General features: G+C 47.5%; 2 protein-coding genes across 8 annotated transcripts in view; both read right to left on the bottom strand.

Annotated features, from left to right (window-relative positions):
- Positions 1-31,146, bottom strand: part of LOC122922016 — a 34,999-nt gene extending 3,853 nt beyond the window's left edge. The window contains exons 1-28 of one of the 7 annotated variants that reach the window (XM_044272410.1): positions 31,038-31,146; positions 30,063-30,122; positions 29,680-29,754; positions 28,012-28,102; positions 26,294-26,430; positions 25,982-26,104; positions 25,821-25,890; positions 25,660-25,728; positions 18,233-19,300; positions 17,319-17,361; positions 16,442-16,475; positions 16,322-16,360; positions 15,960-16,019; positions 15,706-15,858; positions 15,052-15,115; positions 13,395-13,478; positions 10,136-10,231; positions 9,926-10,021; positions 7,905-7,991; positions 7,676-7,768; positions 7,343-7,435; positions 6,984-7,076; positions 6,606-6,698; positions 5,984-6,076; positions 5,556-5,648; positions 661-753; positions 241-333; positions 1-25 (exon numbers count right to left, since the gene is read on the bottom strand). The exon at positions 1-25 is cut by the window's left edge and continues 68 nt beyond it. In XM_044272410.1, coding sequence (XP_044128345.1) covers positions 1-25; positions 241-333; positions 661-753; positions 5,556-5,648; positions 5,984-6,076; positions 6,606-6,698; positions 6,984-7,076; positions 7,343-7,435; positions 7,676-7,768; positions 7,905-7,991; positions 9,926-10,021; positions 10,136-10,231; positions 13,395-13,478; positions 15,052-15,115; positions 15,706-15,858; positions 15,960-16,019; positions 16,322-16,360; positions 16,442-16,475; positions 17,319-17,361; positions 18,233-19,300; positions 25,660-25,728; positions 25,821-25,890; positions 25,982-26,104; positions 26,294-26,430; positions 28,012-28,102; positions 29,680-29,754; positions 30,063-30,107 — 3,203 coding nt within the window. In that variant the 5' untranslated portion in view covers positions 30,108-30,122; positions 31,038-31,146. Of the gene's footprint in view, positions 26-240; positions 334-660; positions 754-5,555; positions 5,649-5,983; positions 6,077-6,605; positions 6,699-6,983; positions 7,077-7,342; positions 7,436-7,675; positions 7,769-7,904; positions 7,992-9,925; positions 10,022-10,135; positions 10,232-13,394; positions 13,479-15,051; positions 15,116-15,705; positions 15,859-15,959; positions 16,020-16,321; positions 16,361-16,441; positions 16,476-17,318; positions 17,362-18,232; positions 19,301-25,659; positions 25,729-25,820; positions 25,891-25,981; positions 26,105-26,293; positions 26,431-28,011; positions 28,103-29,679; positions 29,755-30,062; positions 30,125-31,037 lie in introns of those variants that run through there. The other 6 variants (XM_044272413.1, XM_044272412.1, XM_044272411.1 and 3 more) reach the window with 6 other exon arrangements.
- Positions 31,147-48,898: 17,752 nt separating this feature from the next.
- On the bottom strand, positions 48,899-65,295 carry LOC122921483. The gene is made up of 6 exons (XM_044271468.1): positions 65,189-65,295; positions 55,313-55,639; positions 54,958-55,200; positions 52,865-53,011; positions 50,660-50,739; positions 48,899-49,427 (listed from the first exon to the last, which is right to left on the bottom strand). Exons 1-6 carry the CDS (start codon positions 65,241-65,243, stop codon positions 49,353-49,355), a joined length of 927 nt encoding a protein of 308 aa, XP_044127403.1. The 5' UTR covers positions 65,244-65,295; the 3' UTR covers positions 48,899-49,352.
- Between the last annotated feature and the right edge of the window lie 6,513 nt (positions 65,296-71,808).

The following is a 71,808-nucleotide window of genomic DNA, read 5'->3' as shown; positions in this document are numbered from 1 at the left end:
TTCATATTGGAACCTGCTCCAGCACCTGTAAACATTATAAATGTACATACATTGTAAGTGGCTCTCATGTATAGACACTATGGGGGAGGAATGACCGCTATTGTGATCATTGCTCCCCCATTCAGTTGTATTGACAGCAGCACATCCCTGATCACACAAGGGGAAGAACTGATAAATAGTCCACAAATTCTCCCGTCTAACAGGGGGGTATTACTAATTCAAATCAAAACCGTAACATACCCGAATATCCGCCCGGGGCTTGTCCTTGGAGATTTGGATTGGCCATTCTGGAGCCAGAGAATCGCAGATTCGGATTGGAGCCTGCTCCGGCGCCTGTAAAGATTATATATGTATATACATAGTAATTGGCTCTCCATGTATAACTGCACCTGAATTTCCAGCTCTTTACCCTCATCTGACCATACAGACATCATTTCTGCTCAGAAACCACACTTGCCAATACTATGGGGGAGAAATGACCACCATTGTGATCACTGCTCCCCTATTCAGTTGTATTAACTATCAGCAGCACATCCCTGATCACACAGGACGATGTGCTGCCAATATTCGTGCCCCTTTCATTTTGCAGGAACTGATAACCGGCCCACAAAGTGTCCTACTAGGGATGTATTACTAATAAAAATCAAAACTGTGAGATACCTGAATATCCGCCCGGGGCTTGTCCTGGGAGATTCGGATTGGCCATTCTTGGGGCAGGGAGTAGCGGATTCCGATTGGAACCTGGTCCGGAGCCTGTAAACATTATAAATGTACATACATTGTAATTGGCTCTCCATGACATGCCTGCATTTTCAGTTCTTTACCCCATCTGACCACACAGACATCATAGAGGGAGAAGCCCTGCTCAGAAATGTCACTGATGAATGCTTGTTTGCATCGACCTACTACACCGGCCAACACAATGTACATGATGTATTGCCTAAGAGGCCCCCACTGCACGAGCAGAATTAGCAGTAACCCGGAAGGGCGGAGCCCAGTGACTGATGCGGTATGCTTCCACAATGGCCAAACGAATCTATCGGAAAATGGAAACTTTGGATGCAGCCAGCCCTCGTCTCGATCCCTCTGGAATGACGAATAGAAAATCAGTCTGTCGGAAAGAGGACGTCTGAGACAGATAGATGCGAATCTGGATAGATTAAAGGCTTGGGCAGATAAGGTTTAACACTGACAAATGTAAGGTTATGCACATGGGAAGGAATAATGCAAGTCACCCGTACATACTAAAATGGTAAAACACTGGGTAACACTGACATGGAAAAGGACCTACAAATTTTAGTGAACAGCAAACTAAGCTGTAGAAACCAGTGTCAGGCAGCTGCTGCCAAGGCCAATAAGATAATGGGTTGCATCAAAAGGGGCATAGATGCCCATGATGAGAACAAAGTTCTACCACTTTACAAATCACTAGTCAGACCACACATGGAGTACTGTGTACAGTTCTGGGCTCCTGTGAACAAGGCAGACATAGCAGAGCTGGAGAGGGTACAGAGGAGGGCAACTAAAGTAATAACTGGAATGGGGGGGGGGGGGGGGACTACAGTACCCTAAAAGATTATCAAAATTAGGGTTATTCACTTTAGAAAAAAAAGACGACTGTGGGGAGATCCAATAACTATGTATAAATATATCAGGGGTCAGTACAGAGATCACTCCCATCATCTGCTCACGAGGATGAGACGGGGCAGGACAAAAGGAAGGGAGAATGATCTCTTCATTGAGATGGAATGCCGACACAACCTTTGGAAGGAAGGACTGGACAGGGTGAAGGACTACTTTGTCCTGGTGGAGGATAAGGAAGGGAGACCAACAGGAAAGAGCCGCTAGCTCCGACACCCTACTGATGGAAGTGATTGCCACCAAAAAGGCCACTTTGTAGAACAGGAAGCGAAGGGACAACTGCTGAAAAGGCTCAAATGGAGAGGACTGGAGAGCACTGAGCACCAGATTAAGGTCCCATGGATTCAATGTAAGACAGTAAAGGGGCGCAGCGCCACTCCCTGCAGAAAGGTCCGAACCGCAGAAAGCGAAGCCAAGTTTCGTTGAAAAAGAAAGGAAAGGGTTGAAAACTTGCCCTTTGAAGGAACTGAGAGCCATCCCAAGGTCCATGCCCAACTGCAGGAAAGAGGCAACGAGAACCGAATGGGAGACAACTGGTGGCGTTCGCACTAACTGAAGTAGGACTTCCAGGTCCGGTGATCGATCCGGGAGGATGACGGCTTCCTAGCACGAATCGTGGTCTGGAAAAACCGCATCCGAGAAACCCCGAGCCCTTAGTACGGCGGCTTCAACAGCCAAGCCGTTAAATGTAGAGACCCTAAATTCGGGTGGAAGATCTGTCCCTGCGACAAGAGGTCCTCCCAAGGGGAAGACGCCATGGTTCGTCGGCAAGGAGGGAAACTAGGGATGCATGCCATACTCTACATGGCCAGTCCGGGGCTGTGAGAATGACGGGCAGACCTTCGAACCTGATTTTTCGGAGAAGACTCTGAATGAGCGGAAGAGGAGGGAACACATAAGGAAACGTGATCCCGTGGACGCAGTTCACAAGGGCGTCCAACGCCCGAGGATCCTTGGACCTCGCCAAGAAGGTCTCTACCTTGCGGTTGAAGCGGGGGGCCATGAGATCCACATCCGGCTGACCCCATTGCTCACAGATTGCGAGAAAGACCTGTAGCCCACAATTCCAGAATATTGATCGGACGTTGGTGTTCCTCGCGGGACAAGGAGCCTTGGACCGAGAGATTGTCCAGAACTCCACCCCAGCCCCAGAGACTGGCATCCATCGTCAACCCTATCCAGCGGAGGGGAAGGAAGGGGTGGCCCGATGTCGGCATCGGAGAGGACAATCAGCCCAAAGGTCTCGGCGCGTCGAGGCAGGGAGACAGATGAGTCGATCCAGGGAGGCTGGTGAAATGGTCCCAAATGGTCAGAATGCACCGCTGAAGAGCCCTGGTATGGAAACGAGCATAGGGCACTGCTTCAAAGAAAGAGACCATGTGGCCCACAGCCCTCATGCACTGGCAAATGGGAAGAGGCAGAGGCCACAACGAAGAGGATCTGACGACAGAAAGGGGAGAGTTTGCCCAGGGGCAAGAATATGTTGGCCCGATTGGTGTCGAACAGCATGCCCGGAAACATCAGCTGCAGAGATGGATGAAGACATGACTTTGATAGGTTCAGAACCCATCCGAAGTGTTCCAGGGTGTCCCGGACGATGTGCAGGACCCTTGATCAGGATATCGTCCAAGTACGGAATTGCCACTATCCCCCTGGCATGAAGCAGAGCCATGACTGAGGCCAGAATCTTGGTAAAGACTCTGGGAGCTGTGGCACAACCGAATGGGAGGGCCACAAACTGGTAATGAAAAGGTCCCACTGCGAAGCAAAGCTATTTTTGGTGACCGACGCAGATGGGAACATGGAGGTCCTTGATGTCTATCGAGGACAGGTATTCCCCCGGGTCCATGAATGCAATGACAGAACACAGGGACTCCATCCGGAAGCGGCTGAGCCAAAGGAATCAGTTGAGGGCTTTGAGGTCTAGGATGGGACGGACCGTGGGGAGCGAAAAAAACGGGGCGGAGGTGGGAATCGGAACTCCGGTTTGTAACCCTCCGATATGACTTCTCGCACCCAGGCATCTGAGACGTGAGCTAGCCAGACATGCTGGACCAGATGAAGATGACCTCCCAATCGCCTGGGGGGTGCCAGAAACCACCTGTCATGCAGAGGAGGACTTGGAGGTATAGGGCTTGGAGCCCTGCTGGCGAGGACGCCAGGGAGGGCGAGGCTTAAAAGATGGTTTGCGCTTCTGCTCTGGGGCAGATTTGTCGGCTGGCCGCTTCAGGCTGGAGGAACTCCAAAGGGGCCGAAAAAAAGAGGTCTGCGCTTTTTAGACCTTTTGAAGCGAGTCCTGCTCTGCAGCAAATGGGTGCTTTTACCCCCTGTAGCATCAGAGATAATCTCATCCAGACACTTGCCGAAAAGTCTGCTACCTGAAAAGTGGAGGGATGTCAAGGCCCGTTTAGAACCATATTCCGCCGCCCAGCAAGATAGCCACACAATACGGCGAATAGCCACCAAAAGGGCTGAATAACGGGCCAAAAGAAAGAAGTTTTGCAAGTACAGAGGGCTTCCCTTCATCTCACCCCCTCAGGAGAGTTGACATGCAGCTGTTAACTCTATCCCCGCCTGGGGGGACAAGGCTTTGTGGGGGCCATCCTAGCAAGTAACCTAAGAAGGGGGAGGGGGGTTTGGAGTGTTCTGCCCCCCCCCCCCCCCCCCCCCCGGTTCCAGTCGGGTTACCACCTTCGGTGTGCAGCCCCTTAGGGAGGGACGCTACACCGGAACAGAGGGGACTTGTCATGATGACCCGCAGGCTGGCGGGATGCAGAGGCTTTAGGAACCTCTGGTCCTCCTTGTCTTCTGGAGACCGGAAAGAAGCAGCGGGCTTGGGGACCCCCTGGTCTCACGTCTCTCAGCAGACCTGCAAAGCAGGGAGGTCTGCCTCCTACGGACACTAAGCTAAAAACTGTTTTAGCTTAGTCCCTGTAGGAAGGGTATAGCTGGAGGGAGGAGCTCACACTTTTGTGCTTAGTGTCGCCTGCTAGTGGCAGCAGCTATACCCACGGTCAAGCCTGTGTCCCCCAATGATACGGATGAGAAATGGGTGTTTCACCTTCTGATGAGTGTTTTCGTTGCCAGGTGGCGGTTGGGACTTATACACACAATGTAGTCCTGTCCGATCGCCAAACAGTTTGGGTCGGATCTTCTACTGTTCCTCAATACCCACTTACAATTCCACAGGATTCTAACTCCCCAGGTAGGCCTCCTAGGTATTTTGAAGGAGATTGTAAGGAAAGGGGGCCGGGGGGCAATCTGATAGACTTTTCTTTCATTTTGTCCTTTTTTGTGCCCGTAAAATAGTAATAATGTCCTGGAAATCCACAGTCTCACTGGATTCAGCTCAAACAAATATGTTCCATTTTACAAAACCCAATATGCTAAGGGGAAATGACCTCAGAAGTTCCATAAAGTTTGATCACACTGGATTGATCTCGATATAACTGCTCTTTAATGACTCTTTTCTTGCACGCTGGTGAGTAGACCATGCAGCGAGACATTTCGAAGGCACAAGGTATGAATGAGTGTGAATGCTTGTCCTTTTATCTGTAGTTTACAAATTTTTGTTATTTCTCTTAACATAATGATATACATTGTAATTGGCTCTCCAAGTATAGACGTGCCTGCCTTTTCAGCCCTTTACCCCATCTGACCATACAGACATCAAAAAGAGAGAAGCCCTGCTCATTAACCACACTGGCTAATACTATGGGGGAGGAATGACCGCTATTGCGATCACTGCTCCCCCATTCATTTGTATTGACTATCAGCAGCACATCCCTGATCACACAGAAGGATTTGCTGCCAATATTCGTGCCCCTTTAATGCTACAGGAACTGATAACCGGCCCACAAATTGTCCCGTCTAACAGGGGTTTATTACGAATACAAATGAAAACTGTGAGATACCTGAATATCCGCCCTGGGCTTGTCCTGGGAGATTCGGATTAGCCATTCTGGGGTCAGGGAGTAGCGGATTCCGATTGGAACCTGCTCCGGAGCCTGTAAACATTATAAATGTACATACATTGTAAGTGGCTCTGATGTATAGACACACCGGCATTTTCAGTTCTTTACCCCCATCTGATCACACAGACATCATAGAGGGAGAAGCCCTGCTCAGAAACCTCACTGATGAATGCTTGTTTGCATCGACCTACTACACTGGCCAATACTATGGGGGAGGAATGACCACTATTGTGATCTTTGCTCCCCCATTCAGTTGTATTGACAGCAGCACATCCCTGATCACACAGAGGGAAGAACTGATAACTGGCACACAAATTGTCCCGTCTAACAGGGGGGTATTACTAATACAAATCAAAACTGTGAGATACCTGAATATCCGCCCTGGGCTTGTCCTTGGAGATTTGGATTGGCCATTCTGGAGCCAGGGAGTCGCGGATTCGGATTGGAGCCTGCCCCGGCGCCTGTAAAGATTATATATGTACATACATTGTAAGTGCTCTCCATGTATAACCGCACCTGAATTTTCAGCTCTTTACCACATCTGACCATACAGACATCATAACGGGAGAAGCCCTGCTAACAAACCTCACTGGCCAATACTAGGGGGGAGGAATGACCGCCATTGTGATCACTGCTCCCCCATTAGGCAGCACAACCCTGATCACACAGGGGGAAGAGCTGATAACGACCCACAAATTATCCAGTCTAAGGGTCTATTCACACATCCGTGTGTGTTTTGCGGATCCACGGATTCGTGGATCCGCAAAACACTGACATCAACGATGTGCGTTCCGCATTTTGCGGACCGCACATCGCCGCCACTCTCATAGAAAATGCCTTTTCTTGTACGCAATTGCGGACAAGAATAGGACATGTTCTATTTTTTTCGGGATCGGAATTGCAGATCCACAATTCCGGAACGAAATTACGGACGTGGGAATGGACCCTAACAGGGGTGCATTACTAATACAAATCAAAACTGTGAGATACCTGAATATCCGCCCTGGGCTTGTCCTTGGAGATTTGGATTGGCCATTCTGGAGCCAGGGAGTCGCGGATTCGGATTGGAGCCTGCTCCGGCGCCTGTAAACATTATATATGTACATACATTGTAATTGGCTCTCAATGTATAGACACACCGGCATTTTCAGCTCTTTACCCCATCTGACCACACAGACATCATAACGAGAGAAGTTAACAAACCTCACTGGCCAATACTATGGGGGAGGAATGACCGCCTTCGTGATCACTGCTCCCCCATTCAGCAGCACAACCCTGATCACACAGGGGGGAAGAACTGATAACGGCCCACAAATTGTCCAGTCTAACAGTGGGGTATTACTAATACAAATCAAAACTGTGAGATACCTGAATATCCACCCGGGGCTTGTCCTGGGAGATTTGGATTGGCCACTCTGGGACCAGGGACTCGCGGATTCGGATTGGAGCCTGCTCCGGCGCCTGTAAACATTATATATGTACATACATTGTAATTGGCTCTCCATGTATAGACGTGCCTGCATTTTCAGCCATTTTCTACATCTTACCATATAGACATCATAAAGGGAGATGCCCTGCTCAGACACCACACTGGCAAATACTATGGGGGAGGAATGACCGCTATTGTGATCATAGTGCCCCCACACAGGGGGAAGAACCGATAACTGGTCCACAAATTATCCCGTCTAACGAGGGGGTATTACTAATGCAAATAAAGACTGAGATACCTGAATATCCGCCCGGGGCTTGTCCTGGCGTACTTTGATTAGCTGTTTTGGGGCCAGGGAGTCGTGGATTTGTATTAGAACCTGCTCCGGAGCCTGTAAAATTAGTAATACATTTATTAAAAGGGTTTTACATTGTAGAGGGAAGAAAAGTACAAGGCCTATGACAGGTATATTCCAATGTCGGCCTGCTAAATTTACCATCCACTACTGTAATGTACCGATTCCAATTAATGGGTGGAAAAAGCAATCTAATGATTGCCTCTTTAAGTCCCCTAAGGGGCTAAATAACATTATTCACAAATCACACACATCTCTTTATGACTATTTAGTTACCCTGAGGTTTCTGAAGCTGTTGAACTAGTGGCCCCAGACCGGACACAAGCGCTTTCTGGGAGAAGGCCCCTTGCTGGGGCTGGGTCACGAACCCTGTGGAAGAAAAAGGGTATGAAATATTTATGTCTACATTACTGCGTCATCTGCCAGGCGTAACGAGATGCGTTTCTTCTTATGCCCAGACCAGATTGTTACCCAGTATACGTTCCCTTCATTACAGTATAATTACCTGCTGCTTCAAGTAAAGGTGCAATACTGCCGGACACTAGCGCCTTCTGGAAGTTGGTCAGTGGCAGAGGCTCGTTGACTGATTGTGCTGCAGAAAGGGTGTAAAGAGATCTAGATTACTGAAGGATCTGGAGATGGATCGACTAGGACACAGGATTTCCAATCAATTACAGGTCCTGCACCTTCTGCAAGGTATAGTGGGGCGCAATTGGGACTGTACTGGACTGTAACCCAGGATATGTACAACCAAGACTTATAGGGCATCTGTCATCACATAACAGCATAACAATCCAACATACTTTTTAGATGCTTTTTTCTCCATCTCGATGTGTGGCCCCATTCGAGAGACATTAGCATTTTTATTTTATGCATATTAGCTTCTTGGTGCAACATGGGCATTGCCCTTGCACCTAAAGCTCTATTCAGTTTCCCTGATGGCCAGCTCCGCTTTTCAGTGACCTGGTCAGCCAGTGTCGACATAAACATGTCTGGTCCTGAAGTATCGCCCTGCATGTTCTCTGCGATAGGCGCATGCACCGTACAGGAACTAATGGGGCATTATTAATTCTGGGGGGCACTAATGGGGGCATTATTAATTCTGGGGGGGCGCTAATGGGGGCATTATTAATTCTGGGGGGGGGGGCGCTAATGGGGGCATTATTAATTCTGGGGGGGGGCGCTAATGGGGGCATTATTAATTCTGGGGGCCGCTAATGGGGGCATTATTCATTCTGGGGGCCGCTAATGGGGGCATTATTCATTCTGGGGGCCGCTAAAGGGGGCATTATTAATTCTGGGGGCCGCTAATGGGGGCATTATTAGTTCTGGGGGGCCGCTAATGGGGGCATTATTAATTCTGGGGGGCACTAATGGGGGCATTATTAATTCTGGGGGGCACTAATGGGGGCATTATTAATTCTGGGGGGCGCTAATGGGGGCATTATCAATTCTGGGGGCCGCTAATGGGGGCATTATCAATTCTGGGGGCCGCTAATGGGGGCATTATTAATTCTGGGGGCCGCTAATGGGGGCATTATTAATTCTGGGGGCCGCTAATGGGGGCATTATTAATTCTGGGGGGCATTATTAATTCTGGGGGGCACTATTAATACTGGAAGCCACATTATCAGATAGCAACTTAACACCCCATGTTAAGCCTCGCCCTCACAATCACACCCCCTTTGGGTAACTTGGCTGGTATTTTTTGTTGGGAAAGGTGGCAACCCTATCCTTAATGCACCTGTCATCCATACTCTAGAATGACATCCATTTAACGGACATGTCACCAGAAAATCATGGACTATATCATGGCTGACTTATAGCGACTACACAGAGGCCAAAAATACGCTTTCTGACTACTGGAGCCCTATGGGTAGGTTTTGCATGTACGTCCAGAGCTTTACTGGCATACATGCCAAATGCTGGCTAAATCACAATGTGAACCCAGCCTTACTGAGTAGAACTTGCAGAGACAGGGTGACAGAGTTCAGCTATGATGTGGGGTGAAAAAGTAGAATAAAGAGATGAATAAGAGTTGCTTTTGAGTAGATTGGGGTGCTTTCACACAACCATATACATTTTGGAGTCTACAAAACCTGCAAATGATGGATGCGCTCCATGTGGCACCCGCATTATGTTGTGGACCCATTTTGCGGAAAAGTATAGGACAGGGATCAGCAACCTTCAGCTGCTGTGAAACTACAACTCCCATCTACAACAGCTGTTCTTGTAACTCCTACAGAAGAGAAAGGAGGATTCTGGGAGTTGTAGTTTCAGAATAGCTGGTGTGCCGGAGGCTGCTGATCCATGGTACAGGGCATGTTCTGTCTTTTGCGTAACGGATGTATGGGTGGGGAAAGCACACAGATGCAAAACGCGGCAATGAAGTCAATGGGTCCACTAAAATTTGGATGTCATACAGACCACATCGGTAATTTGCGGATCATACGGTTGTGTGAATGCACCCTTAATAGGATGTTACTGCTTCAGTTTGTGTATGCCTTTAAATCACCACATACTGACCTTGAGGTTGTGGAACTTTTGGGGCTTTACCAGACGCCCGTGCCTTCTTGGAGGTGGTCTTTGGCTGAGGCGGGTCGACTTTCTGTGCCGATGACACTGATAAAGAGATCTATGTTACAGGATTTGGAAGCATTTCAGCCCACAATGGGGGGGCTGCATTGTGACCCAGTGTATGTACAATCCAGACAATCACTTCTTTACTGCAGTTACCTGCAGGTTTTGGAACAGCTTTTGGAGCTGCCGGCGCAGGACTCCATAGGGGCGGCTTCTCAAAGCTGGTCGCTTGCTCCGGCTGCTTGACGGTCTCTGAAAGGTATAAAATAGCTACGTTACAGAACCTTCTGTGGGTCGTCAGACATAGCGGGTGACTCATCTTACAATGGGTTCCTGACCAGGCCTAATTCTGCCATGTGTCACTTGACCTGGTCATAACTTTGGAACGCTTTTACTTATCCAAGACATTCTGAGATAGTTTTTTCGTACCACATTATACTTTATGTTAATGGTAAATTTGAGACAATATGTTTTACCTTTATTTATTAAAATGTAAAATAAAAAAATACCCAAAATTTGGAAAAAATTCACTATTTTCTAAATTTGAATATCTCTGCTTTTAACAAATAGTTGACATTCAGCATACATCTACTTTATGTTACCATCCTTTTGTTTATTTTTTTTAGAATTTTAGCAGCAATTTTTGAAATTTTCAAGAAAATTTCAAAAATTAAAGGGGTTATCTGAGACTAACAAATGACCCTCAATATGCTGGGCCGCTCACACTGAATCTGCTTACTTGGCTCCCCGCGCCACCCCATCTTCCTGTGCGTGGATGAAAACATCTGGTGTCGGGGGTGAGCAGCCTCCCTATCATAGCGGGTGACACCATGTAGGCTTGTCCTCGTCTGTCATTGGCTGCTCCCCCCCCCCCCCCATAACAGATACTATCCATAAAAGACCCCATTTTAGAAACTACACCTCTCAAACTATTCTAAACTGATTTTCTAAATGGTCTTTAGGCGCCATGTTGCATTTGAAGAGACCGTGAGGTACCCCCACAGTGAAACCCCCCAGAAAGTGACATTTTGGAAACTACACCACCCTAGGAATTTTTAATGGGTGTAGCGAGCACTTTGACCCAACTGGCGTCTCATAGAATTTTAGCTGTGAAAATGAAAAATTACTTTCACAAAGGATAAAAGAAGAATATCACCTCAAAATGTGCTACTCATTTTCTCCTAAATACAGTAACACCCCAATTGTGGTCGTAAACTGCTGTTTGGGGATACGCCAGGGCTCAGAAGGGAAGGAACGGCATCTGTATTTTCTAATATGGGATTTGCTGAAATGGTTTTTAAGAGCCCTAACTTTTTCATTTTTTTGTTGACCTTGCTGTGTGAGGGCTTATTTTTTGCAGGACAGGCTGTAGTTTTTATTGGCACCATTTTAGGGTATATTTAGCTTTTTGGTTGCTTTTATTTTCATGTTTGGGAGGTGAGGTGGGCAAAAATTTTAATTTTGCCCCTTTTTTTTAACTTTTTATGAGGCTTACTGTGTGGTATTTATGATAAGATAACTTTATTGTTAACATTGATAAGATTATGGCAATACCAAATTTATATATTATTTTTTCATGTTTTATTACTTTTGCATAATAAAATCCCATTTAATAAACATCCATTATATTTTTCATCACCACATACTAACATCCATAACATTATTATTTTACTGCCAATGTAGATTTTTAAGGGCTTGCTTTTTGCAGGACTGTACTTTTTATTGGTACCATTTTCAGGTACATACATTTTTTGATAATTTGATAGTGTTTTTTTGGGAGGTGAGATGCCCAAAAAAATAAAAATAAAGATTTTTGGTGTAATTTTTTTATTCTTTTTACGGCATTCACTTGATGCAGTAGATTATGTGATTTTTATAGAGCCGGTCGTTACAGACTCAACAATATCAAATATGTCTATTTTCATATTTTACACAATAAGAGCATGTTTTTTTTTGGGGGGTGGATCATGATTTCCTGGCTATGGCCTTAAGTGAGGGCTTATTTTTTGTGGGATAAGGTGATGTTTTTATTATCATTTTGGGGTACATAAGACTTTTTGAGCACTTGATATTATGTATTTTAGGAAAAGAGGTGACAAAAAAAAATAGCTGTTGTGGCATGATGGGATAGATCATGTGATATTTTTATAGAGCCGGATGTGGCGATACCAAATATGTCTTTTTCTCTATTTTTAAATGACTTAATTGAGGAAAAGGGCTCTTTTTTACCATGTAAAACTTTTTTCTTGTTATATCTTGTATTATTTTTTTTACACTTTGTGTCCACCATAAGATCTAGGGGACATTTAACTTTTTTTTTTACACTATTGATTTTTCCAGCAACTGGGGCCGAATTGGGGGGGAATATACTCAGCTCCTGCACTGTGACCGCCGGGCCGGAGCAGCACATTACTTCCTTAGCTAAATACACAGAAGTCGTCCAGCGCGGTGTATACAGCGATCTAGAAGGCAGTGACACGGAGGAACAGTCCCTGTTTTCTCCATGGGGTGCCCTGCTGTCACCGACAGCGGGCCCCCTGCTCAGCAGTTGCACTACTCACGTGCAGCTGCGATCTCTAAATGGGCGTTCTAAAACGTCCATTCAGTAAGATTAATCCCGAATGCTCAGACGTTTATAGTCTATGGGTGGTCAGGAAGTGGTTAACACAAAACTGACCTACATGGACGTCGTCTGCAGGGTATAGTTCCTGCAAAATCCTGCAACTGGATGTCACTGTTGTCCTGCGCCATGGCCAATCACCATGGAAGCCCGGCTGCAACTGCCACGAATGGAGATAAGTCATACGCCGGAATTTTAACCACTTAGATGCTGTGGTAAATAGGGAGGGGGCTCTCTTAACCTCCCAGCAATCACGGCGTGCTGATGAATTGCTATGGCAGGTGGGGGACTAATTATTACCCCGTCAGAGACATTACCTAAGAATATTGTCCGTCAGTCTTTTGCTGGTAGGCATAATACACTGCAATACATATACTAGGCAGTGTATTATATCAGATTTAAAAAAAAATTGTTTAAAAATGTATGTAACAAAAAAGTACACATATACGATAATGCCATATATGTAACAAACTATCAAATTATATTATTTAACCAGCATGGTGACCACCATAAAAAATTTATCCCATTAAAAGTTATGGATCTCAGAATATGGAGAGTGTACAGAAGCCGTAACACGTAACAAACCTACACATATCTGATACTGTCAGAAACGTTCCGCTGAAAAATACAACCCGTCCTACCTCAAAAAGCTATACGCTGTCAAAAATACAAGTTATGACTCTTAGATTGGGACAAAGCAAAAAAAAAAAAAAAAGGGATTCTTAAGGGGTTAAAACAGGATTGAAGCCCATTATGCATGCAACCCAGAAAACCGCTTTATTACTATAGCATTACCTTGAGGTTTCTCAGCAGTCGGTTTAGGTGCGGTGACGTTCTTCTCGCCGGTCACTTTCTTAAACAGTTTAATATTCTCCAGTTCTGGAAATTGATGTTAGTGAAAGGGAAGTGAGGAACAGAATCAGACTACAAAATACTCGTAGTACTGAAATCAAGTGATTCGATTTATTTTCAGTGTATAACCACTGGGGGGGAGCAAATGGCCCCATCAGTGGAAAACCCCTGCCTATACACTCTACTAGGACATATGGCTTTGTCCTGCTTGTAATTCCCCCCATTACAATCAGAAATATCTGCTTCTACCCTGGCATACCTAAAAATGTCACGGCTGACCGTTTGTTTCAGTAGGACCCCTGTACTTGTACATTCTGGGTGTTGACTTTGGATCCATAGCCTCCGATCCATCAATATCTACCTAACCAACCTGTATAGTGACAGCTACATGAGGACATGATTAGATCCACATTAAGTTTTGAATGACTCCTGAAGGCTACAGTAGTGCACCCTCAGGCTGTGGACCCGAAACTACAAGTAATTGTAACCCTGTAATCAGAGGTCGCAATAACGCCTGTACAAGCGTCATAGACGCCTTTTCAGGCAATTTTACACTTTGAAAAAAGGCTAATGAGTATGAATACGCATTGAGGCTTTTCATGGTGTTAACCAGCGCACTGCACGCTGTGAATCTCATGGGCAGTACAGCAATACTGCTGTTACCCAAAACATCCAATAGCTGAGCTCCTTACTGGCAGGTGTAGGGTTGGCAGCAAGTAAGGAGCTTGTTATTAGAGAGGGAGGCTAATTTCGGCGGGCTACTTCTCCATGCCGCTTCAGAGTCCCTGACTGTGTAGGCTAACTAGTGGCTGGCAGAGGAAAGATCCATGAAGACGGGAGAGCTGCCCGTGAGGAGGCCAACTGATGTCTGGGGACAGCTGATAAGGAGCGCGGACGGACAGCACAGTACTGATCTTTGCTCTGCACCGGGGTAATGGGATCACTTAGAGTGCAGTGTGGAAGCATTCTTCTGACTGCTGAGCCAGATGCCGACATCATGATGCCAGACAAGAAGTCATCATACCTCTCGGGGTCTTGACACCGGAATGTAAAGTACGATGCTGAACTCTCCTGTGTTCTCCCTGTGTTAGGTGCTCAGCCAGAGCCTGCTGGTGCAGTGATCAGTGAGTCCAGAAGCTGAGCATCTGAGTCAGGACTCACTCATCATTGCACCAGCAGGCTCCAGCTTAGGTGCTCAGCAAGAGCCTATGGATTAACTGATCACTGCATTATATTTTAAATATGATGGAGAAAACATGAGTTTTTAAATTGCACAAGAGTCAGAAATGTAAAATTGTCTAAATCTGCCATTTATGTATAGAAGACAATTCTAGAGCAGACTGGTAACAGGTTCCTGCATAAATAGCACCCTGTTATTTAGGCCTATATGTTATATATATATTGATTAATTCAACTTTTCGTACTCCTCTTCAGCTGAAAATACTCCTCAAAAACAGTAAGGGTATTTTTACGCTTTCGGAAAAAAAATGTAGTGCGACCTCTGCCTGTAATAGATATATGTAAAAACTGTGCATTGAAGGGCCTCTCGTACATCTCTCCCAGCTCTCCTTTAAATGCACATTCGGTCTTAGTACCTTACCTGTACTTTTCATGGTTGTGGCAAATATGTTATCCTCTTTACGTTTCTTAAGCTGTAAAAATACCTAGAACACAAAATATAGATGGTTATACATGAGGGAAAGTGGAAGAAGTTGTACACAGCAGATCAGAGTGTAGAGAGGGGAGAAAGCATCTAAGGAAAGATTGCATAGAATGAAAGGAAAGCAGACAAAATGCTGCTTACAAATGTAGAGACAAAGCATAGCACCCATGATAGACTCTGCAAGGGAGCGAGGAGGGAAATCACATGGTCAGTATCAGTGAGGAATCATTCCAAAAACTAAGCTGTGCTGATAGATGATAGCTAGTGACGGCAGCAGCATCCTGGACACACAGATCTATCATGTATTACTGGGAGGGACACCCCCACATGATAAAAATCTAAAACCAGTAGTACATTAACATGGCCGTTGGGGTATCTCCATTTGGTTTGATCAGTAGCGGTATTGGTGCTTGGGCCCCCACCTATCATAAGTTCAGCTCAGCAATTGAAAGCCCTGCAAAATCCTATCAAGTGGTTGGTGGTGGAAGTGGAGGGGGAACTGCACTAGCTACACCAGAGGAGGTCACAGAAGGGACAGGAAGGTCCCTGACATGAGGACAGCTGGCAGGGCAGTCATACATGACACAGTACCTTCTTTTCTTCTTCCAGCTTCTGTTTCTCCTGTGAAATCCACTTCTGTAATTCCTCCTTACGCGTTTTGTGACGCATCATAGACTCAGACAACACTTTTATGGCTTTCAAGATGAACTGAACATCTTCTTCATCGCCGATGTGGTAGGTTTTCTAAGAGAAATGAGCGAGGGATGGAATGAACGAGGCCGCATCAGACAAAGGGATCTGATACAGAGAACACGTCATGTTATCGGACAGGCCGGTCACCTTACCAAGAAATCAAACAACTCCTCGTTGCACCAGAAATCCTCTGGTTCACCATCGCTGAACTCCTAAAGGGAACAGACATGTTTGTTAGTTCTGCTGTACAGACCCCTATACAAACGTGGAACCCACACCTACGTGACACTGATAGCACAGGCGATATGCCGTCAGTGCCTGAGAAGGACCAACCCCTTTAACATCACTGTATATAGATCGGATTATATATACTGAAGTGAACGAGCCTTAAAGGGGTCTGTCCATTCCTTTACTATGCTCCGCATAGGCCATCAATATCTGATTGGCAGGGACCAGTTGCTCGGTGTCGGACCCTGGCCGATCAGATATTCTATACTCATCAGTTAACTCTTACCATGCTGCACACTTCCGTGTCACTGTCACCATCCTTTTCCTGAAAAACATGAAAATCGACAGGTCATCACTTTCCAAATATAACAGGTCATGTGGTTCAGTCGGGAATCCTGTTGCTTACCTTCTTCTTCTCCCACGGGGGAAGGTTTCCGCTGCTGCAACACAAATAAATCCATGAAGATTTCAGGAATTACACGGGGGTTCAATAGCAAATAGAATTGTTAGCAAGTGTTGTGGCAAGTCGTTAGGGACTACCTCGGGGACCCTCGCTGATTAGGAGACTTTAGTAGCCCCATAGAGATTATAAGGAGATGCAGCATGCATACTCGACTGCTGCTCTATTCAAACGGGGGACATGGCACTCATGATCTTATTAAGATGGTGAAAAGTTGACATTCTGGGACAGACGATTTAAAGGTCAACATAATACAAATTGTAAAGTCCTATAAAGACTGGAAGAAGAGTCAGAAGCCATGATAGTCAGAATTCATGGCACTTCCACTAGGCCCTCTATACCACTGGACAAGATAGCATCAATGCCAGGACATAACTAGATTGTGTAAACTTAAAGAGATTTGCAGAGATTTATTTAACAAATGACCCATCCTCTGGATAAGTCATCAGTATCTGATCGGTGGGGGTCCAACAGCTGGGACCCCCACCAATCAGCTGTGAACGCCGCAGCCTTCTCTCAGTATATGCTAGGCCAGTGATGACACATCAGTCACGTGGCCTAGGAGCAGCTCAGTCCCATTCAAGTGAATGGGGATGAGCACAATAATAAGCACAGCCGCTATACAATGCAGGAGTGCTGATGCTTTCTCAAAACAGCTGATCGGCAGGGGTCCTGGTGTCAGACCCCGACTAATCAGATACGGATGAACTATCCTGAGGATAGGTCATCAGTAAAGAAAATAAATAAATCTTTGAACAGATTCCAAATCTGAGTAACCGATGCGCCCTCTAGTGATCTCCAAGTGTATGCCCTCATCGCTTACCTGGACCCTCCTAATAACGTTTTTTCATGAGCTGCCTTCAGTTCTGTAGTGAAAAAGGACAGTATGTTCAGTAGGAATATATTACCAGGTTCCCCGTAAAACTAAAAATCATCAAGTCATTGAACTAACAAAAAAAAATAAAAATAAAAATCTATTGAGCCATTTCTCATTGCTATGCACAACAGCTGAGAACCAGCGCGGCTGCTATTACCATATTGTTAGGATATGCCACCACTTTACGAGCAGTGGAGGACCTGCCTCTGGGACCACCACTGATCCTGGGAATGAAGGAGCTGCAGTGATACCTATGGCCGCCTACACAGATGCACCCTGGCAACATTCTCTTGTGCTGCACTCCCCCCTCGCACAGTGGATGACTGGAGTGCTGCTCTAAAAGGGGCTGCGACCTCTTCATTGTCAGGATCAGTGAGGGTTCCAGAATTCGGAACCCCCACCAATCATCAAGTTATGTCATATCCTATCAATATATGCCATCATTTTAAGAGATGGGAATACCCCTTTAAAAGTGAGAGTCTGTCAGCAGTTTTGACTCCTTGAGACTTCTAACTGCACTTTATAGGTGACAGGAAAAGCGGTGTTAAACATATGATGAGTGATAATGATGCCTGCTACGGCAGTCTCCTGACGGGATGCTACGGCAGTCTCCTGACGGGATGCTACGGCAGTCTCCTGACGGGATGCTACGGCAGTCTCCTGACGGGATGCTACGGCAGTCTCCTGACGGGATGCTACGGCAGTCATCTGCTGTATATAGTGCCGATGGCAGTTTTGAGGGGTCAAACCTGCTGACTCTCTTTAAAAGCCCACAAGGGGTCACCCAATTTGCCAAAAGCTCAGAAATCTGTGCGACCATGGAGTGACACACTCTGCTTCTGGATCTCAGATGAATTTACCTCGAAATGAGATGCCCCCCGTGGGCAACATGAACCGCACATCAATGTCACCACAGTCCCCAAGATATGTTGATCTGTTTCTATTCGCTCTATCGCGGGGATCTGGCGAGCGGTTTCGCCTCCTACTGTGGTCCCTACTGTCACCAGAAGCAGAAGAACCTTTATAGTCCCCATCATGGAAAAGCGAGGGCCCGCCACGAACACCGATACACCGCCTCAAATCCAAGTCTTCAGCTGCATCTTCAGGTGTTGGACCTTTTCCAACCAGTGGAAGTGAAGTTCCAAGTGGCGGTGCAGCTCCAGCAGTGGGCGGTAATGGGCGTATCTGTTGATACGGAGGGACGGTATTTCCAAGTGGTGGAGCACCTCCAGCAGTAGGTGGAAACGGGCGTTCTTGTTGATACGGAGGAACGGTAGTTCCAAGTGCCGATGCAACTCCAGCAATAGTCTGAAATGGGCGTTCTTGTTGATACGGAGAGACAGCAGCTCCAATTGGCGGTGCAGCTCCAGCTGTAGTCAGAAACTGGCGTTCTTGTTGATAGGGAGGGACGGTAGTTCCAAGTGCCGATGCAGCTCCAGCAATAGTCTGAAATGGGCGTTCTTGTTGATACAGAGAGACACTAGCAACACCGTGCTGAGCTAAAGAACCAACTCTGTCATCAGGCAACATGGCTGCACCAGTGCCATATTGCCATGCCATGCCGCCTCGGGTGTCTTGTTGTAAATTTGGAATGTCTCTGTTGTCAGACAGATATACTGAGCCAAGTTCACGGTACCTGGATTGGACATCACGGGCTCCGTCTAGAACTCTTGCATCGTCTCTACTGTCGTGCAGAGTCGCTGGTATACCGACACGGTGCATGCTCCTGGCATCGAAATCTTCACTACAATCAAGTACCTGGGTTCTCTGCCTGTCTAGACTGTCACGGTAACGGTCCCGTTCCCTGGATAGAGAATCATCTCGTCGTCGATAATCATCTTCTTCTTGAAGCATCCGTGCCCGGGCTCTGCGCTCTCTCCTCAATTTATTAGTTTCCCTGTGTTTTCGTCTGCGTCTTTTACGTGCAGCTGTAGAGGAGAATGAGCAGAGGGAAGTGCGATATGTGAGGGGGTTGTACAGGGTTAAAAAAACATGGCTGCTAGCTTTAAAGGGAACCTGTCACCTCAAAACACACATATAAAACTGCCAGCATTACCTTATAGTAGCCCCCAGTCTGTTCATAGTCATATGTTTGATCCAGTAGTCTGATGCTCAACAGCCATCAGCGCCATCTTGCCGGTCAGCTTCACGCCAAGGTAAGCACGCCCTAACCATCCCCTCTCTTGTTTGACTGACAGCCAGAAGTCTCGCGCATGAGCGGTGCGCTCCTTGGTAAAGCGTGATCCCGTCTCCTGCTGATGGCCAGCTTTCAGCGGCGTAAGGCGCATGCGTGAGACTTCTACGATCCCGGCCGCACTTCAGGCAGTAAATCAAACAAGAGAGGGGACGGTTAGGGGCATGCTTACCTTGACTTAAAGCAAGGAAGCCGCCGCTGCCCCCTTGACATGAAGATGACCGGCAAGATAGCGCTGATGGCGCTTAAAATATAGTTTTTTTTTAAGCTATTGAGCATCTGACTACCGGATCAAAACATACGATTATGAACAGACTGGGGGCTACTATAAGGTAATGCTGGCAGTTTTATATGCGTTTTTGAGGTGACTGGCTCCCTTTTAAAAACAAAAGCACCTTCCTACAGTCGGGATGTGGCATTGCAGCTCAGATCTATTCACCTCAATGGAGTTGAGCTGCAGTACCAGACATGACCTATGAACAGGGGTGGAGCAGTTTCTTGCAAAAAGCAAAAAAAAAATATATTATAATAATTAACCAGAATTGAAAATGTGCAGGCTTATGAACGTCAGTATATACCGGGCTGTTCTTGTGAACATTTGGTGGGGCATAAATGTGTATGGAACGTCTGTATGGATTGTAGATGTAGGTGTGCAGAATGTGTACTGAGTGTAAGCAAATGTCTATGTCCATGTGTGTAAAGGGTATGCACGTGGGCACACCGTGTATCTAGATGCAGAACAGTGGAGTGCGAGAGTATGTAGGCGTGATGAAAACTTATGCAGGTGTGTGGAGAGTATGTGGATGTATCAGGACTTCATGCAGGAATGTGGGGCACATATGCAGGTGTACAAACCATCACATATGCAGGTGTACAAACCATATGTGGATCGTATGTAAGAGCGTGTGTGATATGCATGCAGGAAAAATGAAGTGTGTGTGGAATAAATACAGGAGTGTGGAACATATGTGTGGAGTGTGCGCAGGAGTATGAAATGCGTGTGCAAAGTGTGCGCAGGAGTATGAAATGCGTGTGCAGGAGTATGAAAAGGAGATTTTTGTATAACTTACCAGTAAAATCTCTCTCGCTCTTCATTGGGGGACACAGGAACCGTGGGTATAGCTATGTCCTCTAGGAGGCGTTGACACTAGTAAAAGCTGTTCGCTCCTCCCCTGGCAGCTCTACCCCCTCCAGCCTGGAGAGAGAGCTTCACTGTGTGCACAAGCAGTAGGAGAAGCAAGCCAACCAAAAAAAAAAAAAAAACATGGAACACCAACCAAGACCCAACGGGGTTCTAACCAGAACAGCCACAACTGTGGCCGAACAACAATACTGGGTGGGTGCTGTGTCCCCCCAATAAAGAGTGAGAAAGAGATTTACTGGTAAGTTATACAAAAATCTCCTTTTCTCGCCAATATTGATTGGGGGACACAGGAACCGTGGGACGTCCAAAAGCAGCCCACAGGGAGCGAAAAACCACAGACCCATGGAAGCAAGCATCCCTGCAGGCATCTAAGAACTGTCGCCTGCAAGACCACGCGGCCCAAGGCAGGGACCGCCGATGCATAAGTATGCACCTGGTAAATGTTTGTGAATGTGTGTAAGGAGAACCAGTAGCCGCCTTACACAACTGAGCAGCCAAAGCGCGATTCCTCCGAGCCCAAGAAGCGCGCACCGATCTGTGGAGTGAGCCGTGACACCTAAGGGCGGAACCCTGCTCCGGGCGCGGTATGCTTCAGCAGTTGCAGACCGAATCCAACGAGCAATCGCCACATTGGACGCCGCCAATCCCTAGCGAGGACCCTTCGGAAGACAAAAAGGGGTTCTGTACGCCGGAAGAGACTGGAGGCTGCTAAATACTGATCGGAGCTCTGACAACGTCCAAAAATCTTCTGCAGGGTGTGAAGGAGAGGAACAGTGAAGGAAGGACAATGTCTTAATTGATACGGAAGTCAGAGACCATCTTCGGGAGAAAAAGTAATGAGCCGGAGAACCGCCTTATCCTTGTGAAGAACCAGGAAGGGCTTTCCCAACTCGGACGCCCGTCTGATGGATGTGATAGCCACAAGAAAAAACTACCTTCTAGGACAGGAGCCGGAGTAAGAACTCCTGCAAGGGCTCAAAAGGGAGACGACTGGAACGCTGAGAGAACTATATTCGGATACCAAGGCGGTAAAGGACGGTACAGAGGAACCGTATGTGCCACTCCCTGAAGGAAGGTTTCCATGGCACCAGGGAAACCAGAGTACGCTGGAAGCTGCCCCAGGATAAAAGCGCCAACACCTGACCCATCAAGGACTAAGGGCTAAACCAGGTCCAACCCTGATTGTAGAAAGGATAGGACCGTGGGGAGAGAAAAAACTGAGTGAGGTGATGTCCCGGCTCTCACAGAAGCCCAGGAAGGACCTTTAGGTCCTAGTAGATCCTGGGCGATGCAGGCTTCCCTGCCTAGTGCAGATGACATCCGCCGAAAACCCTCTCCACGTCAGAATGGCAGTTTCAATAGCCACGCTGTCAACCAAAGACCCTAAATGCTGATGTAGGACCGGGCCCTGTGAAAGAAGGTCGTCTCTGAGTGGCAGTGACCAAGGGACGTCTCCTAGAAGGAGAACAAGGTCGGCGTACCACGCGCGACGGGGTCAATTCGGAGCGACTAGGATTTGTCGGAATGTCCGTCATCTTGATCTTCCGTAGAACCCTGGGAAGGAGGGGAAGAAACACGTAGGGAGAAAGAACTCCCGCCAAGGAGAAATCAGGGTGCCCATGTTGCAAGCTTCCGGAACATTGGCTCTGGAGAGAAAGGTGGGAAGCTTTCGTGTAGATACCGTAGCACACCCAGACCAATGGAAGAGTCCCTGTAGAAGGAGGGATGTGGGGGCCGCCACAGCCCACCAGTCGGGACCGGAGCGTGTCTGGAATGGAAGGCCACCAAGTGAATACCCCGTGCAATGCAGATGAGGGAAGGTAGTAACATAGGAACTACCAAGGCATGCGGGGTGTCTATGAACCATGATCCAGAGGAGGAAAAAGACAGTAGAAGAATAGTCTAGGTCTAAGTGCATTCCCCGTCTGAGACCGGCGCTATACAGGATTAAGTTGCAGTGCAAAAAATAAATAAAAAAAATCCACCTGAGGGAAGCCAGGCAAGGGGACTCACACTGTATTGCTAGCCCTATACCCCAGCAGAGGGGACCACCCGCAGAGGCCACCGAATTCAGTGCTAAAAGAGTCAACTGCCTGACAAAGAGCTGTGCAGTAAGAACACAAGCATGTAGTGGTAACGCATTACCGCTCCCACAGTAGTAGCCAGCGCTTACCCAGTCCGCACAAAACTGAGGGGGAGGCCTGAAGCTAGCCGCAGAAGCCATGTACCATACTGCCCCAGGTAAGTAGAGCTAACCTTAAAAACTCTATCTGGAAGGGCGCTGAATAGGCGCAACTGCCAAGGTAGCGCCAGGGTAGTGCCCCTACCTGAGGGGGATGTCCCACTGCAGCAACCACGAACTCGAGCATTAGCGAAAAGCTGCACCTGAGGAGGAGAACAAACTGTAGCAGCTAAACCTGAGTGCCAGCATAACCACTGTCCAAGAGAAGGGGGAGTGGTGGATAGAGAATACGGAGTCAGTGAAGCACTCAACTCGCTGGAACGTACTCACCATATATGTGCAATGGAGTACGCACTACGTATTGATGCGGACAATATCATGACCGACTGGAACAACGGGGGCCCGTGGAGAAGGGGGTCTATAGGACACATAAGTGATGCTAGGAAACCCCCTGAGAAGACAGAGGATGTTCTAATCATGCGCAAAACCAGCACCAAAGGAAAGGAAGGATACAAAGAGGAAAAGCCACTGATGGCACCCATATAACACTAGAGTAAGAGTACTGGCACCTGCGAGTACCAACTGTTGCCACACCCCCTTGTGAAATAAGCAAAGGCACCTAGAGCTGTGGCGCCACAGAATTGCAGCATCTTAAGATGTTTAGTTATTCCCCACTAGTGGATCACTTGTGGAAGGGGTTAATGCAACAGAAAAGCCCGGTGACGTGCAACACTCCGCCTATGGAAGGCTGAGCGTGACCCAGGGAGGAAGGGTGGGGGTGCGGAGATATTCGAGGAGAAAGATGTCCTGCTGTGGCACGCTTGCGCGTAGGGCTACCCCTCAGAATCTCGTCCCTGGCAGTTGTGGACTGCACAGGTGGGGACTTATCAACCAAACTACCTAGGGGGTGGAATGGGAACTTCTAGAGGTCTCTCCACCGGATCGCGAAGGCGGTGCATTATCAACCAAACAACCCCCGGAGGGTGGATGGGAGGTTCCAGCGGACCCCCACTGGATTGCGCAGGTGCAGGATTATCAACCAACGACCCAGGAGGGTGGATTGGGAATGTCTTTTTTAGAAGTCCTTTATGGAATTGCGCAGGTGGAGAATTATCAACCAACGATCCAGGAGGGTGGATTGGGAATTTCAGAGGTGCTTTACTGTATGGTTGACTGTATTATCAACCAAACGGCCTCGGAGGACGGATTGGAAATCCTGCAGAGGTCCTTCACTGGATTGCGCAGGTGGAGAGTTATCAACCAAACGACCCGGAGGGTGGATTGGGAATAATTCAGCTGACATCCACGGGACTGGCGAAGGTGGAGAATTATCAACCAAACGGCCCCGAAGGGCGAATTGGGAACTATGCGAGGTCCTCCTTATCCGAAAAAGGACACGGGCCCAGGCTTGGACCACACAGACAGGGTGGTCCTGCTGTGATGAGGAGGGGGACCCGTATGAACACACATTTAATTATTATTTTTTTTTAACTAGGAAGCCGGCCTCAATCACAAGAGGCAGGAAGGGGTTAAATTCCTCAACATTATGGCACACTGTACTAGAGGTAGAACCCCAGTAATCAGATGCCGGCCTAAAGAAGTGGCTGGCCAGGAAAGGTTAAGGCTGTCTTGAGGACCGGTGGGCGGAGCTCAGCAGGTGTCTAGGGGAGGGGGGGGGGGGGGGAAAGTAGGACGGGAAGAATTTGCGCCAGAGTTGCCCCCCCCCCCGCGCAGGTGGAGAGCCATCGAATTAGGTGCCGGACGGGTCACATAGGGGCCACCTCGTGGCCCAGGCAAATATCAACGTGGGCCGGGCAGACAAAAGCGCAGGCCGGAACACTGTGCGGTGCACGGCCGATCGCGTTGCAGTTATCCCCCTTCGAAGCGGCGCGCTCGCACTGCAGCGCGTCTGCTCCCGAAAGGGGTGGATCATGCCGGTAGGTGTGGGGAGCGGAAGCCTCCTCCGCTCCCCCTCTGCATGCCTGACCGAGCGCCCAGCCTCCCGCTGTAGAACAGTGGTATTAACCCCCTGTGTGCTTTGTAAGGGGGAATGTGCAACCTGATGGCGAGTCCTAAGACCTATTGATTTACACAGACAGGGTGGTCCCACCAAAGGAAACTATTGGCCATCATGGAGTCTTGAACCCCCGAGTATAGGCTGGCCCTGCTTGATAATGACGAGGGAGGGGAGGGTTAAACATACTTACCTAGTCCCGTGCACTCACCTCATCTTCTGTCCTGCCGCCATCTTCACCCTTCCTCTTCTCCAGCAGGGTCACCCCTTCAGCTACTGGCACCGTAGTGGCAGGAAGCTTGACTTGGATGGGTGACCCTTCCGCTGGCGGGATGCAGGGGAGCGAGGCTGCCCTGGTTCACCTTGTATTCTTGTGGGGAAGGAGGCAGTGTGGCGGACAAACGCTGGCGTGCTCCCCGGGAGAACAGGGAGGCGATGCGACCACTGTTTCCCATCTGAAAAATAATAAAATAAAAAAAATCTTCAGGGAGAACCCTGGTCTTGCCTCCTATTGACACTAGAAAAAACTGAAGGTCTCTCTCCAGGCTGGAGAGGGTAGAGCTGCCAGAGGAGGAGCTAACAGCTTTATCTAGTGTCAACGCCTCCTAGAGGACATAGCTATACCCACAGTCTCTGTGTCCCCCAATAAATATGGGCGAGAAATGTGTGTGGAGCGTGCACAGATATGCATGTAGAGTGTATGCCGTGTACATGTCACATACAGCAGTCTGATAGTGCTGTGACCTCACTCACCTCTCCGGACGGGGGACATACTTCTTCTGGAATCCACGCTCCTGGAGTCTGAGGAACTTGATTTGGAGCCTGTGGAGATAACAGATCAGTGATAGTCACTATGGGGAAGAGCATGTACAGGGAATCACCAGGAGGGGGCGCACTCCCTGCTCTGAACGCACCCTCAGAACTGCTCTCTGAATCACTGTCCTCATAGGGTTTATGTTTCTCCACATAAACTTGATCCACAACCTACGGGATAAAACACAGATATATAAGAGAGCCGCGCCTGTATTATCACCCCCATCCTCTCCACATTCACTGCAGCAGGAGGAAAACTTACATTTATCTTCTTCCTTCCGTGCGTCTGCTCAATGGCCAGGGCATTATTAGCTAATTTTCGGTAACTAGCTTGATTTTGCACGTCAAAGTCGGCCTCGATCCCCATAATAGGGTGATGCTTCACCTGCAAGACAACATTCGACATGTTCTTCCTAAAACTGCGCCACACAGGTCGTGTGAAGAGCTGCAGGTCAGTCCCATTAACGTTAATGGAGCAACAGGCTGTCCGAAGTGGCGTCTTGCCCCCCCGGGGGGGGTCATATGATCACATCTCTCAATGAGTAACACAAGAGGGTAAATGACTAGTCCTTACCAGGTACAAGACTCTGTGCCGAATTCCCACAATGTGAAAGAAGATTTCATCCGACTGGCAGGCAGTGTCACACAGCTGGCACTCATACATGCGGACGCCATTGCTATCTTCTGCGTATTCATAGATGTACTCAAGACCTGGCAAAGACATCAGGGAGTATTAGATGGGTACAGGGCATGCCCCCTCCTCCACAAATCTGGGAAGCGCAAAATCATTTAGAGTTCTGAGTTCAATTTGGTCCTAGCAGTGATGTGACCTATTCTCACATTGAGTAATGCTACATCACTAGGACAGTCTGGGGTATGACCAGTAGGACCACCGCTGATCCTGTTGGTGTAGCAGTGCATCCCCGTTTTTTCCAGCACGGTGCTGCTGCTGGCCACCCGGAAGCTCAGAACTGCAGCTGGCCTCATTCACGTCAATCAAGCTGTGTTGCTCCCGGGTGCTGCCCCCTTACTCTTCTTAGGTCCCAGCGGCCAGATATCACACCCTGGCAACATACCATCACTTTATAAGGTTGGAATCCCCCTTTATGGCATCATGATTGGCAGAGAACGTCACTGATCACCACAACAAGTCCCTCAACCAACCTTAGCACTTCTCAGGAGACCTTCCCATATATTTCCACAGACGGGTTGGATGCTGGAGAATGAGGAGCGGACGTGCCCTGCACAGGAACACCGTGTCCACATGCTTATGTTATTTTATATTATCAACAGCATTTAGGTTGTAGTCCAGGTTGTGTCAAACATACATATCTTTTTCTCAATATTAGCCTTTGGTTATCAGGAGATTCCTGACAGAGGTATAAATTAGAGGTGAACTGTGGGCGTTGTGGAGATAAGCGTGGCGAGTCCCGTCATGCTTGCCGACACATTATGCCCACCTGGGTAGAGGGTCTATACCTCTGACGAGGTACAGCCTCCCCATATATCCTGCACACATGACCTTGTGTTAACTGCCATACTCCGTGATGGCGCTGCCCGCATCTCAGCACTAATGGACATGCGCGCACGGCAGAAGATGTTTCTACCAATGGTAAAATGGCCGCCCGTATGGCCTATAGTTAGAACGCATGCTCCACATACAGCACTCTGTGACCTCATGCCGTAGGTCCTTGAAGCAACCTGGCGCTTGCGCAGCAACAACTTCCGAACGCCAGGTTTGGCGATACCCTGCAGGAACACGCGGACTATGTCATTGTCCCTTCTCTCTGTTTGGCAGATTTCCATGCATCGCATCACTCCGCCCACTTATATATTAATTGTTGACGCACACACGTACTCCAGTGATGGCACTTTTTTCTGTAATTTATTATGATCGCCAACATGTATGCACTTCACCTTTATATGGGTATGTCCTCACATGGACCATATGCACTTTATATGAATAATTAATTTTTTATGTATTTGCAACATTCTATTTTATGCTTAAATAGTTTATTGCTTTGTTGATTATTGTATGGAGGGGTTGGAGTATACATACCCCATGATGCACTTGTGTTCACTGCTTGAAAAAGGCTCTTTGTATGAGCTGAAACGTTGCCTATACCACATGGGTGAATAAAACCACCCGTTTTTTACCTGGAGTGCTGCCCGGTTTCCTATCTAATATATAGATATATATATAGTGCTGTAATCCCTTCTTTTTAGCGATGGGTCACGTTCCACCCCATTGATCCCCCTCTTATACACTCCCCATACTTAGGGCTTACTCACCGATCAGGGATTCCTTTTTGCCCGTCTCTGTGATCTGCTCGTTCAGCGTCTTGGTGTTTTCCAGATAAGACATCTGCGTTCGCTTTATCGACTATAGAAACAAAAGTCAGAGTGAGATTTAGAACACCAAAGCTTCTGGATTAGGATTCAGGCAGTTCTATAGACTCCAATGGGTGAGGACACGCTCAGAGATCAGAAAGTGCACAGGAGGATCAGACATGCCACGGAGGTGGTACCCTTGCATCCAGTGTCCTGGACACTTCCACGGTCCCTCTGCTCTAGCAGTCTCCTGACTGGACGCTAGTGCTGTCACTGCAGACAGCCCAGGACACTGAATACAAAGGGACCACCCTCTATAGCAGGGCTTGACTAATTTCCTTGGAATCTAGGAGCTAGCTAAAAAAGTTAGGAGCCAGGGCGGAGCCGCGTTATAAAGCCCCCAGTAGATGCCCCCATAGTGCTCCCCCCCCCTCTTGTCCATAGAGCCCCTCAATAATGCATGCCAGTACATAGGGCCCCCAGTAGATGCCCCCATAGTGCTCCTTCCCCTCTTCTCCATAGTGCCCCCCATAATGTGCCAGTATATAGGGCCCCCATAATGCTTCCTCTCTTCTCCATAGTGCCCCCATAATGTGCCAGTATATAGGGCCCCCATAGTGCCCCCCCATAATGCTTCCCCTCTTCTCCATAGTGCGCCCCCCCATATTATGCCAGTATATAGGGCCCCATAGTGCTTCCCCTCTTCTCCATAGTGCGCCCCCCCATATTATGCCAGTATATAGGGCCCCCACCCCCCTTTTTGCCACAGTATACTGTAAATAATAAAAACAATAAACTCATATACTTACCTTATGCTGCTGTCAGTGATGCGATGCAGGCCTCTTCCGACCTGTGTCCTGCACTGTACGGCTCAGGCGGCGCGATGATGTCATCGCGCCGCCTGCACCAGCATCTGATAGGCTACAGGCCTAGTGCCTGTAGCCCATCAGAGGAACGGACAAGGGAGACTCCTCTCCCCTGCTCCTCCGCACCATTCATTTGTATCACTGTCCTGATGACAGCGATACAGATGAATATGGAGATGAGCGCTTCCACAATGGAGGCGCTCATCTTCACTCCTGCTGCCTCCGGACATAACGGGCCCCTCTCCGGCGCTCCGCACCCGTCGCCCGTGCACCTTTGAAAATACCCAAGCGCCATTAGGATTTGTCGAGCCCTGCTCTATAGCATATGCAAGTTACATTTCTTAGTCCTGCAGACGGCCTGGTCATCACCCCAGGTATGCTTACACTGCTCCCCCGTCATCTATACGGTGCCGTCAGCAGCTCTAAACTTCTGACTCCCTTTAAAGAGGCTGTCCAGCCCCTCTCTCCTGTCCGATCTGACTGCACATCAAGTGGGACAACTGCCAGAACAACAGTCCAAAGTCCAGCAAGTATTATGCACGTGTCCAGATTATTAGGACGTGCACAAAATTTGCTTGGTATCGGACATTTGTGACGCCTGGCACGAGGCAGTTCTCCTCAAGCGAGGTCAGATCGGACAGGAGAGAGGGGGTGGACACCCCATTTTAATGCTATTTACTGTCAATAGAAGCCTTTACTTTGGGCCACGTGATAAATAAACATTATACAATCTGGAAAAAAAACGTCCTTTTAAAAACCTCACCATCATAAATTTGTGGAAAGCCCCGTTGAAGTGTTCGGCTTGTTCCCTTTGACTGTCGAACTTGGTATCGCAGAGCTGCAAAAATCGGAGAAAACGCCAATTAGTAAGATGCAGAGACCGGAACGGGCACGTGGACCACCACCTACCAGGTGTGGGGAGAGGGACACCCATGTTCAGGCTGGCACCTGTGTAAACCACACACTGCAAGCAAGTACGATGCCCCGAGACCTGGGGGGGGGGTGAAGTCTACAAACTGGAGAATATCTGTGGGTGCAATGACCCTTTATCGTATGTTCAGTGTCACGCCAGCAGATGTGAACACAAGACCCGGCCTTCCATATACAGAACGGCACTTGCTGTGGAAGCTGAGGCCTGGTACTTACGTGGCACGTACGCCGGACCTTCCTTTTACTCCGTCCTCTGCTCATGGTTGCTTTTCCAACCTAAAAAAATATATATATGTAAGGTTAGAAGAGGGGCATGGTAAGAACGCTCTATACTGTACAGCCATTACTAGTGGACCTCTAGTGTGATCCCCACTGATCAGGAGAATGGGAGTGGTGGTCACTACCACTCTGAGATAGCGGAGCGGGGTACTCCTGTGGAGATGAACGGAGCACTAGTGTGCATCCATTCAAATGGGAGACATAGGGCCCCGGTCTCATGACCATCAGCCCATCATCACTGATCCCAGGTGACAAGTGTAGACAAAAAAATCTCTGGGGCGTCAGTCTCAACCTCCAGTGGCTGTATGATAGATATGGGGGTCCCAGAGGTTACACCCCCCACCTATTAAATCCAATTCATATGCCATCTAGAGTGCCCCTCGTGAAATATTTCTACAGTCAATGCCAGTCATCGGGTCGCCTCATTATGTGATCTGAATAACATGAAACCGCGTCACACTAGTCCTATTAAAGGGGCCCCTGGACATACTTATGTAAGGCCAGAAACCTGCTTCCTATAGAAAACCAATCAACTTTCCCATAGGTTGTCATTAGAAATTCCGTCCCGGTCCTCCTGAAACCGGGGTCTTACCCAATCTATACGGCCGGGGTGACTACAGGTCCAGCGGTCATGTGACACTGTCACATGTCCACATCCTCCAATGGCTGCACACAATACATACGGTACTGGATGATGTGACCAGGGGCGGCGGTGACATCATCACGAAGACTGCGGCAGTATTTCTTACGGTGTAAATAATACCATATAGGAGAAACATCATGTATGACACCTCTCATCACCTCATATACGTTTATATACATTCACTGTCTGCATCATTTGTATCAGTTATACCACAGGGACAATGACAGACCCTACACAACCCCAGGGGCCCAAACACCTCGGTAACTCACCTTTACAACCCCCAGACACAAAAGTGGATCTTCACCCGTCCCTCAATGCCCAGCCTCCAACCTCCGCTGAGCGCCCAGCAACTCCGGCTAATCAGCGCCGCCTCAGTGTCTCCAGTGCAGGCGCCATTTTATCAGCGATAACCCGTTAGGGCTTACGGCGGCAGGACTCCGACAAAATGGCGGACGACAGAGACTTCCGTGCTCCACAGAGGAGATAGTCTTTCGCATTGCAGTAGAGAACCACTTCCGGGTAGTAGCTCAATGACGTCATCAGTAGGCGTACTTTTAAGGGCCTGCTCGTTCTGTTTATTGGTGGGGCGGCAGGAGGTTTAGGTCGTGTATCAGGGCTGGTGCAACTGCTTTTACAGCACATCCATCTTTGCTTCACCGTTGTCCCTATTTGGAATTGATACCTTTTCACTATCTCTGCTTACTGTCAGCCAGTGTGAACCTTCTTGTCCTCGTGACGCAGGTGCATGTTGAGGCACTTTTTGTTCTAGTTGTGAATATATCCCAGGATCAGGACAGGTTTTCATCCTCTGGATGAGAACATGGTGTTTTTTTAAGCATGGACCCCTATGGAAGTTGTTTAACAGGACCCCCGACCTAATACTACATGCCATGGTGTAATATATGATACATGCCGTAAAAGCTGGTGACCGTCCTAGGGGGAAATCAGCCTCTATCAGGGCTGTGCCATAAGACATGGCGCTGGGGACGACACAGTGAGGGGGCGTGAAAGGATGGAGGGGCCTGCATATAGACTGAAGGAGGATGGAGGGGCCTGCATATAGACTGAAGGAGGATGGAGGGGCCTGCATATAGACTGAAGGAGAGAGGATGGAGGGGCCTGCATATAGACTGAAGGAGAGAGGATGGAGGGGCCTGCATATAGACTGAAGGAGAGAGGATGGAGGGGCCTGCATATAGACTGAAGGAGAGAGGATGGAGGGGCCTGCATATTGACTGAAGGATAGAGGATGGAGGGGCCTGCATATAGACTGAAGGAGAGAGTATGGAGGGGTCTGCATATAGACTGAAGGAGGATGGAGGGGCCTGCATATAGACTGAAGGAGAGAGGATGGAGGGGCCTGCATATAGACTGAAGGAAAGAGGATGGAGGGGCCTGCATATAGACTGAAGGAGAGAGGATGGAGGGGCCTGCATATAGACTGAAGGAGAGAGGACGGAGGGGCCTGCATATAGACTGAAGGACAGAGGACGGAGGGGCCTGCATATAGACTGAAGGAGGATGGAGGGGCCTGCATATAGACTGAAGGAGAGAGGATGGAGGGGCCTGCATATAGACTGAAGGAGGATGGAGGGGCCTGCATATAGACTGAAGGAAAGAGGATGGAGGGGCCTGCATATAGACTGAAGGGAAGAGGATGGGGGGGGCCTGCATATAGACTGAAGGAGAGAGGATGGAGGGGCCTGCATATAGACTGAAGGAGGATGGAGGGGCCTGCATATAGACTGTAGGATAGAGGACGGAGGGGCCTGCATATAGACTGAAGGAGAGAGGATGGAGGGGCCTGCATATAGACTGAAGGACAGAGGATGGAGGGGCCTGCATATAGACTGAAGGACAGAGGATGGAGGGGCCTGCATATAGACTGAAGGACAGAGGATGGAGGGGCCTGCATATAGACTGAAGGACAGAGGATGGAGGGGCCTGCATATAGACTGAAGGAGAGAGGATGGAGGGGCCTGCATATAGACTGAAGGACAGAGGATGGAGGGGCCTGCATATAGACTGAAGGACAGAGGATGGGGGGGGGGGCCTGCATATAGACTGAAGGGAAGAGGATGGAGGGGCCTGCATATAGACTGAAGGATGGGGGGGGCTGCATATAGACTGAAGGAGAGAGTATGGGGGGGGGCTGCATATAGACTGAAGGAGAGAGGATGGAGGGGCCTGCATATAGACTGAAGGAGAGAGTATGGAGGGGCCTGCATATAGACTGAAGGAAAGAGGACGGAGGGGCCTGCATATAGACTGAAGGACAGAGGATGGAGGGGCCTGCATATAGACTAAAGGACAGAGGATGGAGGGGCCTGCATATAGACTGAAGGAGGATGGGGGGGGGGCTGCATATAGACTGAAGGACAGAGGATGGAGGGGCCTTCATATAGACTGTAGGATAGAGGATGGAGGGGCCTGCATATAGACTGAAGGAGAGAGTATGGAGGGGCCTGCATATAGACTGAAGGAGAGAGTCTGGAGGGGCCTGCATATAGACTGAAGGACAGAGGATGGAGGGGCCTGCATATAGACGGAAGGACAGAGGATGGAGGGGCCTTCATATAGACTGAAGGACAGAGGATGGAGGGGCCTGCATATAGACTGAAGGACAGAGGATGGAGGGGCCTTCATATAGACTGTAGGACAGAGGATGGAGAGGCCTGCATATAGACTGTAGGACAGAGGATGGAGGGGCCTGCATATAGACTGAAGGAGGATGGAGGGGTCTGCATATAGACTGAAGGAGAGAGGATGGAGGGGCCTGCATATAGACTGAAGGAGAGAGGATGGAGGGGCCTGCATATAGACTGAAGGAGAGAGGATGGAGGGGCCTGCATATAGACTGAAGGACAGAGGATGGAGGGGCCTGCATATAGACTGAAGGACAGAGGATGGAGGGGCCTGCATATAGACTGAAGGACAGAGGATGGAGGGGCCTGCATATAGACTGAAGGACAGAGGATGGGGGGGGGCTGCATATAGACTGAAGGAAAGAGGATGGAGGGGCCTGCATATAGACTGAAGGAGAGAGGATGGAGGGGCCTGCATATAGACTGAAGGATAGAGGATGGGGGGGGCTGCATATAGACTAGAGGATGGAGGGGCCTGCATATAGACTGAAGGATAGAGGATGGGGGGGGGGGCTGCATATAGACTGAAGGAGAGAGGATGGAGGGGCCTGCATATAGACTGAAGGATAGAGGACGGAGGGGCCTGCATATAGACTGAAGGATAGAGGACGGAGGGGCCTGCATATAGACTGAAGGATAGAGGACGGAGGGGCCTGCATATAGACTGAAGGAAAGAGGATGGAGGGGCCTGCATATAGACTGAAGGACAGAGGAGGGAGGGGCCTGCATATAGACTGAAGGAGAGAGGATGGAGGGGCCTGCATATAGACTGAAGGATAGAGGATGGGGGGGGCTGCATATAGACTGAAGGAGAGAGTATGGAGGGGTCTGCATATAGACTGAAGGAGAGAGGATGGAGGGGCCTACATATAGACTGAAGGACAGAGGATGGAGGGGCCTGCATATAGAATGAAGGAGAGAGGACGGAGGGGCCTGCATATAGACTGAAGGAAAGAGGATGGAGGGGCCTGCATATAGACTGAAGGAAAGAGGATGGAGGGGCCTGCATATAGACTGAAGGACAGAGGATGGAGGGGCCTGCATATAGACTGAAGGAGAGAGGATGGAGGGGCCTGCATATAGACTGAAGGAAAGAGGATGGAGGGGCCTGCATATAGACTGAAGGACAGAGGATGGAGGGGCCTTCATATAGACTGAAGGACAGAGGAGGGGGGGGGGCTGCATATAGACTGAAGGACAGAGGATGGAGGGGCCTGCATATAGACTGAAGGATAGAGGACGGAGGGGCCTGCATATAGACTGAAGGATAGAGGACGGAGGGGCCTGCATATAGACTGAAGGATAGAGGACGGAGGGGCCTGCATATAGACTGAAGGAAAGAGGATGGAGGGGCCTGCATATAGACTGAAGGACAGAGGACGGAGGGGCCTGCATATAGACTGAAGGAGAGAGGATGGAGGGGCCTGCATATAGACTGAAGGATAGAGGATGGGGGGGGCTGCATATAGACTGAAGGAGAGAGTATGGAGGGGTCTGCATATAGACTGAAGGAGAGAGGATGGAGGGGCCTACATATAGACTGAAGGACAGAGGATGGAGGGGCCTGCATATAGAATGAAGGAGAGAGGACGGAGGGGCCTGCATATAGACTGAAGGAAAGAGGATGGAGGGGCCTGCATATAGACTGAAGGAAAGAGGATGGAGGGGCCTGCATATAGACTGAAGGACAGAGGATGGAGGGGCCTGCATATAGACTGAAGGAGAGAGGATGGAGGGGCCTGCATATAGACTGAAGGAAAGAGGATGGAGGGGCCTGCATATAGACTGAAGGACAGAGGATGGAGGGGCCTTCATATAGACTGAAGGACAGAGGAGGGGGGGGGGGCTGCATATAGACTGAAGGACAGAGGATGGAGGGGCCTGCATATAGACTGTAGGACATAGGATGGAGGGGCCTGCATATAGACTGAAGGACAGAGGATGGGGGGGCCTGCATATAGACTGAAGGGAAGAGGATGGAGGGGCCTGCATATAGACTGAAGGATAGAGGATGGGGGGGCTGCATATAGACTGAAGGAGAGAGTATGGAGGGGCCTGCATATAGACTGAAGGAAAGAGGATGGAGGGGCCTGCATATAGACTGAAGGATAGAGGATGGAGGGGCCTGCATATAGACTGAAGGATAGAGGATGGGGGGGGGGGCTGCATATAGACTGAAGGAGAGAGGATGGAGGGGCCTGCATATAGACTGAAGGAAAGAGGATGGAGGGGCCTGCATATAGACTGAAGGATAGAGGATGGGGGGGGGCTGCATATAGACTGAAGGAGAGAGTATGGAGGGGTCTGCATATAGACTGAAGGATAGAGGATGGGGGGGCTGCATATAGACTGAAGGAGAGAGTATGGAGGGGTTTGCATATAGACTGAAGGAAAGAGGATGGAGGGGCCTGCATATAGACTGAAGGAAAGAGGATGGGGGGGGCCTGCATATAGACTGAAGGAGAGAGGATGGAGGGGCCTGCATATAGACTGAAGGAAAGAGGATGGAGGGGCCTGCATATAGACTGAAGGGGAGAGGATGGAGGGGCCTGCATATAGACTGAAGGATAGAGGATGGAGGGGCCTGCATATAGACTGAAGGAGAGAGTATGGAGGGGTCTGCATATAGACTGAAGGACAGAGGGGCCTGCATATAGACTGAAGGAGAGAGGATGGAGGGGCCTGCATATAGACTGAAGGAGAGAGGATGGAGGGGCCTGCATATAGACTGAAGGACAGAGGACGGAGGGGCCTGCATATAGACTTAAGGAGGATGGGGGGGCCTGCATATAGACTGAAGGACAGAGGGGCCTGCATATAGACTGAAGGAGAGAGGATGGAGGGGCCTGCATATAGACTGAAGGAGAGAGGATGCAGGGGCCTGCATATAGACTGAAGGACAGAGGATGGAGGGGCCTGCATATAGACTGAAGGAAAGAGGATGGAGGGGCCTGCATATAGACTGAAGGAAAGAGGATGGAGGGGCCTGCATATAGACTGAAGGAAAGAGGATGGAGGGGCCTGCATATAGACTGAAGGAGGATAGGGGGGCCTGCATATAGACTGTAGGATAGAGGATGGAGGGGCCTGCATATAGACTGTAGGAGGATGGAGGGGCCTGCATATAGACTGTAGGATAGAGGATGGAGGGGCCTGCATATAGACTGAAGGAGAGAGGATGGAGGGGCCTGCATATAGACTGAAGGAAAGAGGATGGAGGGGCCTGCATATAGACTGAAGGAGGATAGGGGGGCCTGCATATAGACTGAAGGACAGAGGATGGAGGGGCCTGCATATAGACTGAAGGAGAGAGGATGGAGGGGCCTGCATATAGACTGAAGGACAGAGGATGGAGGGGCCTGCATATAGACTGAAGAAAAGAGGATGGAGGGGCCTGCATATAGACTGAAGGAGAGAGGATGGAGGGGCCTGCATATAGACTGAAGGACAGAGGATGGAGGGGTCTGCATATAGACTGAAGGATAGAGGCTGGAGGGGTCTGCATATAGACTGAAGGAGAGAGGATGGGGGGGCTGCATATAGACTGAAGGAGAGAGGATGGAGGGGTCTGCATATAGACTGAAGGAGAGAGGATGGAGGGGCCTGCATATAGACTGAAGGAGAGAGGATGGAGGGGCCTGCATATAGACTGAAGGAGAGAGGATGGAGGGGCCTGCATATAGACTGAAGGAGAGAGGATGGAGGGGCCTGCATATAGACTGAAGGAGGATGGAGGGGCCTGCATATAGACTGAAGGACAGAGGATGGAGGGGCCTGCATATAGACTGAAGGACAGAGGATGGGGGGGCCTGCATATAGACTGAAGGAAAGAGGATGGAGGGGCCTGCATATAGACTGAAGGAGAGAGGATGGAGGGGCCTGCATATAGACTGAAGGAGAGAGGATGGAGGGGCCTGCATATAGACTAGAGGATGGAGGGGCCTGCATATAGACTGAAGGACAGAGGATGGAGGGGCCTGCATATAGACTGAAGGAGGATGGAGGGGCCTGCATATAGACTGGAGGAGAGAGGATGGAGAGGCCTGCATATAGACTGAAGGAGAGAGGATGGAGGGGCCTGTATATAGACTGAAGGAGAGAGGATGGAGGGGCCTGCATATAGACTGAAGGATAGAGGATGGAGGGGCCTGCATATAGACTGAAGGACAGAGGATGGAGGGGCCTGCATATAGACTGAAGGAGAGAGGATGGAGGGGCCTGCATATAGACTGAAGGATAGAGGATGGAGGGGCCTGCATATAGACTGAAGGAAAGAGGATGGAGGGGCCTGCATATAGACTGAAGGAGAGAGGATGGAGGGGCCTGCATATAGACTGAAGGAGAGAGGATGGAGGGGCCTGCATATAGACTGAAGGAGAGAGGACGGAGGGGCCTGCATATAGACTGAAGGGGAGAGGACGGAGGGGCCTGCATATAGACTGAAGGAGAGAGGATGGAGGGGCCTGCATATAGACTGAAGGAGAGAGGATGGAGGGGCCTGCATATAGACTGAAGGATAGAGGATGGAGGGGCCTGCATATAGAATGAAGGAGAGAGGACGGAGGGGCCTGCATATAGACTGAAGGAAAGAGGACGGAGGGGCCTGCATATAGACTGAAGGAGAGAGGATGGAGGGGCCTGCATATAGACTGAAGGGGAGAGGACGGAGGGGCCTGCATATAGACTGAAGGAGAGAGGATGGAGGGGCCTGCATATAGACTGAAGGAGAGAGGATGGAGGGGCCTGCATATAGACTGAAGGATAGAGGATGGAGGGGCCTGCATATAGAATGAAGGAGAGAGGACGGAGGGGCCTGCATATAGACTGAAGGAAAGAGGACGGAGGGGCCTGCATATAGACTGAAGGAAAGAGGATGGAGGGGCCTGCATATAGACTGAAGGATAGAGGATGGGGGGGGCTGCATATAGACTGAAGGAGAGAGTATGGAGGGGCCTGCATATAGACTGAAGGAAAGAGGATGGAGGGGCCTGCATATAGACTGAAGGATAGAGGATGGGGGGGGGGCTGCATATAGACTGAAGGAGAGAGTATGGAGGGGTCTGCATATAGACTGAAGGAGAGAGGATGGAGGGGCCTGCATATAGACTGAAGGAAAGAGGACGGAGGGGCCTGCATATAGACTGAAGGAAAGAGGATGGAGGGGCCTGCATATAGACTGAAGGAAAGAGGATGGAGGGGCCTGCATATAGACTGAAGGAGGATGGGGGGGCCTGCATATAGACTGAAGGAGAGAGGATGGAGGGGCCTGCATATAGACTGAAGGAGAGAGGATGGAGGGGCCTGCATATAGACTGAAGGAGGATGGAGGGGCCTGCATATAGACTGAAGGAGAGAGGATGGAGGGGCCTGCATATAGACTGAAGGAAAGAGGACGGAGGGGCCTGCATATAGACTGAAGGATAGAGGCTGGAGGGGCCTGCATATAGACTGAAGGAAAGAGGATGGAGGGGCCTGCATATAGACTGAAGGAAAGAGGATGGAGGGGCCTGCATATAGACTGAAGGACAGAGGATGGAGGGGCCTGCATATAGACTGAAGGACAGAGGATGGAGGGGCCTGCATATAGACTGAAGGAAAGAGGATGGAGGGGCCTGCATATAGACTGAAGGAAAGAGGATGGAGGGGCAGTGTCAGTATTTGCAGTGTTGGCCCTTCTTTCTCAGGACCTCTGCAATCCGACTGGGCATGCTCTCAATCAACTTCTGGGCCAATTCCTGACTGATAGCAGCCCATTCTTTCATAATCACTTCTTGGAGTTTGTCAGAATTAGTGGGTTTTTGTTTGTCCACCCGCCTCTTGAGGATTGACCACAAGTTCTCAATGGGATTAAGATCTGGGAAGTTTCCAGGCCATGGACCCAAAATGTCAACGTTTTGGTCCCCGAGCCACTTAGTTATCACTTTTGCCTTATGGCACGGTGCTCCATCGTGCTGGAAAATGCATTGTTCTTCACCAAACTGTTGTTGGATTGTTGGAAGACGTTGCTGCTGGAGGGTGTTTTGGTGCCATTCTTTATTCATGGCTGTGTTTTTGGGCAAAATTGTGAGTGAGCCCACTCCCTTGGATGAGAAGCAACCCCACACAAGAATGGTCTCAGGATGCTTTACTGTTGGCATGACACAGGACTGATGGTAGCGCTCACCTTTTCTTCTCCGGACAAGCCTTTTTCCTGATGCCCCAAACAATCGGAAAGAGGCTTCATCGGAGACTATGACTTTGCCCCAGTCCTCAGCAGTCCATTCACCATACTTTCTGCAGAAGATCAATCTGTCCCTGATGTTTTTTTTTGGAGAGAAGTGGCTTCTTTGCTGCCCTTCTTGACACCAGGCCATCTTCCAAAAGTCTTCGCCTCACTGTGCGTGCAGATGCGCTCACACCTGCCTGCTGCCATTCCTGAGCAAGCTCTGCACTGGTGGCACTCCGATCCCGCAGCTGAATCCTCTTTAGGAGACGATCCTGGCGCTTGCTGGACTTTCTTGGACACCCTGAAGCCTTCTTAACAAGAATTGAACCTCTTTCCTTGAAGTTCTTGATGATCCTATCAATTGTTGATTGAGGTGCAATCTTAGTAGCCACAATATCCTTGCCTGTGAAGCCATTTTTATGCAACGCAATGATGGCTGCACGCGTTTCTTTGCAGGTCACCATGGTTAACAATGGAAGAACAATGATTTCAAGCATCACCCTCCTTTTAACAGGTCAAGTCTGCCATTTTAACCCAATCAGCCTGACATAATGATCTCCAGCCTTGTGCTCGTCAACGTTCTCACCTGAGTTAACAAGACGATTACTGAAATGATCTCAGCAGGTCCTTTAATGACAGCAATGAAATGCAGTGGAAAGGTTTTTTGGGGGATTAAGTTAATTTTCATGGCAAAGAAGGACTATGCAATTCATCTGATCACTCTTCATAACATTCTGGAGTATATGCAAATTGCTATTAGAAAAACTTAAGCAGCAACTTTTCCAATTTCCAATATTTATGTCATTCTCAAAACTTGTGGCCACGACTGTACAGTGTGTGCTCTGGATGGTCCCTCATAGTGTAGTTACTAGGTTTGACCACCAGGTGTCGCAGAGTTCTAAGTTTATACTAGCGATGCCCAGTTTCACCAGAACATTAGAGCCATTAGTCCCTCTGAATAGTAGAGCGCTGTATAAATATAGATTATTATTAGAGCCCTTGTGTACTGTAATTACTAGGTGTGGCCACTAGATGTCATGGTGCACTTGCCCTAGTTTTCCTGTTAGAGGTGGCGGGGTGTTTCCAGGGCTTTAATTAAATTCTAGCTTTCATAATGGTTTGCCTAAGTATTTGTGAACCCATCCTGTCATTGAATATCTGATGGGGGATTTACTTCATTGTTCCAATTGTTTTGACTGTTCTCATCATGTCTTGGTGACTGGCATTAAAACAGTCCAAGTACCTACTGTACGGTATACTGGCAGCATTTACATCTTGAACCGTTGTATCATATATCATACCTCCCATTCCAAGTGGTGTTATTTTTCTTTAGGTTTTTATGCCATTATTATTTTTCACCTCATCCTCAGGATACAATCCACTTTAGTTGCCCCCTGATGAGCTGTTCAGGCGCGGCTAAACTCGTTGGGACTAGATACCTGATTTGGACTCTATCTGGGACTAGATATTTGATTAAGACATATCTGGACTTGGCGGTATAATTTTATACCGTTATATACAAATTCTGAGGATTTTTCAATGTGATATCGCTTGTTGGTTCTGTAATAAGTTTTTGATATCTGCTAACTATAAAGTACATGAATATACCATACCTGAGTAACAGACATTGCGTGACGGGATCTATCACTGTGCCAGGGAACTATTAGGGGGTTCCTGACACAGGATCGCCCCTATCGGGCGGCTTATTCCATCTTCAGGTAGGGAATTCTTTCCTTTTCTTCGATATATTCAGCTCTATTGAAATAGCCAAGTGGTGTTTATAGATTTTAATATGGAATATTACACCAGCTATGAACTGTTACTACAAGTCCCAGAAATGAATAAATGCATTGTAATACTCTGAGGTACTGCAAGTCCCAGCATAACCTAGAAATGAATGCAGAGTAACAGAGGGACTACAAGTCCCAGCATAAACTAATGAATAGTTACACACTGAGAAAGGGTTTGAATCAAGGGCTGCAGGTCCCACCTATCCTATGATGCCAGTTGCCAGAGGGCAGTCTCCAGTGCTGGGGGCGAAGTTGCTGTGAGCGGCCATCCCTCCTATGTGCTGTACAGAGGCAGGAGGCTAGTCCAGATAGTAAACATATACATGTGCAATTCATTTAAAGGGACAAATAGTAACTACTATTGGTGGTGAGAAACGACTACTATCACCAGCCTCCTACATGCAGGGTTCGGTGGACGGAAAGTCTTTGTACATTACATACCATACAGTATACTTGTAGTAAATGATGTAGGGTGGGTGGCTTCTTTTTAAGTCTCAAAGTGGCATCAAAATGCTAAATGAGTCAAATCACCACAGATCAGGGGGTCCCCGCCAGATGCCAGTGATTGGCTGCATAGGCATTTCTTGTGTACCTATAGGCACCAGGAAGCAGACCACTTAGACGGTTGGCACAACTCAAGAAGTCACTCCAACACTGCAGATTTGGGTGCAAACTGGCCATGGCCAGCTTTATTATCACTTTTTGCAGCAGACCAAAACATAAAGCATAAACATAAATCCTTAGCTGTCTGGCCACTGACTATACAGTATTTCCCCTCTCTATCAGGATCTGGGTCTACCACCCTGCTCCCCAAAACACCATAGTGCTTACCCCACACAGGGTTAGAGGGTCCCATCTCCCACAGGCCTTGGCACAGCCTGCTCCTTCCCCAGACTGGGAGCCCTGATTGAGGAGCTCAGCCCACATTTACCTGAGCTCCTCAGCTGGCTGCTAATTACCTTCATTACCAGCCTAGCTGCTGCCGGCCGTGGGAAAAACCTATTCTCCTAGCCTTTCCTGTTCTCACCCAGGCTCCTCTGGGGGAGATACACCATTTCAATGGCCGTCATATGGCCCTCTGGCAGCTCCACTGCCACAGTATATTTCAACTGGACAACACTAGCTTTCTTTCTTCTCTGGCTGGGCGCAAGAGAAGCTGAAATGCCGCCCCTTGGGCAGAAAGAAGACTATTCTATCAGGTTATAAAACATGAGTTTACAGTATTTATAAGGTGGACAGGGGGTATACTTATATGATTTTAATACACATTAGAAGACCTGTGCAGTCATATAGATAGCTAAATATGCTTATTGGACCTGTGAGGGTCCCTTTAAGGCCATCTGTCCACCAGCTGAAGCTCAACAGAAGATGTGTGTGGCAACAGGACAACGACCCAAAGCATAGAAGTAAATCAACAACAGAATGGCTTAAACAGAAGAAAATACACCTTCTGGAGGGGCCCAGTCAGAGTCCTGACCTCAACCCGATGGAGATGCTGTGGCATGACCTCAAGAAAGCGATTCACACCAGACATCCCAAGAATATTGCTGAACTGAAACCGTTCTGTAAAGAGGATCGGTCAAGAATTACTCCTGACCGTTGTGCACGTCTGATCTGCAACTACAGGAAACGTTTGGTTGAAGTTATTGCTGCCAAAGGAGCTTCAACCAGTTATTAAATCCAAGGGTTCACATACTTTTTCCACCTGCACTGTGAATGTTTACATGGTGTGTTCAATAAAAACATGGTAACATTTAACTCTTTGTGTGTTATTAGTTTAAGCAGACTGTGATTGTCTATTGTTGTGACTTAGATGAAGATCACATTTTATGACCAATTTGTGCAGAAATCCATATCATTCCAAAGGGTTCACATACTTTTTATTGCAACTGTATATGCATCTAGCTCCAGGTGAGTCTCAGGGAGAAGTTCCTTTTGGTTACTTGTGCAGCAGCTTTAGTGGTTTCCCATCTGTACAGAGGCACAGACTACATTCTAAAGTGTTTAAGGGCTCATTCAGAAGAGCATATGAATGGGTCCGCATCCATTTCGCAATTTTACAGAATGTGTGTGGACCCATTCATTTCAATGGGGCAGCAAAAGATGCGGACAGCACACTGTGTACTGTCTGCATCCGTAGTTCGGTTCTGCAGCCCCGCAAGAAAGATAGAGGATGTCCTATTCTTGTGGAATAGTCATTTCTATCACAGTGCCAGCCATATGTGGTCCACGAATTGCGGAGCACACACGGGCCGTTATCCATGTTTTGCAGATCCACAATTTGCAGTCCAGAAAACACTATGGTATATCGAAAAGTCTTAGGGTGGCTCTACCTCCAAGTGGATGGTACCAGTGCTCGTATCGTGACTTATTACCCTCACAGTCACCAAAAGTTAAATAGCAGAAAGATTAGATTGGATAGGCACTCGGACATCTGGAGTAATGCAGCAAAAAAAGGGTTTTATTCACAAGAATATATCACAGCAGTAAGGACAATTTAAATACAAAATAAAAAAATATAGATAAAATAATGCAATAATTACACTCAATAGTAAAAAAAAATTAAATTGAGATGGAAATGGATACAGTTGTGCAAGTAGTCCATATAATGAATAATAAAAAAACACTGATTGGAGGTGTCTTAGTCCATTATTGCACTTTGATCCACTAGATGTTCAATATAATGGAATGAAGCAAACAGTTCATATGGCACTTTAGTCCACTAAGTACTCCATAAACTATATCGGGATAAATAGTTCATATGAACAATTCTCCTTATTGTGTTTTTTCCAATCAATAAAACACTAGCTTTCTTTCTCGAATTTTCAATATGCAGACTTTAGACAATTAGTCAGTGTAGCAGTATGCGTATATTTGATATGTGTTTGTTCGATATGACACGATTTGGTTTCAGAGGTACTCCCTGTTCAGTTGGTCTCTGCGAGGTAGTTGTATATGAAGCGTTATCACACTAATCATCAGTGTGGGTCTTTTCGCTTGTCCCCCGTTTCCAGCCTTTCTTATTGAGTATCACCTCTATTTCAGTGTGAACAATTTTCGATCAACATTCGGCGTCCCTCGTGTTGTCGACTCCTCCTTCAATTAGTCACATGTGAGAGTCGACCAACAGAGTCCTTTTTCCCTGCTTGCCGGCTAAGCAGGGATTTCAAATTGTAGATGTTAAATCAGCTGATTATATGTTGTTTTCATATCTTTTTCTACAAATGCGCCTGACATGTTTACACGAAGCAACGATTGGGAAAGAACGATCTTTTGGCCAATCATTGCCCCATGTAAATGGTCTTTGGTATCCTTGAGCTTAACCGCCTCCGGACAGCCTAACGCAGGATTGCGGTCCGGAGGAGGCCGGTTTGTTCCTCTTCGACGTCCGGCGCGTCATCTTGCAAGACGCGAGATTTCCTGTGAGCGCGCGTTCACAGGAAATGGCAGGTAAACTAGTGCATCTGATCGCCGCTGGCAGGTTGTAGATGCGATTTTTTTAACCCTTGAAAGGTATATCGGACATTGTTTTGTTAACAGCGTCTGATATACCTGCTACCTGGTCCTCTGGTGGTCCCTTTTGCTTGGATCGACCACCAGAGGACACAGGCAGCTCTGTAAGTAGCACCAAACACCACTACACTACACCCCCCACCTCCTGTCACTTATTAACCCCTGATCACCCCATATAGACTCCCTGATCACCCCCCTGTCATTGATCACCCCCCTGTAAGGCTCTATTCAGACGTCCGTATGTGTTTTGCGGATCCGCAAAACGCATACGGACATCTGAATGGAGCCTTACAGGGGGGTGATCAATGACAGGGGGGTGATCACCCCATATAGACTCCTTGATCACCCCCCTGTAAGGCTCCATTCAGACGTCCGTATGTGTTTTGCGGATCCGCAAAACACGGACACCAGCAATGTTCTTTCCACATTTTGCGGATCCGCACATTGCCAGAACTATAAAGAAAACGCCTTTTCTTGTCCGCAATTGCAGACAAGAATAGGACATGTTCTATAGGCTCTACAAAAAATGCAGTGTTCGCCCGATCAGGCCTGATCTTGTGCGCACACTTGCGTTCAGTCCGCCCCACCGCAGTGACAGAATATTTTTTTTTCTGATCACTGCAAAAACACCGTAAAATCCAGGGCTGTGGAGTCGGAGTCGGAGTCAATTTTGGGTACCTGGAGTCGGCAAAAAATGAACCGACTCCGACTCCGACTCCTACTAAATTTAAATTGGAATAAAAAAATAAAAAAGCAAGTTTAAATGTCCGAATTCATAAACAGTTATAATTAATGACTTCTCTACTGTAAGAATAAAGGCCAATGCATGCAGTGCCTCACGTAACCGCAAAACAAACGCGTTCAGTGATGTGAAGAAGCATGCTTTTCATATGCTTCACTATATGGTACGCAATGCACAATTAGGAGTGGCAATACATATACTTTGCATTGTGTTGTGTTCTGATGTTACAGGGAACACAATGCCCATGGTTTACCTCGCCTCTCACTGATAAGGGATTAAGTAAATATGTGTTTTGCAGGACTAGAGACACTTGTATAAGTGAAGGGAATGGAGGGTCAATAGTTCAAGACTGAAGCTGTAAACCATGGATGTCAAACTCATGGCCCTCCAGATGTTGCAAAACTACAACTCCTATCATTCCCTGATAGCTGTAGTATGCCCAGGCATGATGGGAGTTGTAGTTTTGCAACAGCTGGAGGGCCACGAGTTTGACATCCCTGCTGTAAACCATTGGAAAAACTGCTGTCATTCAGCTAAGGCTATAAAACGTGTAAACTCAGAATGTTATCTTAAACTTTAAACATGACTATGGGATTCTTCTAGGGAAATCATGTTTTAAAATAAATGTCCCTTCTTGGATCCTCCCACTGCCCTGTCTTCAGCAGAAGATCAGCACACAAAGGAGAAGGCAGCAGCTTCTGCCCAACTACCTCTCTGTGCTAGAAGAGCTTAGAAGAACTTCTTTCTTTCCTTCAAGGAATGTATAAAATACATTTGCATATTAAATACAGAGGAGTCGGAGTCGGGGAGTCGGAGTCGGAAGTACAAAAAACTGAGGAGTCGGAGTCGGAGCATTTATCTACCGACTCCACAGCCCTGGTAAAATCGCTGCGGCGCTATAAAAAAGATCACTTTTGAGGGGCATGGCGAGTTCATAGAACATTGTTTTTTTGTTTTTTCTTACAAAGTCTCATATTCCACTAACTTGTGACAAAATAAAATCTCACATGAACTCACCATACCCCTCACGGAATCCAAATGCATAAAAATTTTTAGACATTTATATTCCAGACTTCTTCTCACGCTTTAAGGCCCCTAAAATGCCAGGGCAGTATAAATACCCCACATGTGACCCCATTTTGGAAAGAAGACACCCCAAGGTATTCCGTGAGGGGCATGGCGAGTTCCTAGAATATTATTTTTTGGCACAAGTTAGCGGAAAATGATTTTGTAAGTGAAAAAATAAAATAAAAATCATTTTCCCCTATTTTATTTTTTCACTTACAAAATCATTTTCCGCTAACTTGTGCCAAAAAAAAAAATATATATTCTAGGCCCCTCAGGGAATACCTTGGGGTGTCTTCTTTCCAAAATGGGGTCACTTGTGGGGTATTTATACTGCCCTGGCATTTTAAGGGCCCTAATGCATGAGAATCCAAATGCCTAAAAATGCCCTCCTAAAAGATACTCATTGGAATTTGGGCCCCTTTGCGCACCTAGGCTGCAAAAAAGTGTTACACATGTGGTATCGCCGTATTCAGGACAAGTAGGGCAATGTGTTTTGGGGTGTATTTTTACATATACACAAACTTTGTGTGAGAAATATCTCTGTCAAATGACAACTTTGTATAAAAAAAAAAATGGGAAAAGTTGTCTTTTAGAGAGATATTTCTCACCCAGCATGAGTACGGAGATACCACATGTGTGACACTTTTTTGCAGCCAAGATGCGCAAAGGGTCCCAATTTCCAATGAGTACTTTCAGGATTTCACAGGGCATTTTTACGAATTTCGATTCCAAACTATTTCTCACGCTTTAGGGCCCCTAAAATGCCAGGGCATTCCACATGTGACCCCATTTTGGAAAGAAGACACCCCAAGGTATTCCGTGAGGGGCATGGCGAGTTCATGTAAAATTGTATTTTTTGTCACAAGTTAGTGGAATATGAGACTTTGTAAAAAAAAAAAAAGAAAATAATCATTTTCCGCTAACTTGTGACAAAAAATAAAAACTTCCATGAACCCACTATGCCCATCAGCGAATACCTTAAGGTGTCTACTTTCCGAAATGGGGTCATTTGTGGGGCGTTTCTACTGTTTGGGCATTGTAGAACCTCAGGAAACATGACAGGTGCTCAGAAAGTCAGAGCTGCTTCAAAAAGCGGAAATTCACATTTTTGCATCATAGTTTGTAAACGCTATAACTTTTACCCAAACTAATAAATATACACTTATTGCATTTTTTTTTTTATCAAAGACATGTAGAACAATAAATGTAGAGAAAAAATTATAAAGAAATGTAGTTTTAATTGAAAAATGACGTTTTTTTTGCAAAAATTTTGGTCAATTTCGATTAATATAAAAAATGTCAGCAGCAATGAAATACCACCAAATGAAAGCTCTATTAGTGAGAAGAAAAGGAGGTAAAATTCATTTGGGTGGTAAGTTGCATGACCGAGCGATAAACGGTGAAAGTAGTGTAGTGCAGAAGTGTAAAAAGTGCTCTGGTCATTAAGGGGGTTTAAGCTAGGGGGGCTGAGGTGGTTAAAGGGTTTCTGTCACCCCACTAAAGTCATATTTTTTTTTTTTGGGCTACTTAAATTCCTTATACTGCGATATATCAATATATAATGCTCTTACTCACTTTCCTTCAGCAGTTTCTTCGAAATACTTACTTTTATAATATGTAAATGACCTCTCTACCAGCAAGTAGGGCGGTTACTTACTGGTAGCAGCCGCATCCTCCTTTCACAAAGACGCCCCCTCCTCATGTTGATTGACAGGGCCAGCGAACCCCATCGTCCTCTGGCTGGACCTGTCTGCGTTCAAAATCTGGCACCTGCGCCGTACCTGTCTTCAGTTGGCGCAGGCACACTGAGAGGACGCTCGCTTGGCTGCTCCACCCTCAATGCGCCAATGACGTCACATCTACACCCGGCGCAGGCGCACTGAGGAAGGAGCGCCCGAGCGAGCGCCCTCCTCTCAGTGCACCTGCGCTGACTGAAGACAGGTACGGCGCAGGCGCCAGATTTTGAACGCAGACAGGTCCAGCCAGAGGACGATGGGGTTCGCTGGCCCTGTCAATCAACATGAGGAGGGGCGTCTTTATGAAAGGAGGATGCGGCTGCTACCAGCAAGTAACCGCCCTACTTGCTGGTAGAGAGCTCATTTACATATTATAAAAGTCCGTTTTTCAAAGAAACTGCTGAAGGAAAGTGAGTAAGAACATTATATATTCATATATCGCAGTATAAGGAATTTAACTAGCCAAAAAAATATATATGACTTTAGTGGGGTGACAGAAGCCCTTTAAGATCAATTCTCAGACAATCCTATTCCCTTTTTTATGTCTAGACCCTAAAGATTTGACTGATCCTGTGTTTCCATGTCTTCATCCTCCACCTCATCTTTCAGTGTAACCATTCTGTTTCTGGGTCGTCTCTTCTCCCAGATTGTTGATCCATTTGGCGTTCAATTATGGCCATCCAGCTTCAATCAATGAGGCATCTCCATTCGTCCTGGGGATCTTCTAGTCGATAATGCTTCAAACCTCCAGGTTAGAGGTTCACAGCCCCCCCCCAAATGCCACAACTTTCTCTCAATAAATAAGTGTATAAAAACATTACGGTATATTAAATTAAAACATTCTGCTAATAAAAAAATTTTTAAAAAGGGAGGAACACGTCTGGTTTATGTATTTCCTGTAGCAGCGGACCCCTTGTGAGAATATCGACAATGGACGAGGAGGCCAATAAATGCAATAGTCTAAAAGAACAAAAAAAAAAAAAAAAAAAGTTAAAACATGCAAAAACTGCTTTAGTCATAATGTTTCAGGAGGAATAACAAAGGAACAAAACAATGTAGAGAAAAGACACTTTAGAATTGTTTCATAAAGGTTACAAGTATTCACAAAAACAGGTCCGGAGAGGAAACAGATCCTATTTATTTACTGCTATATGTAGCAAAGGGAAAAATAAAAGTTACTCCGTGTCCGTATTTCCGTTCCGCAAAAAAATAGAACATGTCCTATTACTGTCCGCATTATGGACAAAGATAGTACTGTTCTATAAAGGGCCAAGCTGTTCCGTTCCGCGAAATACGAAATGCACACAGAGGTCATCTGTATTTTCTGCGGATCCTTTTTTTGCGGACCACAAAATACATACGGTCGTGTGCATGAGCCCAAACAGTGAAGATCCTGTACAGGCTTTTAACCTCTGGATGCAAAATAATGACCAAGAAGGGTGTTCCTATTCACTGACAGATATTGGAGATCTTGAAAAATGGTAAGTGATTGGGACACAACATAGATTAGAAAGCTGTTAAAAAAAAAAGGTTATTCTGCTTTCCAAAAACATCATGTTTAAGGCTAGGTCTACTAGACGACATTTGTCGCGCTACAATTTTTATAATGGTAGTCTATGGAGTCGCACTGCAACATGCTGCGACTGTGACGCAACAGTCGCAGAAAAACCATTCGAGATGGATTTTTCTGCGACTGTCACGTCGTAGTGCGACACCATAGACGGCCATTATAAAAATTGACGCGCGACAAATGTCGTCATGTAGATCTAGCTTAACTGTATGGGAATAAACCCCTCCAGGGCAATTCCTCCAAGAGGTGTCTGGTTATTGACCGTCATCTTTGGCCTTCTCTTCAGCGGGGTGGTATGTGCACTCTGCCTGTGACAAGCTGCGTGCAGCAGCACAGGATGGTTTGTGCAGCCTCAGACAGCAAGTCGTGTGCTATAGACCTGTCATCTGGGACATGTAGGTGCCAGGACTGCTGCCTGCAGACAGTGATGATGATGGTGGACAGAGGTTCAATGGGTTATAGTGCTGGATAGGTTCTGAGTGGAGACTGGATGATCGGACTACTACCCCTATTGTCAGTGATCAGCTAACACAGATATGAATGGTAATAGATGCAGGGTCTGTACTTCTCATCTCATCATTCCTAGACTAGACCCTAACGATACAGAAGAATAGTAACTCACCGCCAGAAGTGAGATGGAAAGGACTGGTAGGATGATGAAGAATCTCAATCTACGATTTCTGTCCTGGCGAAGTATTACCTCTGTAATAGAAGAGATATGGATAAAATAAGTGCAGGATAATACAAACACACAATACACCCCAATACCACTATACAAACCACTAACACACAATACACCCCAATACAAACCACTAACACGCTATACCTAACAGCTACCTGGCACACACAGGACAATACTCGTTTAGCACCAGCATGTTCCACAGCGCTGTACAGACATTGTGATCACTGACACATCAGGGCATGTGTCTCCAGCCATGTCCGGTGCCGCATGCCCCCCATAGAGGTGCACACGGACAGGGGCCATCACAGGCTCTCTACAAAGGGAGAAAGGACCCCATAAACCTTTCCTCCAAACTCCCCATAGCATAGGTGCTGCAGTTGTCAGGGACCCTGGTTTATACTGGGGTTATTAGCCCAGCATCCACCAGAAGCCATAGTCCATTCCCCCCAAGAGGAGGGAGCTGGGGCTGCGGTGGATGAGGAGCCTGATGGCTACCTCTCGTCTCCTAGGGGCACTGAACCCTGAACAAGCTTGTGATGAACAGAAGTGCAAAGTGAACACAGTGAAGAAGAAGAAAGGACGTGCATCGTGTGATGACGGCCCAGACCCCAATTACAGGAGTTCCTCGTTAGTGGTTATAGCCAGAAGGCAAAGCAAATAGAGGTGTAAGTGCTCAAAAGTGAGGTGCCTGCAAATGTGTCACCGGTCAGTGGGATCCCACCCCAGGGTCACTTCTGTAGCTTGTCCTTCAGGCTGACCTCATGGCTCTGATTAGGACATCTCAGATCTTCTACAAGTAGCCATACATCTTGGCGCCCTCAGGCGGCTGTTACTTCATCTCCGTGCTTGCCTTTGCATTGCCGTCACACCAGATCTCAGCTGCCGATGATATATTAGGGGAAGATTGGAAACCACTTTTAGGAGCACTGTGAATCACAAACTGGATGTCGGGCAGGTTCTCACCCAGGTAAGCCGAGGTATATTCTAATAGAGGGCGGTCCGTTTTCTGTGGATTTTTATCTCTGCATGACCATATACATTAGACCTCTCCTTAAGGCCCCATATACATGTTCATATCCTTGGCCAAACATACAAGGATCGAGCAGTTGAAATCTTTATCAGTCTCATGTAAATCTGCAGGTTTGACTCATACACATCTAATGCGTATGGACAGCTTAAAGGGGTTTTCCCTAGAGTTCAATACTTATAGCCTATCCTCACGATAGGTCATCAATATCCAATAGGCGGACAGCATTGATCTGAAGAAGCCACTGGTGAGTACTGTGACCTCACAGCGCCATACATTGTACAGTGGCTGTGCTTGGTATTGCAGCCAAGACTCATTCAGTTCCATGAGACTGAGCCTCACACAGGCCATGTGACCAAAGAACGTGACATCACTGGCCTAGGAAGAGACCACAGCGATCACCAGCTGATCGGTGGGACTGCCAGGAGTCTGACCCCCACCGATCAGATACTAATGACCTATCCTGAGACTAGATAATATTACACTCTTAGAAAATACCTTTAAAGGGGCGGTCTGCTGAGTGCATATGTTTGCCTCAGCTTATAACGGCCATACAGTTGACCAGACAACCCCTTACAAGTGCGTTCTGGATGTACCTTACCTGAACAGCTGCCGAAGACAAAGTACAAGAGATTCCAGGAAAGCAAGAGAAGACAATGCCATAGAATTAGTTTGTGACAATAGAATAGGCGGTCAGTCCACGTGCACACAAGGTTTGCCCTGCCCTGTACATACGGCAGAGGCTGCGCCTGGTGCTGCAGCATTCACACTGCCTGGGCGCACCAGGAAAGAGCATTGTGCTGAACTATTTCTGCCCGTTACTAGCTGAGAAAGGATTTCTGCCCAAAATTAAAGTGGAACGATCACTTCTATTTATTTATTACATTAGTCCACAATTCTGTATAAAATAATTTTACTCCCTACACTTAATAACCAGATACATTTTTTTCTTCCTTTGGGCTTCTCTGTGTTCGAGTGGCCATAACTATTTTTTTCAATGACATGACTATTGAAGGCCTTGTTTTCTATGGTTCCATTGATGGTCACAACATTCTCACACCCCACTAGTATCCAGGCGTCATGCTCCCCAGTAAAGCCTTGCACTCAAGAAAACTTACCTGACGGGGTCAGGACATAGAGGTTGGTGACATTCCTCGAGAGAATGAGTGTCTGATTGCTGGGTCGGCCTCCGCCATCGGCCCATATCACTCTGGTAATGTTCGGGTACATGACGACCCCCAAAGGATTGGATTTTCCTTTGAGATCTAGACAGGAAGCAGAAAAAGTCATTACATAAAAGTGCTATAAGAAAAATACACAGCGCCGAAGTCTGGCAAACAGGGCCGCGCAGCCTTCTCGGAAAATATTAAAGGGGTGTTCCCGTCAGAAACACTTATCCACTGGATCGGTGACAAACGCTACATTAGTGGAGGTCTGACCTAAGTGCTAGACGGCTTCAATCAATACCTCAGATTGCAGGGGGTGTGCAGACCACTAGTCTAGGGGCAAAGAGGGACCAGGATCTTCTCTCCTGGTGATCCACTGGGACCACATCTCAGAACCAAAAGTATTCAGTACCTGAGAAGTAACTATTATCAATCATGATCAGAATATTGTTCAGATCGTTAACTGTATCCATAGCAAAATCAGCTGAATACTGGGGGGCAGGAATAGGGACCGGGTGGGATCAGCTGAATACTGGGGGCCGGGACCAGGGGGGATCAGCTGAATACTGGGGGCCAGGAATAGGGACCAGGGGGTATCAGCTGAATACTGGCGGCCAGGAATAGAGACCAGGGGGGGGGGGGTTCAGCTGAATACTGGGGGCCAGGAATAGGGACCAGGGTGTATCAGCTGAATACTGGGGGCCAGGAATAGGGACCAGGGGGTTCAGCTGAATACTGGGGGCCAGGAATAGGGACCAGGGGGTATCAGCTGAATACTGGCGGCCAGGAATAGGGACCAGGGGGTTCAGCTGAATACTGGGGGCCAGGAATAGAGACCAGGGGGGGGGGGTTCAGCTGAATACTGGGGGCCAGGAATAGGGACCAGGGTGTATCAGCTGAATACTGGGGGCCAGGAATAGGGACCAGGGGGTTCAGCTGAATACTGGGGGCCAGGAATAGGGACCAGGGGGTTCAGCTGAATACTGGGGGCCAGGAATAGGGACCAGGGGGTTCAGCTGAATACTGGGGGCCAGGAATAGTTACCAGGGGAGATCAGCTGAATAGTGTGAGGAGGGGGGGGGGGCGGAATGGGAACCAGGGGGATCACGTGAATAGTTGGGGGCCAGGAATGGGAACAAGGGGGGGGGGAAATCACGTGAATAGTTGGGGGCCAGGAATGGGAACCAGGGGGGGGGGGAAAATCACGTGAATAGTTGGGGGCCAGGAATAGGGACCAGGGTGGAAGGGGCCGTCTCTGATTAGGAGGGAAGATGTGAAGGTAGCAGGCGATGTTCTTTTTGTATTCATTGTCTTCTGGACAATTCTCACATCTGTGAATCCGGAATTAAAGGGACACTGGCAGGCCCAATAACCGTAATTAGCTGTACATATGACTGCCCAGGTCTTCTAATGTGCATTAAAAACATATAAGTATCCCCCCTGTCCACATTATGAATACAGTAAACTCATCTCCACGTTTCATCTCCACTTGCGCCCAGCCAGCCTCAGCCCAACCGCCGTTTTGAAGCGCTGCCCATCTCATCAATATTCACTTAGCTGGGCGGCTTCTGCTGTCCCCGACCTTCCGAGATCTGGCGCATGCCCAATAGAAAGCTATGGGTGCCGGGCGCATGCGCAGAAGCTGAAAGCGAGTCCGATGCCCATAGCTTTCTATTGGGCATGCGCCGGATCTTGGAAGGTCGGGGACAGCAGAAGCCGCCCAGCTAAGTGAATATTGATGAGATGGGCAGCGCTTCAAAACGGCGGTTGGGCTGAGGCTGGCTGGGTTCAAGTGGAGATGAAACGCCGCCCCTTGGGCAGAAAGAAAAGCGATTAGTTCAGGTTATAAAACATGAGTTTACTGTATTCATAATGTGGACAGGGGGGATACTTATATGTTTTTAATGCACATTAGAAGACCTGGGCAGTCATATGTACAGCTAATTATGGTTATTGGGCCTGCCAGTGTCCCTTTAAGTTCAATTTTTTCCCAATTGAAGGATTTTTTTATGGGACGTTGCTCTGATTTTATTCCTAGGACTTACCGTTTATGGGAGTAATATTTTTGCTGTCCGCACTGACTAGATTGGAGACATGAACTGTGAACGAGGCAGTGATGTTGTTCGGAACGGTGAGTGTCCGGTTATCATGGCTCAGCCAGCTCCCGTCTCTCAGGTCTTCTCCATCCATGGTCCAGTTAACTGCATCCGGTTCTCCATCACAGACAACAGTAAAAGATATGGTTGCCCCCGTGTCGTTCCGGGATAGCTCCTTGATCCAGACAAGATCTAGAAGGAGGAAACACGGTTCTTTAGTTTATTTCACAGATTCACATGCCTTACTGGCGCCATTGCTACGCATACGTCACATGACCACTGTGGCTGTGTCAGGTGCACTCACCATGAACCTCATATCCGATCTGGTGGTATGATTCTTTAACCCCATTGCCGTTCCTGTATTCCAGAGTATAAATGCCGCCATCCCTCTTGGTTATATTGCTTATGGTGACCCGTCCGGTGGATTCATTCACACTGACCCTTCCTTCATACTTATCAGGTATAAGATAACTGTAATTGCAGGGGATGTGGATGGCCACATGATCATGATGGATCTTGTAGAGTGTGTTCAGTTTGCACGGCTTAAAAGAAAATGTTATATTGGAGCCGATGGCGACGCGATTGACTTCATGGCTTTGTATCAATGTGAAGCCGATAAATAGTAGAAGACCTGAAAAATAAGGAAAAATAATTATAGATACAACGCATCTACATATATTCTAGAGAGAGAGCATAATCTATAAGGGTCCATTCACACGTCTATGGTGTATCTGCAATACACCGGGCCGCTCATCGCCGGAACTGCCTGCCGGATCCTGAAATCCGTGTGCAAACGCATAGCACTTGTAGACTGATCCGGATGCGAATCCGTCTAACAAACGCAATGAAACACCAGATCTGTCTCTCTGTTTGTCACCCTGAAATATTTTTTTGCATTTTTAAAAGTCTGCGCATGCACAGACCGGAAAACCGGATGCGTTTTTCCGGAACACTTGGTGCTGGATCCGGCATTAATGCATTTTTTAAATGGAAACTAATGGCGGATCTGGCATTTTGGACTGAGAAAATACCGCAGCATGCTGTGGTATTTTGTCCGACCAAATACCATAAGAGTGACTGAACTGAAGACATCCTGAACGGCTCGCTCTCTATTCAGAATGCATGGGGATAAAACTGAAGCGTTTTTTCCCGGTATTGAGCCCCTAGGACGGAACTCAATACCGGAAAACTTTAACGCAAGTGTGAAAGTACCCTAAGGGGTTAAAAGTATATTAGTTTAGTCCAATCCATCCAAAAGATATAAGTATACCCACTAACCACCCAATTCACAGTGCATGCTTGTATTTGTAGTCCGCTCACATATAGTGTTGAGCAAACTTGTGTTTTAAGTTCGGCATCTAAAGTTCGGGTTATCGAAGAATCGCGTTATGGATTCTAAATTCCGTTATGGTCCATGGTAGCGGAATCCATAACGGGATACTTCGATAACCCGAACTTAAAACACAAGTTCGCTCAACACTACTCACATACTGTCTGGCGGTGCTTTACATGTCATAGGAAAAGGTGCAGATTGTTAAAAAGGACATAGGAACAGAACACACTAAATACAACATAAAAAGGGGTTGTGCGGAACCGAAAAAGTGAGCCTGGTGACCGGCACTAATGGGAAAGATGTAAAACAGCTAGGGCAGCGCTAAAGCCCGCCCATCGGTGCTGGTGACGTCACCGGGAATACTGCTAAGCGGAAGCCTCCACCCAGCTTACCCTAAGCCCGGTACGTCACCGAATCCCCTAAAAATGCCCTTGCCCTGCGCAGGGAGAATCTGTGCATGAAATCATAGGAGCCAGAGGGGTTAAGATGAACCCAGACAAGGGTTAGTGGGGGTCCTAACGCTGGGGCCCCCACCTATGACGAGAGCGCCCCCCCCCCCCCCACCTATGATGAGAGCGCCCCCCCCCCCCCCCACCTATGATGAGAGCGCCCCCCCCCCACCTATGATGAGAGCGCCCCCCCCCCACCTATGACGAGAGCGGCCCTCCCGCCCCACCTATGACGAGAGCGCCCCCCCCCCACCTATGATGAGAGCGCCCCCCACCTATGACGAGAGCGGCCCTCCCGCCCCACCTATGACGAGAGCGGCCCTCCCGCCCCACCTATGACGAGAGCGGCCCTCCCGCCCCACCTATGACGAGAGCGGCCCTCCCGCCCCACCTATGACGAAAGCGGGCCCCCCCCACCTATGACGAAAGCGGGGGGCCCCCACCTATGACGAAAGCGGAGCCCCCTGAAAAGAATGGAGCAGCCGGTCAGGTAAATGTGAGGCCGCTCCAGTCTTTGATATCCCAGGAGGGCGCTGCAATGGTCTATCAAATCATCCATCATCCAGATGTCCCCACAGAGGAGGCACTCACAGCGGGTACACGTCCCATCCCTTATTTCATGTGAAGGGTTAATAATTGTGCGGGTGAGGAGCATAGTGGAGCGGCTGCTAGTGTTCGAATGCCAAATGTTGGTGTACCAGGAACGCCAGAAGTTACGCGACATGTTCGCATGCAACTCCAATCTAGAATAGACAGTCACCCAGTGTTCTGTCAGAAAACCTTAAATCGTCAGATTCCCTTCTGTGGGTGTGCGCCTCCGTGCAAGCGCAGTACCACGGCACTGCACCTCCACGCAAGCACAGTATCAGGGCATGGGTAAGTTAAAATTACAGTGAGCGGTGACTCACGGAAGCGTGACGGGCGCGCGCTCTCAGGGGTAAGGAGATCTGACGGTCTTGTTAAATCTCCTTACCCTCACACTGCACACGCGCGGATTGTAAAATCTCCTTACCCTCACTACACAGCGCGCTTCAGATTCATTGCTGGCTGGCTTCAATCCGCGCGTGCGCAGTGTGAGGGTAAGGAGATTTAACAAGACAAAAGACCCCTGAGAGCGCACGCCCATCGCGCTTCCGTGAGTCACCGCTCACTGTAATTTTAACTTAGCCATGCCCTGGTACTGCGCTTGCGTGGAGGTGCCGTACCGTTGTACTGTGCTTGCGCGGAAGTCACGTGGGGTAAGGGAATCTGACGAGGTAAGGTTTTCTGACAGAACACCGGGACAACCCACTGGTCTTTCTCTGATGTCCGCACCATCCAGAACTTCAGTAAAAGTGCCGCATTTTAGCGTAAAACAATTATGTGCCAAAACTTGCGCCTTTTTACCGTCAATATATGAGAGAAGCCTTCAGTATGTCTCGTTAGAGGCCGGATAGGAAGGAGAGAAATCAGCCTTTCTGAATCCATCCAACCCGGCAGGTGTGACTCCAGCCTACGGCTCATGTGGCATCAGCTCCTGTCCTCCCGTGACCTTCCGCAGCCCCGCAGAAATATACACATCCTAGTCTTCTCCGTTTTATGGACATGTACACCGCGGGATCCACGATTTGTGGAGCACAACATGAATACAGCCCCTTATGGCAGGACCCGTCTATGTAAAGGGCATGGTGTGTCGCATTATTATTACTGGGACACTACGGTGGGGTATTATTATTACTGGGAGACTATAGAGGGGGATTATTATTACTGGGAGACTATAGAGGGGCATTATTATTACTGGGAGACACTATAGGTGGCATTATTATTATTACTGGGACACTATAGAGGGGTGTTAAGGGGAATATGGCTTTTAGCCAGAACCTCATCCTGATGACCACACAAATATGCCTGATAATTGGAGCCAGTGGTATTCACCCATTCAGTATGGCAAGTAGCATTGTGTCCCTTGTTAGCATATCTAAAGCAGTTGAACAACATCCTCTTGACCAAGAGATGGGGGAAGATATTTGGGTGGTCACAGGGTGGAGTCGATGGTGGGGGGCTGGGACACAGCAAGATATAGATGAAAGTTGGGTGTGAGGCTGGGTCTCTCTTCCTGCCACCCACTGGAACAACAGCACTTCAGGAGCAAGCTAAGTTATATGTGTGCGTATGTGGGTATGTATACAAGTATAATATCCCAGTAGACTTTATATGTGTACATATAGATATTTGTAGTCTGCGATTGTATTACCAATAGATTCTGTTTATGCAGGAGTCTCTATATGTACATGTACTAATGGTCAGGTACTGGATGTGAGTTGGTTAGAAGAGTAGATCCAGTAGACTGTATATTGGTGGACTCTGGATATACTGTATATACATACACATTAGCCACATTTGCTTAGCATCCAGGGTGCTCAGGAACGGAGGTGGCTGTGTGTGCTGGTGTCCTCTATGTATTGTGTTATCTGTATCTCTATGTATAATGTCCATTGCTTTGTCATCTCTATGTTATCAGTAAACTATTTTTATATATAAGTATCCGTGAGGGTTTTGTGTGGCTCCTGGGGTATATGAAGGACTGGAGGAGGTGTAATTATACACAGGATATTCGGGTTGTATGGGAAACATTGGCAACATGCTAGGAATAGAATAGAAGGGATGGAAAAGGGAGATATACATAAATCTCTATTTCCCAAGAAGCAAAAATCCCCTCTTCAAGGGGCATTATTATTATTACTGGGACACTATATAGAGGTGCATTATTATTACTGGGACACTATATAGAGGTGCATTATTATTACTACGGGGACACTATAGAGGGGCATTATTATTACTACTGGGACACTATAGAGGGGTATTATTATTACTACTGGGACACTATAGAGGGCATTATTGTTACTGGGACACTATAGAGGGGTATTATTATTACTAGGACACTATAGGGGCATTATTATTACTAGTACACTATAGAGGGGTATTATTAATACTAGGACACTATAGGGGGTATTATTATTACTGGGAGCAGATCTCAGAGGTGGGACCCACATATCCCAGTGATATGTCATCAATGTCCCAGATGGGAATAAACCCCTTTAATATGTAAAATCCAATTTATAAAATAAATAGTAAAGTGCTGCGGAACATGTTGGCGCTGTATAAAGATATTACTGTTAATAAATGCAGGGTAATTAATGAAACATGATAAAATATGCGATAAATATATCACTAACTTAATAAAAAACCATAAAAATAGCAATACTCACATGCAATTAGATCGAGGCTCTGTATACACATCCCGGGCCTTCGTGTTAGGCCTCATGCACACGACGTTTTTTTTCACGGTCCGCAAAAACGGGGTCCATGATCCGTGACCGTTTTTTCGTCCGTGGGTCTTCCTTGATTTTTGGAGGATCCACGGACATGAAAAAAAAGTCGTTTTGGTGTCCGCCTGGCCGTGCGGAGCCAAACGGATCCATCCTGAATTACAATGCAAGTCAATGGGGACGGATCCGTTTGACGTTGACACAATATGGTGCAATTGCAAACGGATCCGTCCCCATTGACTTTCAATGTAAAGTCAGGAGTCCCTTTACTTTCACACTTGCGTTCATATAATGCAGACGGTGGCTCCGTTCAGAGCGGATCCGTCTGCATTATATTGTTAAAACATTTCTAAGTGTGAAAGTAGCACAGACGGATCCGTCCAGACTTTACATTGAAAGTCAATGGGGGACGGATCCGTTTGAAAATTGAGCCACAGTGTGTCATCTTCAAACGGATCCGTCCCCTCTGACTTACATTGTAAGTCTGGACGGATCCGCTTGCCTCCGCACGGCCAGGCGGACACCCGAACATAACTTGAAGCGTCCCCATCACCATGGGAACGCCTCTATGTTAGAATATACTGTCGGATATGAGCTACATCGTGAAACTCATTTCCGACAGTATATTCTAACACAGAGGCGTTCCCATGGTGATGGGGACGCTTCAGGTTAGAATATACTGAAAACCTGTGTACATGACTGCCCCCTGCTGCCTGGCAGCACCCGATCTTAGGGCCGTGATCAGCACAATTAACTCCTCAGGTGCCGCACCTGAAGGGGTTAATTGTACTATCATATCCCCCAGAGATCAGGGCTGCCAGGCAGCAGGGGGCAGACCCCCCCTCCCCAGTTTGAATATCGTTGGTGGCACAGTGTGCGCCCACCATCGGGCCCCCCCCTTCCTCCCTCTATTGTTATAAATCGTTGGTGGCACAGTGTGCGCCCACCATCACCCCCCCTCTCTCTATAGCAGTAACAACATTGCTGGCAGTGTGCGGCCTCCCATTTCCCCCCCCCCCCCGATCATTGGTGGCAGCGTAGTTCCGATCGGAGTCCCAGTTTAATCGCTGGGGCTCCGATCGGTAACCATGGCAACCAGGAAGCTACTGCAGCCCTGGTTGCCATGGTTACTTAGCAATAGTACAATTGTACAAGATTCATACTTACCTGCTGGCTGCTGCGATGTCTGTGACCGGCCGGGAGCTCCTCCTACTGGTAAGTGACAGCTCTTTAGCAATGCACCGCACAGACCTGTCACTTACCAGTAGGTGGAGCTCCCGGCCGGACACAGACATCGCAGCAGCAAGCAGGTAAGTATGAATCTTCTACTATTGTACTATTGCTAAGTAACCATGGCAACCAGGGCTGCAGTAGCGTCCTGGTTGCCATGGTTACCGATCGGAGCCCCAGCGATTAAACTGGGACTCCGATCGGAACCACGCTGCCACCAATGATCGGGGGGGGGGGGATGGGAGGCCGCACACTGCCACCAATGCTGTTACTGCTATAGAGAGAGGGGGGGCGATGCTGGGCGCACACTGTGCCACCAACGATTTATTACAATAGAGGGAGGGAGGGGGGGGGGCGATGGGGGGCGCACACTGTGCCACCAACGATTTATTACAATAGAGGGAGGGAGGGGGGGGCAATGCTGGGCGCACACTGTGCCACCAACGATTTCTAACAATAGAGGGAGGAAGGGGGGGCCCGATGGGGGGCGCACACTGTGCCACCAACGATATTCAAACTGGGGAGGGGGGGGGGTCTGCCCCCTGCTGCCTGGCATCCCTGATCTCTTACAGGGGAATATGATAGTACAATTAACCCCTTTAGGTGCCGCACCTGAAGGGGTTAATTGTGCTATCATATCCCCCTGTAAGAGATCGGGTGCTGCCAGGCAGCAGGGGGCAGTCTTGTACAAAGTTTGTAGTGTATTCTAACTAGAAGCGTCCCCATCACCATGGGAACGCTTCTGTGTTAGAATATACTGTTGGATATGAGTTTTCACGAAGTGAAAACTTAGATCAGAAAAAGCTTTTATGCAGACGGATCTTCGGATCAGTCTGTATGAAAGCAACCTACGGCCACGGATCACGGACACGGATGCCAATCTTGTGTGCATCAGTGTTCTTTCACGGACCCATTGACTTGAATGGGGCCGTAAACCGTTGTCCGTCATAAAAATAGGACAGGTTAGGGATACACGGATCACGGCCTCGGCTGCAAAACGGTGCATTTTCCGATTTTTCCACGGACCCATTGAAAGTCAATGGGTCCGTGAAAAAAAAACGGAAAACGGCACAACGGCCACGGATGCACACAACGGTCGTGTGCATGAGGCCTTATGTGTATAAAGTGCCGCCAAACAATAGCCATTTAAAGCATAACAGGTAGGTACTTAATACAAGACCGTTCTATGTCTGTTTCATCGTCCTATGGTCTGCTGTCAGTTCAGCATTGTGCAGTGACACGTGACTCGCTACTAAAGGTATTGTCCACTAGGTGGCGTTAAATATCACCGAAAGTAAATCAGACCATAAATTCCACTTTAAGTGGAGACTTGTGGTAATATTTCTGTCAGCCACCAGGGGGCAGTATTGCTCTGCTCCGCAGTGCACATCCGTCATGAAGTTGTTCCAGCTCCATTATCTCATACTCATTCTTAGGCCTCATGCACACGACCGTTGTGTGCATCCGTGGCCGTTGTGCCGTTTTCAGTTTTTTTTTCAGACTAAGGGTCCATTCACACGTCCGTTTTTTCTTTCCTGATCTGTTCCGTTTTTTGCGGAACAGATCAGGACCAGATCTGGACCCATTCATTTTCAATGGGTCCTGGAAAAAAATAAAAAATAAAAAAAAAATAAAAAAAAAAAAAATAATAAAAATCGGACAGCACAATGTGTGCTGTCCGTTTCCGTTGTTCCGTTCCGCATGCCCGTTTAAATATAAAACATGTCCTATTCTTTTCCGCAAAATTCGGATCCTGGTACAATACAAAGTCAATGGATCCGCAAAAAACGGAAGACATTCGGATGTCATTCCGTATGTCATCCGTTTTTTGCGCAATCCGTTCCTGGAAACACATAACAAATTTTTATTTATTTATTTTTTTAATTTTTTTTTCAAAGAAATCCAAACAACTTTATTTGATTATTGAAATGTATACATGTTTCTGTTTTTTACGGATCCGCAAAAAACGGATGACATACGGAAACATTTTCAGGAACAACGGATCCGCAAAAAACGGACCGAAATTCGGATTATAGAAAAATACTGACGTGTGAATGTAGCCTTAATGATCATACCTTATTTCATTAAGTATGTGCCAATGATCATTTTTGCCAATATAAACTATTATTACATTTCTAACTTTGTAGGTCAAATATTGTGGATTTTACCCCAGTGTTTGATCTGGTCTCCCCTAGAAACGTCCACCTCCTCTGGAGCGAGTCCCTGGGCTGCGCTTGCGCATAAGCTCCTCTTTTTTCTTCTTGCTTGCCGCTCAGTCATCTCATGAGCGCGCACGCCACCCAATGCCGTGCATGCCCAGAGCGTTGCCGCTTCACAAACAGAGCCGCGCATGCTCTGTATGCAGCGGTTGTAGAGGGAGAGAATGGTGGAGGAGGAGGGGAGCTGTCAGCCTTCAGCAGCACAGCCCCGATCATTGAATGGTGAGGAGAACGGGGCTGCGCTGCTGTGTGTAACTGTGTGAAACTGGCATAAAGGGCAGTTTCACAATTGCGGCAGGACGGATTCGTTCCACCTGCTATTTAGTCGGACTTTCTGGAACTTTTGGAAGTACAAATCACATGACCCTTCTTTCCCCTCTACGTCTGGTGTTAGGACCCCCTCATACATGTGAGGTCGGCAGTCATCTTAGAGGAGCAATTTATAATGGCCGGTGTCACAATTAGTAATGTTCTCACTTTATTTACATTTGATCCATTAACACGTGTTGAGACATAACAATATAATTATTTACAAGTGGTCACTGGGACCAATGATTGTCTCTGGGTTGACATGTGTTAAATAGTAATAAAACGTTTATTACCTGTCCTTAACATTTTTAACTAGAACTGACGGGGTTAAAAATATCAGCCGTGTCTGCACTATCACTATCGGTAGTCTGAGTATAAATGACACCACTAGGGGGCGAACCGCACTATTGCCTGCCTATCTTCACTGTCTCCTTCTGCCGTACTAAACTTTGTAACACCGTTTGTTTTACAGTGCTACTTGCTGATAGCGACTGCCCTCCCAGCGTCCACTTATTGCATCAAAGCTCTTTCCTTTTCTTTGCTGGCTAAAACTTTACATGTATCTCTCTCTGCCAACCCAAACCCCCCCCCCCCCCCAACCCCGACATGTTTCGCCAAAACACTTGGCGTCTTCAGGGGTATGGGCAGTCTCACATTTATACTCAGACTACCATTAGTGATAGTGCAGACACGGCTGATTTTTTTAACCCCGTCAGTTCTAGTGAAAAATTTTAAGGACAAGTAATAAACGTTTAATTTTAGTACTATTTAACACGTGTCAACCCAGAGACAATCGTTTGTCCCAGTGACCACTTCTAAATAATTAAATTAGTAATGTTGGCACATCTGTGAGATGTCTGTGCCCCAGACGATGAGATCTATGCCTGGTACAGAGTCTGGCAAAACGTGTCACTTTTCTACCCCAGAAAACTGCCATACCCCAATGTGTATGGCCTCTTTAAAAACAATAAAGATAAAAAGAAGGGGAAAAAAAAAAATCAATCACTTATCAACACATAGTCCACGTGCCATCTTTATGTGAATTCAGTGGTACCTCATCCCCAGGATTAAAAAAAAACTATTTTAAAAAAATCCCATTAATGCCTGAATATGTGACGTTTTGTAGGGTAATACTTCCAAAAGTTTTATCATTTTGGTATCAGGATTAAACACAAAGTAAAAGTTGGCAGTATTTGGTGACTGTATATTCTGCCACAGCCTTAAGAGTTAAGTAGATTGGAAACAGGAAAGATGGTTAAAGGAGATGGAAAATAATGGGTTGGGTTAGGTTACAGAAATGCCCTAAAGCTGGTGGGGACAGGGTTATCTTACCTCTTTCTGTGAGTTTCCAGAAGTCAAACATTTGCAAGAGAAGTTGTAAGGACATCTGCTGAGGATGAACTGTGGTGGAACTAACTGCTCCTCCAGCTTCTTTCCCTGCTCTTATAAAGGACAAGTCTGGAGACATCACTGTGCTGGCCACGCCCCCCTTTCACTTGTATAAAATATGTGAACTGAGCCAATCACAGCCTGGGAGGACGGTAGGACCCGCCTACTGTAACTTAAGGAGCAAAGCTACCGGAGCCTATAACGGGAGAACGGAGCGGCGCCCGGGGATAATAGTAAGTGCAGTGAGATCCCCGGGCGCCGCTCTATATTGCAGCATACTCAGTTCACATAGTTTATACAAGTAAAAGGTCCTCTTTAACCCCTTCAGCTGCACAGCTCTGCAGGCAGTGAGAAGACAATTCTGGGCACCGGAGCTGAGATACTAGAGAGAACATTACACAAGAAGGTAGGGGGAAGATCCTGTGTGTATTAGCAGTGTCGTTTTACAGCTGGGACTTGTAGTCCTACACATACAACATGCTGCAGAGTCTCCCAGCAGGCAGACATGTCACTCAGGGCAGCTCTTGTATTCACTCCCTTAGCAGTGTCATTATACAGCTGGGACTTGTAGTCCTCCACATACAACATGCTGCAGAGTCTCCCATCAGGCAGACATGTCACTCAGGGCAGCTCTTGTATTCACTCCCTTAGCAGTGTCATTATACAGCTGGGACTTGTAGTCCTCCACATACAACATGCTGCAGAGTCTCCCAGCAGGCAGACATGTCACTCAGGGCAGCTCTTGTATTCACTCCCTTAGCAGTGTCATTATACAGCTGGGACTTGTAGTCCTCCACATACAACATGCTGCAGAGTCTCCCAGCACTCAGGGCAGCTCTTGTATTCACTCCCTTAGCAGTGTCATTATAGAGCTGGGACTTGTAGTCCTACACATACAACATGCTGCAGAGTCTCCCAGCACTCAGGGCAGCTCTTGTATTCACTCCCTTAGCAGTGTCATTATACAGCTGGGACTTGTAGTCCTACACATACAACATGCTGCAGAGTCTCCCAGCACTCAGGGCAGCTCTTGTATTCACTCCCTTAGCAGTGTCATTATACAGCTGGGACCTGTAGTCCTCCACATACAACATGCTGCAGAGTCTCCCAGCACTCAGGGCAGCTCTTGTATTCACTCCCTTAGCAGTGTCATTATACAGCTGGGACCTGTAGTCCTCCACATACAAGATGCTGCAGAGTCTCCCAGCAGGCAGACATGTCACTCAGGGCAGCTCTTGTATTCACTCCCTTAGCAGTGTCATTATACAGCTGGGACTTGTAGTCCTCCACATACAACATGCTGCAGAGTCTCCCAGCACTCAGGGCAGCTCTTGTATTCACTCCCTTAGCAGTGTCATTATACAGCTGGGACCTGTAGTCCTCCACATACAAGATGCTGCAGAGTCTCCCAGCAGGCAGACATGTCACTCAGGGCAGCTCTTGTATTCACTCCCTTAGCAGTGTCATTATACAGCTGAGACTTGTAGTCCTACACATACAGCATGCTGCAGAGTCTCCCAGCAGGCAGACATGTCACTCAGGGCAGCTCTTGTATTCACTCCCTTAGCAGTGTCATTATACAGCTGGGACTTGTTGTCCTCCACATACAACATGCTGCAGAGTCTGGGAGACTATTTCCTGCCTGTAGAGATCCTGTAAAGTGGTCTATAAGACTGTGCCTGTATAGTGGTGTACAGTCGTGGCCAAAAGTTGAGAATGACACAAATATTAGTTTTCACAAAGTTTGCTGCTAAACTGCTTTTAGATCTTTGTTTCAGTTGTTTCTGTGATGTAGTGAAATATAATTACACGCACTTCATACGTTTCAAAGGCTTTTATCGACAATTACATGACATTTATGCAAATAGTCAGTATTTGCAGTGTTGGCCCTTCTTTTTCAGGACCTCTGCAATCCGACTGGGCATGCTCTCAATCAACTTCTCGGCCAATTCCTGACTGATAGCAACCCATTCTTTCATAATCACTTCTTGGAGTTTGTCAGAATTAGTGGGTTTTTGTTTGTCCACCCGCCTCTTGAGGATTGACCACAAGTTCTCAATGGGATTAAGATCTGGGGAGTTTCCAGGCCATGGACCCAAAATATCAACGTTTTGGTCCCTGAGCCACTTAGTTATCACTTTTGCCTTATGGCACGGTGCTCCATTGTGCTGGAAAATGCATTGTTCTTCACCAAACTGTTGTTGGTTTGTTGGAAGAAGTTGCTGTTGGAGGGTGTTTTGGTGCCATTCTTTATTCATGGCTGTGTTTTTGGGCAAAATTGTGAGTGAGCCCACTCCCCTGGATGAGGAGCAACCCCACACATGAATGGTCTCAGGATGGTTCACTGTTGGCATGACACAGGACTGATGGTAGCGCTCACCTTTTCTTCTCTGGACAAGCCTTTTTCCTGATGCCCCAAACAATCGGAAAGAGGCTTCATCGGAGAATATGACTTTGCCCCAATCCTCAGCAGTCCATTCACCAAACTTTCTGCAGAAGATCAATCTGTCCCTGATGTTTTTTTTGGAGAGAAGTGGCTTCTTTGCTGCCCGTCTTGACACCAGGCCATCTTCCAAAAGTCTTCGCCTCACTGTGCGTGCAGATGCGCTCACACCTGCCTGCTGCCCTTCCTGAGCAAGCTCTGCACTGGTGGCACTCCGATCCCGCAGCTGAATCCTCTTTAGGAGACGATCCTGGCGCTTGCTGGACTTTCTTGGACACCCTGAAGCCTTCTTAACAAGAATTGAACCTCTTTCCTTGAAGTTCTTGATGATCCTATAAATTGTTGATTGAGGTGCAATCTTAGTAGCCACAATATCCTTGCCTGTGAAGCCATTTTTATGCAACACAATGATGGCTGCACACGTTTCTTTGCAGGTCACCATGGTTAACAATGGAAGAACAATGATTTCAAGCATCACTCTCCTTTTAACAGGTCAAGTCTGCCATTTTAACCCAATCAGCCTGACATAATGATCTCCAGCCTTGTGCTCGTCAACATTCTCACCTGAGTTAACAAGACGATTACTGAAATGATCTCAGCAGGTCCTTTAATGACAGCAATGAAATGCAGTGGAAAGTTTATTTTAGGGATTAATTTTTTTATGGCAAAGAAGGACTATGCAATCCATCTGATCACTCTTCATAACATTCTGGAGTATATGCAAATTGTTATTATAAAAACTTGAGCAGCAACTTTTCCAATTTGCAATATTTATGTAATTCTCAAAACTTTTGGCCACGATTCCACATAGATGTCTACGGAATCTGTTCTATTAAACGCTTATACGAGTATTTCCCCCCCCCGACAGAGTGGAGAGGGTGTCAGCAGTAAGTTTGTGTCAACGTCACTGATTATTTTGCCCTTCCTCTGATCCGTCAGAATAATAACCCCCAAAAAACGGATCCTGTCTGTGGAGCATCCGCCTTCACTCGGTCAGCATTTGCTCAATAATCCATCAGTATTGCTAAAGCCAAAAAGAAAACAGGAGTGGATCTAAAACAGAGGTGACACGTGAATGGAATATTTGCATGTCTTCTGTGTTTTGTACCCACTCCTGCTTTTGGCTACCAAATCACAAGCCAATTCTGATGGGACCATACAGGCCGCACAGCTGCTACACAGACAGGATCCGTTGTGCGTCTCATTTTTCTGTCCTGACAGATCAGAAGAAGGGTCAACTAAATGATGATGTCAGCCAGGCCAAAAGCCAAAATAGTGTCCGTAGAGGACCCGCGCCGTACATGTACGGCGTTACCGGACGTCACTTAAGGACCAGCGCCATACATGTACGGCGCGAGGTCCACTGGGCTCTGGGGGAAAATCGCAGGGGGACCGGAGCGTGATGGCTGCTCTTACCGACAGGCAGCCATGTCGGGTAAGTGCAGCATCGGCTATTCCGCTTCCCCTGCAGCTCCGTGCGCTGCGATTGGCCAATCAGTGATGACGGCACATCGCAGCGCCGGAAGCACATGTAAGCTGCAGAGAGGGTCAGGGGGAGGTGGCCGGTGCTGAACTGGTCAGCACCAGTCACCTCCGAGGTGAGGCAGGGGACAACAGTGTTTTGGGTCCACTGCCAGCGCTGCGATAGGCTGGAACAATGCTGCACAGGAAAGGACAGAACCTCCCTGCATGCAGCCATTCTAGCCGGTGACTGCATGCTGAGAGGTTCTGTGCTTCTCTGTGCTCGATCTGCTGGGATTTATGGTTCTACCACAGCTTTCACTACCTTTACTGCTCCTGTATAGAAGAACAACATCTGGCACATATGCTGCAGTGATTTTTTTAGTTTTTTCTACAGCAGATGTTCCAGACCCCTAATCCACCCCCCTAATCCCTGTCCCTATCCCCCCTCTCTTTTTTTTTTCTTTCACTTTTATAAAGAAAAAAAATGTTCCTGCTCTGCACCACTTTTTCTGTGTGCGAGCTGTGAACGCCAAATGCTGATCAGTCCGTACTTCACTGCTCAGCACCTGGGCTCCTTTTTTTTGGGCACAGATATATATATTTTTTTCATCTGTCCCTTTTTTTTAAATCTTTTTTCTTTTTAGAAGTAATAGTTAGAATCATATATATAAGTACATTTTTAGCTAGTGTTCTTTTTTTGTATCTGCAGTAAATAGTTATACTGCATTGTCTGCATGAACGCACCAAACGTCCGCTTGCGTGCGTTCTGCAGCCCTGAGCACCAATAAGTACAATTTCTTTTACTGGTCGCTTTTGTGCTCAGTTTTTTTTTTTTGGGTGTAAAAAGTACTTTTAGTGTTAGATAGAAATCAATTTTAGTTAGGTAGTGTTAGTGTAGATTTTTGCACGCACATAATATCTGTGTGCGTGCATCCTGCACCTGCCGAGCGCTGATCAGAAACATCCATTTTTCGGACCGGTCTGCTCAGTTTACAGTGCACATTTTTATTTTTTCGTGTAGTTAGTTTTATCTACAGTGCAGACCAAAAGTTTGGACACACCTTCTCATTCAAAGAGTTTTCTTTATTTTCATGACTATGAAGGCATCAAAACTATGAATTAACACATGTGGAATTATATACATAACAAACAAGTGTGAAACAACTGAAAATATGTCATATTCTAGGTTCTTCAAAGTAGCCACCTTTTGCTTTGATTACTGCTTTGCACACTCTTGGCATTCTCTTGATGAGCTTCAAGAGGTAGTCACCTGAAATGGTCTTCCAACAGTCTTGAAGGAGTTCCCAGAGATGCTTAGCACTTGTTGGCCCTTTTGCCTTCACTCTGCGGTCCAGCTCACCCCAAACCATCTCGATTGGGTTCAGGTCCGGTGACTGTGGAGGCCAGGTCATCTGGCGCAGCACCCCATCATTCTCCTTCATGGTCAAATAGCCCTTACTTTCAAAGTTTTCCCAATTTTTTGGCTGACTGACTGACCTTCATTTCTTAAAGTAATGATGGCCACTCGTTTTTCTTTACTTAGCTGCTTTTTTCTTGCCATAATACAAATTCTAACAGTCTATTCAGTAGGACTATCAGCTGTGTATCCACCTGACTTCTCCACAACGCAACTGATGGTCCCAACCCCATTTATAAGGCAAGAAATCCCACTTATTAAACCTGACAGGGGACACATGTGAAGTGAAAACCATTTCAGGTGACTACCTCTTGAAGCTCATCAAGAGAATGCCAAGAGCTTGCTGCTTTTCCAAAACGAGGATGACAGACAAATTTATAAGATTAGGCAGAGAGAGGCCAAACAAGTTATAAGAGCTTCTAAAGCACAGGCAGAAGAGAAATTAGCTCAGTCAGGGAAAAAAGGCGATAAGGCATTCTTCAGATACATAAATGAAAAAAGGAAACTAAAACAAGGAATTACCAAGTTAAAAACAAAAGAAGGAAGGTATATGGAAGAAGATAAAGAACTAGCCGACTGCCTCAATGAATACTTCTGTTCAGTTTTTACAAAGGAAAATGAAGGAGAAGGACCTCAGTTAGGAAAGAAGACTAATGAATCGTTTGACGCATGTGTCTTTACAGAGGAAGAGGTTCTAAGTCAGCTGTCTAAAATTAATACAAATAAGTCACAGGGGCCTGATGGGATATACCCAAAACTATTAAAAGAGCTCAGCGGTGAACTAGCAAAACCATTAACAGATATTTTTAACCAATCACTGGCAACAGGAGTCGTCCCAGAAGATTGAAAATGGTGCCCATTCACAAGAAAGGTAGTAGGGAGGAATCGGGCATCTATAGGCCAGTAAGCCTGACATCATAGTGGGGAAATTAATGGAAACCATACTTAAGGAGAGGATTGTGGAACATCTAAAATCCCATGGATTGAAAGATGAAAAACAGCATGGGTTTACTTCAGGGAGATCATGTCAAACTAATCTTATTGATTTTTTTTTTGATTGGGTGACTAAAATAATAGATGGCGGAGGTGCAGTAGACCTCGCTTATCTAGACTTCAGTAAGGCTTTTGATACTGTCCCACATAGAAGGCTGATCAATAAAGTGCAGTCTTTGGGCTTGGACTACCATATTGTTGAATGGATCAGACAGTGGCTGAGGGACAGACAACAGAGGGTTGTAG

The sequence above is a fragment of the Bufo gargarizans genome, chromosome 11 (genome assembly GCF_014858855.1).
Source record: "Bufo gargarizans isolate SCDJY-AF-19 chromosome 11, ASM1485885v1, whole genome shotgun sequence".
NCBI classification, from domain to species: Eukaryota; Metazoa; Chordata; class Amphibia; order Anura; family Bufonidae; genus Bufo; species Bufo gargarizans.
The sequence above is the reverse complement of the archived record's forward strand: the minus strand, read 5'-3'. Positions and strand labels throughout refer to the sequence as shown.

Bases quoted from the DNA above. Each gene is read 5' to 3' on its own strand.
- LOC122921483 (XM_044271468.1), bottom strand. From the start codon at position 65,243: ATGTCCTTACAACTTCTCTTGCAAATGTTTGACTTCTGGAAACTCACA. The intron at 55,640-65,188 runs GTAAGATAACCC...CTTATTTTTCAG, and splicing joins CTGGAAACTCACAGAAAGAG to GTCTTCTACTATTTATCGGC. The intron at 53,012-54,957 runs GTAAGTCCTAGG...CTTCCTGTCTAG, and splicing joins AAATATTACTCCCATAAACG to ATCTCAAAGGAAAATCCAAT.